Consider the following 72,089-nt stretch of genomic DNA (forward strand, 5'->3'; position numbering starts at 1 on the left):
GACTCTTTAATGTTATCGACCATAACAACGATGCTTCACTGTCTAAAAATGCATTAAAGGTGCCATCGCTCCATAATAGAAATACGGTGGATAGACGACATATTCTGCCAAAGGATGGTGTGTACAGTATAGATGTACTACTTACATTATGACAGCAACGCTGGGTCGAACCTCCCAACAGTGTTAAAGAGGTTCTTTCAGGAAACGCTATTAAGATAGAATCATGCGCCTGTTTGACATTATTTTCATATAGTTTTTCTAGTCATGCATGTTAATAAGACACTTAAACTATTCCATTTTCCTGTCTGTCTCATGCAATCTGTTTCATTTTGCTAATGGTAGCTCTTTCAGTAATTATCTTTCCACGTTTTCACGGAATTTTTCATATTTCACTACCCTGTTATGATTACGCTCCAAAATGTCATTTTCCATCAGTAAATGTTTTATTTTTTATAGAATTAAAGGGGAACTAATGCTCTTATTATGTAACACAAAGTAAAGTTTATAAAATCAAACATTAATTTCACTCAATGTGGTGAAATCAACGATGGTATCGTCAATTAGGAGAGAAAGAGCTAGGGAAGAAGGAACACGCGTAATTATTTGTCCTAGTATATGGAAAAAGAAATATGCCTTTTCGTGTAATCTAAGAGTCCACATTTTAGTAAATGATGTTTCTCTATTTTAATTTGAATATCTTTTGTTATAAATTTACAGAATGAGACAACATATATTCAGAAAGATGGTCTTGTGTGAAGTCTCCACATAATGCTGACCATGTATTTCAAGTTGTATACTTAATAAAGAGGCACGATGACCCCTAATCTCTGAACATCCTATTATTTGAACAAAAAAATATATAAATAGCTGCCTAAAAACTACTGCGAAGTTAATCCCATACTGGTTACCTTCAATAAAGTCGCGTAGGGAATCGGCGCTGTAGGCGCCATTATTCCATTGATCGTTCGAAAGGCTTTTATCCAGTGAACAGGCCTGGACGTAGGGGCTCTTCACTCCTGTCCTGTCTGAGGGCCCCCAGCAGTGATGGCCATAAACCACTGGGTGACCGTACCACATACACGGCGCACCGCCCAAGTTCATGGGTTTCACTCGCTATAAGTTGCCGGGAGCATCGCTTACCACGGAGAGTATACTTCATATTCCTTATACTTTAACCGCCACTATTCCATGTAGGGGCCGCCACTCCAGCCACGAGTTTCTGATGTAGGCCCCCTTGTGGAACGGCGTGACGGACTTTTTGATTGGGGTGCTGGCTATTTGTTCTATCCCCACCCCGAGTGAGATAAAAAAAAAAGCTCACCCAAGGTGTCCTGCAGGGTGCCTTGTTCGCGTCCTGTTCCTAGCCTATCTAGTTTCCACTACTAGACATTTTCACGGAGGCGCCACACTGAGGCGACGGGGGCTGAATCCTGGTAACAGATTGGTTCTCTAATGCCTGCTAGTGAATAACAAGAAAGATGAAGAAGAAAGATATAAACGTCCTTATAAAAACCTTCAGTATTACCAGGTCTTCTTAAAAACTATCCGCCCCTGCATATTGGAAATGTTAATTACAGATCAAGAGTTAATTAGATCTCAAGTGTCTTGGTATAAGTTTGAAAAGACGAACACATTGTCGATCTACATTAGGAGATCTGGTAAGTTACTTTTGTCCTCACAAAAGTTTTACAGGATAACAGGTTGTTAATAGAGAGACCCATAGATAATAGACGCAATAATATAATAATATAATATACCCATAGATAATAGACGCAATAATATAATAATATAATATACCCATAGATAATAGACGCAATAATATAATAATAAAATATACCCATAGATAATAGACGCAATAATATAATAATATAATATACCCATAGATAATAGACGCAATAGCTAAGATTAGATTTTATTATTTAAAAAAATATGTTTGATGATGTCTTTACGATTCGGAGTAAAGTTAAGTTACAAATTAAAAACTTTAAGGGTTTGTTCTAACGCTATGACTATGTGGCTAGACTAAATAGTGACTAATAATGGTGAAATTAGCATAACGGGATATTGAACTAAAAGTTTTAGCATATAAAGATAAAAGATGAACAATGTATTTTCAAAGTTGAGTAGATACCAAAAAAAAAACTAGCAGAAAAATCGATTTACTTAAATGTCTTAGATTTTTACCTATATGTGTTTATGTAACTGTTTCTGTATCTGTTTCTGTTTCTGTATCTGTTTCTGTATCTGTATCTGTTTATGTACTGTATCTGTATCTGTTTATGTATCTGTTTATGTATCTGTTTCTGTATCTGTATCTGTCTCTGTTTCTGTTGCTGTTTCTGTATCTGTTTATGTATCTGTATCTGTTTATGTATCTGTATCTGTATTTGTTTCTGTATCTGTATCTGTTTATGTATCTGTATCTGTATCTGTTTATGTATCTGTATCTGTATTTGTTTCTGTATCTGTATCTGTTTCTGTTGCTGTTTCTGTCTATGTATCTGTTTATGTATCTGTATCTGTCTCTGTTTCTGTATCTGTATCTGTATCTGTTTATGTATCTGTATCTGTATTTGTTTCTGTATCTGTATCTGTTTATGTATCTGTATCTGTTTATGTATCTGTATCTGTATTTGTTTCTGTATCTGTATTTGTTTCTGTATCTGTATCTGTTGCTGTTTCTGTTGCTGTTTCTGTATCTGTATCTGTTTATGTATCAGTATCTGTCTCTGTTTCTGTATCTGTTTCTGTATCTGTTTCTGTTGCTGTTTCTGTATCTGTTTATGTATCTGTATCTGTTTCTGTATCTGTATCTGTTTATGTATCTGTATCTGTATTTGTTTCTGTATATGTTTCTGTTGCTGTTTCTGTATCTGTTTATGTATCTGTCTCTGTTTCTGTATCTGTTTATGTATCTGTATCTGTATCTGTTTATGTATCTGTATCTGTATTTGTTTCTGTATCTGTATCTGTATTTGTTTCTGTATCTGTATCTGTTTATGTATCTGTATCTGTATCTGTTTATGTATCTGTATCTGTATTTGTTTCTGTTGCTGTTTATGTATCTGTATTTGTTTCTGTATCTGTATTTGTTTCTGTATCTGTATCTGTTTCTGTATCTGTTTCTGTTTCTGTATCTGTTTATGTAGCTGTTTCTGTATCTGTTTCTGTTTCTGTATCTGTTTCTGTTTCTGTTTATGCATCTGTTTCTGTTTATGTATCTGTTTATGTATCTGTTTCTGTTGCTGTTTCTGTATTTGTATCTGTTTCTGTATCTGTTTCTGTATCTGTTTCTGTATCTGTTTCTGTATCTGTTTCTGTATCTGTTTCTGTTTCTGTATCTGTTTCTGTATCTGTTTCTGTATCTGTTTCTGTATCTGTTTCTGTTTCTGTATCTGTATCTGTTTCTGTTGCTGTTTCTGTATCTGTTTCTGTTTCTGTTTCTGTGTATGTATCTGTTTCTGTATCTGTTTCTGTTTATGTATCTATATCTGTTTCTGTTTCTGTATCTGTTTATGTATCTGTTTATGTATCTGTTTCTGTTTATGTTTCTGTATCTGTTTCTGTTTATGTATCTGTATCTGTATCTGTTTCTGTATCTGTTTCTGTATCTGTTTCTGTATCTGTATCTGTTTGCCAAAACATTGTTTTTGTTACAGTTAGGGATATATTTAAGGGGAGGCCACTGCCAGTCATCCATGATAGCACGTTGTCAAAATTGAGATAAATAAAATATCAAAATTTTTGATGGTTTAGAAACTTTTTAAAAATAATTTTCTTCTAGCTTTTTATTTTTTAAGGCAGGGGGTCATTTTTACTCCTTGGTTCTTAAGGTTAGAAACTCTGTCGTGGTTAAAAATTATCCTCTTGTAGCGTGATCGTAATATATTGGCGTAGTGTACATCAAACCAGGCCTTACTCTTCACATTCTCAAAACGCATCTTTTTTTTTTTTCTAAAATATACATATTAAATTTTTTTTTAGAATAGGAAAATGAGATAAAATCTACTAGTTCTCTATTGATTTCTACAAAAATATGACATTCTTTTAGATATAAATATTATTAATTATTGGAATTTTTTCAAAGCATTTGAAAAGGTGTAAGGGCCTCCACAAAAATTTGCCACGGGACCTCCAATTACTTAGATCCGGCCCTGATTATAGTAGTAATGCTAATGACAATTGTGATCAAAAGAAATTTTCATTTGTTTAAACCAATACATTTGTCTGTTCTGATATCGTCGTAAAAGTGTTTTAGGAGGGCAGGTGTCAGGCTGGTCAATATTTCTCTTATTTACATTCTATACTAAATCAGTCCCGCCTACACCCCCCCCCACACAAAAAAAAAATTCTACTATTCTCTGCTAGCCAGCAGTTCATCTTTAGATGTGCTATTCCAATAGACTTGGCTAAAATTCCTAATTGTGCTATTTGTATTTGAAACCTAACTATAACAAGAAGGTGTTACCCTAAGAGTCCAAAGTATAAGGAGTGTAATATAGAACAGATAGACTTAGCATTGCAGTACCGACTATACTGTATGCCATGTAAAGCCAATGCCACATGTTAAAGCATGTTTTAGTTCAAAAGTTCTAATACTGATCACCAACTGACGTCGGACTGTATCTGCGTCAGATAATGTGAATCATTACCAAGACTTTACTTGTAATACTTCTTTTACATTTCGCTTCAAAGACAAACACTTGCGATGTTAGTGTCTCATTGTGGTCTCAGCCACATTTATAATAATTTTTTGTTATGGGCTTGAAAAACTTGACATAGTCTTAACAAAATGTTTGAAAGTATTTAATGGTAAAATATTGAACCTGTATATTGGAAACTTAAAGATGTACTATTTGTTTAGATTCAAGCGTGTCAGTGATCAATCATGAAACTAGTCTACGGCTTCATTTTTTCTCTTTGTTTCGTCTATGCCAATAGCTTGATATGTGAGTATCATGTTTTGTTTGAATTTAATTCAATACATTTAATATTAAGTTAAATAAGGAGGAGTCTTTACATGAATTAGAGACATTAATAGCCAAATCTAAATTTACCTGCATAATGCTAAGCTTTTGTTGGTACGTAAGGGGAAGCAATAGTTAGAAAGTTGAATTTGTATGATGTAAAGGTAAAACATATTGCTAGTCATGACACGTCATGATACTGATAGTGCCAGGACACTAAATGCCTGCACCCTTTTGCGCCGTAATGTGCTACGCCACGGAATACAGCTATACGCAAACATGGGAAAGGCTTCGAAAGTTAACTCTTAGGAAAAATCAGAAGACAGGAGTTTGAAGAATACAGTGTTACAGCTGGCCGAGCCTGAGATGCCGCTAATCCAAAACTGTATTGTCATTGCCGTGCCCTTGGATGGATCAACTGCATGGAGAGGAGGAACTGCTGGATGGGTAACATCGTCCCGACCACACATTATATCCACCTTATATCCAGTCATCACATTTCCATGTCCAATAATTGTTTCGCAAATGAAAGAGGCTATATTACAGTTATTAATTAAAATGCTCGTGACTTATTAAAAGCCATCTTTTTTTGTCAGGCATCAGAAACTCTTGGAACCGAAAATACCTAATTGTCACGTATCAGTTTAAATAAGCCTAATCTAGGGTAATAAACTTAGAATAATTTATTCCAGCTGAAGGAAAAACCCACGCGCGGGGCTAAGGAAAAACCCACACGCTGGTGTATAGAAAAACCCATGACGTCATCTACACGTGTTTAGTTTGGCGGTCTCTGGGAATCATTGGATTGAATAGAAAGCGTTTGTGGGAGGAGTTAAGGAAATGGTTTGATAGAGCGGGATTCACTGGCACAAAGACTTAGACTAAGTAGACTAATTAAAAAAGCATCGCGTATTACTCGAAAACAGATACCATCTCTTGAAGAGCTTTTTCATGAAAGATGCCTTTCCAAAACACTCACGATTCTTAAGGACAATCTGCACCCATTTAACCACTGTTACAAAAGATCTGAACGAAGTTGTCGTCTCCTTTCCATTAGGACTAAAACAGAAAGATTTAAAAACTCCTTTATCCAACTATCGGTCAGAGTGTTACAAGATCAGCTGTCGTCATCGAGAAGTACATAGAAGTCTAATTCCTAAAGCGCTGGTTATGAATGTATATGTGTTTTGTGTGTGAATGTTGTTCGAATTTTTCATCTATACTGTTATTGTACAGTAGTTACGCTGATGTTGTCAATTGTAGTCAAACTGAATTTCCATTTGATTGGATCAATAAAATTATCTTATATTATCTTATTTAAAGAATTTAGTTGTGGAGGTAATTTCAAAGAGATAGGTTGTGTATGAAGTGTGGAATTGAAACTTTTATAGTCTAGTCGTATATACTTCTTCAGTCGTGAAATTAGTACTTATCTGAATATATTTGTTATTGAGCTTAGAAAAAAGTTATTCAGTTGATACAGTTTTATTTTGTATATTTCTGTATATTAAAGTGATTCCTAGTTATCCAATTAAAGTTTTGTATTTGAATTAAAAGGACCTTCGTTAATTGAATCTCAAAAGATAATTAGATCCAGAGATAATATCTACAGAATCCCTGCATGTCAGAGAGAAGAAATAAATCTACAGAAGCTGATATTGGCAATCTCAAGTAAAATACTGTAGCAGAATTGATACCTTCTGCTAAGAAAAACAACCTGTGACACTAATATTAAAATCCTTGATAAAAACAAAATTTAACCGCCAACACCAAAATGAAATACTTGACACTGCTGATGACAGTACTGACTTGAGGGATAAATATGTAGTGGTGAATTGTATTCATCTACGTTGATAATAGAGCGTCTTGCTCTTCAAACTGATCAGTCTGAACCTCGAGTATACTTGATTACCTTACTTTTTATATCTTTATGAAAAAAAAAGAATGATTATACGGCATTCATTTGTGTCTGTGACATTCTGTCAGCAATGTACGCGCTCATCATGACTTCTTCGCTACGTTTTCCATGTCCTATTCATTGTTGTCCAGACACCTTGATTGTCACATTTGTTATCAATTATCAAGACGTCCTTATTTTTATTATCTTCATTTCTATTATCAACATTATAGTAATGTGCCTAATTATTTTTCCTCCTTACTTTTACCATCGACGTCATCATTATCATTATCTTCAATAAAGTCATTAAAACCATAATTATCTGCACCGTATTATTAGTGGATCACCTTGCTTCATGACGCTACGACATCACGACATTATTATTTTATTGCGCTTTTGAAGAATATTTTAATTTAACATTTTAGGTTAACCGACTGATTGCATTCCGCACTCTCATCCGCCTGGTACTGTACCCTGTAGAATTGATGATCTGTTTATTTATTGTCTATGTTTCTACCACATTTCCAGTTCGCGTTGTTTGTTACATGTTCTACATATGCTTCTGTTCTGGATATCGTTTCCAGCATTACTTCTTCCTGGGTAGTCCTGACTCTAACCCTAAGCCTCCTAAACTACATGACTAATAATATCAAACGCTGAGTCTTAACTTCAAGTGTTTGCAGTAATAGACTTTTTTTTTTTTTTGCTTAAATCAGCTCACTCGGTCTGTCTGGTAAAAAGTTTGAACGTGTTATTTCTCTCAAACCCATTCTCTAATGAAGTTGAAACTTTAAACAACTATTTAATGAGCTTAACAAAATATGAATCACTTAAATAAATAACCTATTCGTCAATGAATTATTGTTAATTAATTATTTTGCTTGATGTCGAAAAAAAGAGAAATAACTTCAACATTATTGAGATATATATAGTTTTAAGTGCGTAGTTCTTCCCTTAAATAAGTTTAAAAAAATGTATTTTGTTATTTGGTTTGTTTTGTTTTCACTTTCCACAGGGCCAATATTTAGGCGCACAATACCTCCCCTAGGCATAGGCCCAGTTATAATCCAAAAGCCTACAGCACCTAGTTATCTAAACGTTGATTCGTGGCTACCAACACCAATCGGGCGTGTTTTCCAGAGAGCTGGAATTGTCCTCGATGACACACTGAAAGCTGCCGTAAGTGCAGGCGTGAACGTCTTGTGTGCTGTAGGACTGAGAATAGTACCTTGCAGAGACAGTAAGTAATACGTTGTCATGGTTACATCTCATTGTCAGTATGGTATTTAAAGATATTGGTATTGTTGATGTTTCAAACTTGTAAATATACGTCCTTGTGATCAGTGTGCTAACAACAAACTTGTAAACATAGTATAGGACTCCAACACATTTTTTTTTAAATTTAAAAGTTAATTAAAATGTGTAACAATAAATCAAAATCTACTGGATGTTTAATTATCATGATTAAATATTTTATTCTCATTTGAACTAATCTAAATTTGGTAAGACATTTCTGCTAGATTGATTTTACGCAGTCTGCTACAATGGTCGTGAAACATCTAAATAAGTTAATAAAAAATAACTCGCCAAAAGACTATCAAATGACTTTTATTATATACTATTTATCAATGTCGACGCAAATGTTTACACGATGAACTCATCTAAAGGAGAAAGATGTATTTATATAAAATGTTGAATATAACAGAGATTATTTTTTGTACAAATCTAAAACCAATATCTACCTGTTTTGTTTTTCATGTAGGAACTGATCAAAATGCTGGTTTATTAGGTAAGTGTTCAAACTTGTTCAAAATGTTTTTAAAATTGAATAATTAAAAAAACACACCCATTTTTAATGAGCAATAAGTGAGTAAATAGACATGGCCGTAGCCAGGGGGGGGGGTACAAATCCCCCCCCCCCGAAATGAAATCCCCCCCACAGGGGGGTGGGGGGGGGCAACGGGATAAGTGACTGATTTTTGCTTTCATTTTGTTTATTTAAGGTGAGATTTTAATACTAAATCATCACTTACCACAGCACAGCCGAGGGGGTTTTGAGTTAAAAACCCTCTACCAGGGGGTTTTGAAATTTAAAAAAACCCTATCAGGGGTTTTTGAGATACAAATCCCTCTACCAGGGGGTTTTGAGTTAAAAAACCCCTACCAGGGGCTTTGAGTTTAAAACCCCCTACAGGGGGTTTTGAGTTTTAAACCCCCTACCAGAGATTTTTGCAGTTAAATCCCCCTCTTCTATAAAACAAAACAAAAAAATGCAAACAACAATCCCCAAATTCCAACAGCACAGTTAAGGAAGATTTTGATTTGATTTAAAACCCCCCTCCAAAATTTACGATAAACCCCTCTTCAATATAAAAATAAGCAAATTACACTCAAAATTCTATGAAAGTAGCCAAAGGGGTTTTGAGTTTAACCTCCAGTTGGGGTTTGAAGCTAAAAGTACCTCTTTAATATAAAAAAAAAGCAAATTACACACTATAAAATCTATGAGCGTAGCCAAAGGGGTTTTGAGTTTAAATCCCTTTCCTCCAGATGGCTTTTTCTTTAAAGTTTAAAACCCCTCCAGATGGTTTTGAGTTTAAAATTCCCCTACAGTGCGTTTAGAGTTGAAAACCTCTCTCTTCAATATTATTTTATAGCAAACTACAGTCACCAAATTCTATGATCGTAGCTAAATGGGGTTTTAAATTTAAAAAAAAACAAAAAAACTCCAGAGATTTTTCAGTTTAAAAAACCCTCAACAGATGATTTGACGAAAAAACTTTCCATTTCGATATAAAATCTAAGGCGAAATACAGGCATGTAATTCCAAGATCCTAGTCAAGAAAGTTTACAAATTTCTAACAGTGGCTTGGGCTCCATTAATAACGTGTGAATAGACTTCCGCCGAAATTGAAAAACACTAAATGTGACTCAACAAAGATGTCTAAGACGGATTTTAGAAGTCAGTTATAGATATCGGGTCTAAATCAAAGAAATCATATGCCGAACTAGGAGTCGAACCCTTAGTAAGGTTGTGACAGAGCGTCCATGAGTTTTGCGGGACATGTTCTCCGACAACATGAATTACGCAAAATAAGAGTTGCGGAAACAGCTTGCCGGAAAATGCGCCGAACGGCGCGAGAGGGTCTAAGTCAGTAAGAATAGCACATTAGGTTTTTGAAATAACACTTTTTAATAGCAAAATAATGCACTGTAGATACCTCAGAATATGCATTTTGTTGGCTTTCAATACCAGAAATAGTGCTCGGCGGTGGGGCTTCTTCCCGCGCTGGGGGAGCGCTGCGAGCTCCCTCAGACCCCCTTGCTAGCACTAATTCCAGGAAGAATCTATTCTAGGGCACAATAAACGTCTTCCGAAAGGTCAGAATGTAATGAAGATTAATTATGTACACACACACACACACACATATATATATAAAAAATTTCCCGCCGGGGGGGGGGGGGGGGGGGGCGAGGGGGGGGGGGAATCCCCCCCCCGGAAATAAATCCTGGCTACGCCCATGTAAATAGATTAACTATAATTATTTCTTTTTTTTTTAGACAGACACACACACAATCATTACACACCTGCTCTGCCCGTTGATTTATTTCCAGGCTTTCTATTGTTTAATATGGCCGGGTCATTCCACCCCCCACATAGACACTTATGGTCCGCGAATTCTAGTAGCACTTTTACTTACCCGCTCCCCCCCCCCCCCCCCAACATCCCTCTACAACAAGAAAGTTAGTTTTACGTACAACCTATAAACCAGGCATGTCCAACTTAATAGAAACAATACAATAGAATACAATAATTAATGGCATACCTGTCCCTTAGTTAGCTAAATTTGTAGTACATTTTGGTAATAAAAACTTACTTTGTTTACGCGTTAGGCTTGACATCTTTTCTGGGATACAAGCAATTAATGTCGGGTTAAAGTTTGTTTGCCACTCACACTTTCATCAATGATGACACATTTTGATCAGATATTCTTGAACGGTGAGATGTTTTTGTAGCTTTCATTATGGAAAAGAACTGCTCACAGAAATCAGTGCTGGCAATCATAGCTAGAAATCTGGCTGCAAATTTCCGCAATTCAACGTACCGTTCAGGTAAAAAAAACTGTAAAATTTTGGCACAGCCACTTCTATATACTTCGCTTTTAACGAAGAATCTAACTGCTATTCTATCAGCTCTAGTTGCACATTACCAGCAGCATTTTCAGAAGCAAATGAAAATGGAGATACAAAAAACAAAAATTCTGCTCGTATGAAACGAAGTCATGAAAACGGCCAGTGAAAGCATCTACTGACGTTTTCAGGTGTAGTACTTATTTACCACATGTTGCAGGCAGCAGTATTTAATCTTTTCAGTTCCTGACACGTTGAAAAGTGAAGATTTTCTCTTCATATTTGGTTTATCCACAGTCGTAATTCTGCTTGAAAGCACTTCACATCATCACACGCAGTTGTGTCACTATTGTCTTTACTTTGAAGTTTCAAATTCAAGTCTTGCAGGTGACCAGTGAGACAACTGCAAATGCCAAATCCTGTACCCATCCGTCAGTTTGGAAATGTTCAACAGATTCACCTTTCATGTTCAGAAACAATACAATTTCTTCACGCAGTGCAAAAAATCTCTTCAATACTTTATGAAAGGAGAGCCAGCGGAGTTCTGTGTAGTAGGGAACACAATCAAATATGTGTCCAAAGTCATCCAGAAACATTGAAAATTGTCGAGGATTTAAAACACGGAGACGAATAAAATTGAGAACGACTGAAACCAGTCTTGCTGTAATTCGTGCTATTGGGCGTGATCTATGTATGAAATAGAATTCTTATGATATAATGTATGATATATTTTATGGCTTCTCTACACGCAATGCTCGTAAAGTAATTCTGTACGCAGTAAATAATGAATAAAATGCAAAGACGAATTTATTTTCTAATACAAACTCTTAATTTTCACTTATTATCCATATCCCTACCCAAACTTTAGTGATGAATGAGTACTGAGATTTCAAAGAGCTCCTGGTAAATCAGGAGGCCGCGAAAATCTGTTATCTATCTATCTATCTAGATCTATCTACCTATCTATATATCTACCTATCTATCTACCTGCCTATATTTCTATCTATCTACCTATCTACCTACCTGCCTATATTTCTATCTATCTATCTATCTACCTGCCTATATTTCTATCTATTTATCTATCTATCTACCTACCTACCTATATTTCTATCTATCTATCTATCTATATATATATATATATATCCATCTATCTATTTAACTATTTATCTATCTATCTATATATCTACCTACCTACCTGCCTATATTTCTATCTATCTGTCTCTCTATCTATCTATCTATCTATCCATCCATCTATCTATCTATCTATCTATCTATCTATCTATCTATCTATCTATCTATGTATCTATCTATCTATCTATCTATCTGTCTACCTACCTACCTACCTGCCTATATTTCTATCTATCTATCTATCTGTCTGTCTATCTATCTATCTATCTACCTACATACATACCTGCCTATGTTTCTATCTATCTATCTATCTATCTTTCTATCTATCTAGATCTATTTATCTATCTATCTAACTATTTATCTATCTATCTATATATCTACCTACCTACCTGCCTATATTTCTGTCTATCTATCTATCTGTTTATCTATCTATCTATTAAGATACGTGTATACAATAGAATCTCACAATGATTTCTCGTCATACTTTTCGTTTACCAGCGCCTGTCCCCTTCCAGTGTCTCGGAAAAGCTGACGTCATATTCGTCCTTGACTCTTCTGGCAGCATTGGCAGCCTCAACTACCAAGAGGCTCTCTCTTTCCTGGCCAACTTTGCAGGATCCTTTCAGATTGGAAATGATGATTTCAGATTCGGTTTGGTCATATTCAGTGACAATGCCAGGAAAATATTTGATCTTTCTACTTACAATAACCACCCAGAACTTCTCGAGGTAGTTTATCATTAATCCGTTTCTTTTTTTTAGTAAGTTGATGAACAAATATATTTAGCTGACTAAAATTTATGTTAGTTGATCAAACGTTATGGTTAGTTTACCCTAACCATTTGTACAGTTAGTGGACTTAAAAAGTCAAGTTAGACTCCAAACTAAGCTATTTACACAACTATTCTAAGGCTTGTATGTTAAACTAACGCCTTCATTTAGCGATATATCTTTCCGTATCCTTTATTGAAATAATTTTACCACAAAATTCTTAGCTTCCAAAAGATATACAACAAGACTAATCTGACCTTTTTTATTTTTTGACAAATCTTTTATCAACTTTGTCTGTCTGTTAAAAACGTTTGTAGGCTACATGTTATTTCGCTGACACCCAATCTCGGATCTGAACTGAAATTTTGAACAATTATGCACTTATTCCAGGCCATACTGAAGACACCATACCTTCTAGGTAATACTTTCACTGACAAAGCCTTGGTGATGGCCAATAGTCTACTGGCCACAACTGGCAGACCTGGTGTACCTAAAGTAGTCATTACACTGACCGATGGAAACTCTGCTAATGCTATGCTAAGTAAGAAGCTATTGATTTCAATTTTAGAAAAAAAGCGCCAAACATGAGGCGCCCCTGTAATAGGATTTTCTTCTATGACTGATTTAGACAAACTACTTAGGAGATGTGTGAGTGCCTTGTACGCGTATATTACTTGCAAGTATGATATATTAAACCAACACTATTACAAGAACTAGCGAAGAACTAAGTCCAGAATAAATTGACCACTGTTTAACACGTAAAGGCCACAGTCGAGTCATTCATCCATGTCATCACATTAAAGTCTCCATGTCATCACATTAAAGTCTCCATGTCATCACATTAAAGTCTCCATGTCATCACATTAAAGTCTCCATGTCATCACATTAAAATCCTAATACAAACTTACTAATATTAACATAAACAAGGCAAACCCCACTATCTGTGGCGTCACTAACTGTCACGTTTAAAATCATTCAACTTGGATGCGTCTCTATGCTAACTAGCTGCCCAACTCCACAGACCTAAATCTAGCTTTGATAGCCAAGTGTAGGACTAGCCATCGGTTTTTACTTTGCACGGCTGATTTTAAACTTCTATGAGGCTGTTTTCAAAAGGATTATTGATTTCTTACTTTTACTATTATTATTTGTGCATTGATAAATTATAAAGAAACATAAATTACAAATTATGTACTGACATAGATAAAGAGATATAGCATTTATAATGATAACAAGCATAAAGTTATCGATTATATAGAAATATAGATCTATAATATATTATGTTGTATATTAAAAGGAGATGTAGATTTTATGCAAAAAACAAAAATCATTTTATAAAAACGCAATATTCATATGTAAAATAATTTATAAAAAAAATCCAATAATACCTCAAAATTCATTATAGAAATTTGAATATATTATGACTATGATGATTACTTTTGAAAGTGGGTACTGAAAAAGGATCAAAATGTTGGGAGTAATTCGGAAAAGCCAGGCTTATCTAAAGTAAGGCGAAAAGAGGTTTCTACAGGTTATAAAATTCGTTCATTGCACACGACATTAAAGCTCTGTTACCTATTGTATAGGCTTAAAGTTGCTTTTAGATGGGTTTAGTATATAGTTGTATATAATTTATAAATATATACTTCTACATTCTTAATTTTGTTGTTGTATATAATTTATAAATATATAGTTGTATATTCTTAATTATTTTAGCTTTCGGAGCAGCCACTGCATTGAAGAACAGTGGAGTGACCATGATGTCCATTGGTGTAGGAAATAACATCCTTGAAAATGAATTAGTTGTACTGGCCAAGAGTCCAGCCCACGTCTTCACGACTGACGAATACAAGAATCTGCAGACGTTGTTGTATGTGACAGCTCAGAAAACTTGCAAAGGTGAAATGGTATATGCAATTTTAGAAGTAATACAATTTTAATTTATGTTATCAACGGGAAAGACTAAATTTTAATGTCGCCTTTTGAGAATGTATGGATCTCTAAGCACACGAAAAACAACAACATGGGGGGTAATATTCTTCCGTAGGGATCATTTTATTTAAACACATTTTACTTTTGACTTTTCAAAACACAGACATTAGAAAAGAAACTTATCTCTACGCATTTGTCGTGAAGTATACTTGTAGATATAAAAAAAAGCAATGCTTCTCAATGCTTAAAGATCAGGACACTGAGATTACATAATATCTAACGACAAATTGTCAACTCATTTGTTTTACTAATATACTATAAAATACTTAGTCCTATACGTCCTGAAAGTATTCCAGTAGGAAATGTGTAAAAGCTACTAAACAAATGATAAAATTAATTGACCACGAAGAATATATAGAATTAATATTACATTTTAAAATAATAAATTAATGTGTTATTTTTATTTTTATAAATTTTTTATTTTACTTTTTTTTTTTACTCTTTTTTTTTTCTGCTTACAGAATGTAATGGCGTTGTGACACCAATTGAAGGTAAGTCTAGACATAGATATTCATGCATGTTTTAGAATAGTCATATTGTAATCTTTTGAATTTGTAAATTTAAAAATAAAAATATTAACCACAGAATAGAGAAGGAAAGATACATATATATCATGAGCGTAGCCAAGAAGGGTTTTGGGGTTCAAACCCCTCCCCCCCGAAATGAAATTGAAATGAAATGGCGCCGGATTTAGTGACTGATTTTTAGCGGCCCCCGAAAGGGAAAAAGACGCTATTAGTTTTGTGCGAAATGTCTGTCCGTCTGTCCGTCCGTCCCATTTAGATCTCGTAAACTAGAAAAGATATTGAAAATCCGACATCACAATATTTTAGACCATTCAAAGTTCTGATGCAACGGCTACTTTTTTTTTTTCTGAAAGCGAAAAATCTAATTTATAAAATCAGTTATGCAAGCAGTTTTTTAAAGAGAAAAAGCTAATTAGTATGCATTATAAGTTAGACCTAATTTAAAACGAATAGTAATCTTATAAATATCATTTTCTTGATCATATAAGTATAGACATAGGCAATTCAAATAGAAGATTAAGCCTTTTCAAAACAATTACATTCTGTAAAGACCAGGAGAGGCTCGCTAAATCGCTTAGCTTCCGAACCGAGGGTCCCGGGTTCGAATCCTGGTGAAGACTGGGATTTTCAACTTCGGAATCCTTGGGCGCCACTGAGTCTACCCAGCTCTAATGGGTACCTGACATTTGTTGGGGAAAAGTAAAGGCGGTTGGTCGTTGTGCTGGCTACATGACAACCTCGTTAACCGTAGGCCACAAAAACAGATGAACTTTACATCATCTGCCCTATAGACCACAAGGTCTGAAAGGGGAACTAATTAGGCTAGGTTCACATCTGACTTTGCATTCACTTGAACCTATCCTTTGATCTGCAGCACCATTGGGGCACTACATAAGATCTGTCAACCTTCTTTCTCCATTCTTATCTCTCATTTGTCTTTGATATAATTTCATTTGGATGTTATTTCTGAAAATATTGAAGCCTACCTGGGTGGACCACTTCGGGGGCCGATTTTAAGTTTGTGTTTCCACACAAACTGTCTTTGTAACCTTGTTTGCCTTGATTTTGTTTATTTTAGGTGAGATTTTAATATTAAACCATTACTTGCCGCAGCACAGCCAAGGGTTTTGAGTTTAAAAACCCTTACCAGGTGGTTTTGAGTTTAAAACCCTTACCAGAGGGTTTTAAGTTTAAGAGCCCTACCTGGGGGTTTTGAAATTATACTAATAAAGAGATGTAATTTAGATCTATACGGTGTTAGTGAATAGCGTGACACAAACAAAAAAACGAACATGGATTTTTCTAAAACCAGATACTTGGTGTGTAGTAGTAAAACAGCACCTACCTAAATAAATCGTAAAAAGAGAGCAAATACCTATATTAATTGTAGTATATATAGGTCTGTGGTTTTATAATATAAAACTTTCAAAACTTCTTCTACACAGTATTGACCTTTGTAATTTCTTTTACTGAAAATTTAGGCTATTCGCGTCTGACACATATATGATTTTTATGTGCGGCGACAAAGCCCATAGAGTGTGTGAGAGAGAGAGAGAAAGAGAAAAGAAAATGAAATATATAAAAAGAGTTCAAAATAGACGAAGAGATAGATATAAAGAAACAAAATTAAATTTTCACATTTTTTATGTCTAGGACGCCTATTTACAAGATCCCAGTTGCCGATTCAGTAATATAATTAGGTTTGTTGTCCAAGGAACTAATTTTAAGGAATTTTATTTTACCGCTTTTTTAAAAGTGCACCAAATGTATCGTATACCATATAAAGCTAATCAATACATTCTATTTCCTGTACACTGGATACATCAAGTTATTCGCTCAAAGTAAATACACTTGTGGAACTTCTATTTTGCGAGAAGGCACACAAGTTACGAATGTGAGACTATGTTACCACTACTACTGAACCCATCAACTAACTAAAACCCTCTAAATCTACACCACTACAAACACTATGTGTACATAATCTTTATTACATTCTGACCATTCATTCTTTCAGAAGACGTTTATTGTGCCCTAGAATAGGTTCTTCCATGAGTTAGTGGAAAAATTGTAGATTCCCTGCCATAATTAGCAATGGGGTCTGGGGGAGCGCAAGGAGCTCCCCCAGCGTGGGGCGAAGCCCCGCCGCCAAGCACTATTTCTGATATTGAAAGCCAACAAAATTCATATTCTGAGGTATCTACAGTACATTTTCCTGCTATTAAAAAGTTTTATTTCAAAAACCTAATGTGCTATTCTTACTGACTTAGATCCTCCCGCGCCGTTCGGTGCATTTGCCGTCAAGCTGTTTCCATAAAATTGTAGACTCCCCGACATTACTAGCAAGGGGGTCTTGTGGAGCGCTAAGAGCTCCCCCATCGCGAGGCGAAGCCCCGCCGCCAAGCACTATTTCTGGTATTGAAAGTCAACAAAATGCATATTCTGAGGTATCTACACTGCATTTTCCTGCTATTAAAAAGTTTTATTTCAAAAACCTAATGTACTATTCTTACTGCCTTTGGCGCATTTACCGTCAAGCTGTTTCCATAACAATCTGTCACTGGTATCGTCTGAAGCCTCTTCCCACCTGCCATGAGGACCTCCATGAATGAGTGGCGTCAAGTTGTACTAGGATATCATTGCAACTCTTCTTATGCCTAATTCATTTTGTAGGAGAACATGTCCCGCAAACCTCATGCGTCGCTCTCTTACAATCTTACTAAGGGGTCGACTCCCAGTTCGGCATAGGATTTCCTTGATTTAGACCCGATCTCTATAACTGATACTAAAATCTGTCTTAGCCATCTTTGTTAAGACACATTTAGTGTTTTTCAATTTCGTCAGATGACTATTCAATGCAGTTTATTAATGGAGCCCTGCCACTGGTAAAAATGTGTAACCTCTCTTGAATACGCTTTTGGACTGTAGTTTGCTTTAGATTTTATATCAAAAAGAGAAGTTTTATCGTCAAAATCATCTGTTGGGGGTTTTCCACCTCAAAATTCTCTGAAGGGGGATTTAAACTCAAAACCATCTGGAGGGTTTTAAACTTTAAAAAAAAGCCATCTGTAGAAAAGGGGTTTAATCTCCAAACCCCGATTGGATTGGCTACACTCAAATAATTTTAGTGTGTAATTTGCTTTTTTTATATTGAAGAGGTATTTTTAGCATCAAACCCCTCTGAATGGGGGTTCGACTCAAAACCCCATTTGGCAACGCTCATAGCATTTTGAGTGCGTGATTTGCTTTTTTTTCTTACACTGAAGATGTATTTTTTAGCCTCAAACCCCCCTAGCGGGGGGTTTAAACTCAAAACCCCTTTGGCTACGCTCATAGATTTTAAAGTGAGTAATTTGCTTTTATTTATATTAAAGAGGTACTTTTTAGCTTCAAACTCCACTGGAGGGGAGTTTAAACTCAAAACCCCTTTGACTACACTCATAACATTTTGAGTGTATAATTTGCTTTGTTTTTTATTATTAAAGAGGTATTTTTTACCTTCAAACCCCGCTGAAGTGGGATTTAAACTCAAAACTGAGTCAAAACCCATTTAGCTACGTTCATAACATTTTGAGTGCGTAATTATCTTTTTTTTATGTTGAAGAGGGGGTTTATCGTAAATTTTAGAGGGGGTTTTAAAATCAAAATCTTCCTTAACTGTGCTCTTGGAATTTGGGGATTTTCGTTTGCATTTTTTTTTTGTTTTGTTTTATAGAAGAGGGGGAGTTAACTGCAAAAACCCCAGGTAGGGGGTTTAAAACTCAAAACACCTGGTAGGGGTTTCTAAACTCGAATCCCTCTGGTAGGGGTTTTAAACTCGAACCCCCTGGTAGGGGTTTTTAAACTCGAACCCCCCTGGTAGGGGGTTTTCTGGTAGGGGGTTTTGTGCTGGGGCAAGTGATGGTTTAGTATTAAAATCTAACCTAAAATAAACAAAATCAAAGCAAAAAATCTTTCACTAAATTCCGATCCCCCCCCTTTCGAGGGGGGATTTCATTTCGGGGGGGGGGTGAACCCCAAACCCCCCCCCCTGGCTACGCCCATGCTAGACCTAGATCTACACAAACACACTACCATAAACTAGTCTAGATCTACAATATTCTATTACTACGACCAACCCATAACACTAACTTCACTAAAACAAGAACACCTTGTCCTTAGGCTCAGTACCTTACTATTCACTAAGAACAGAAACAGACTATAACTTATAACTAAACCACTAATAAAGCAACACTACAGAAACAAAATAACACTAGCTTCCCTAGAATTAGATCTAGAATAGATCTACAGAAACAATAACAAAACTATCAAAAGTATCAATAGCAATAGAATTAGAATAGATCTACAACAGCAGTTATAAGCAGCAGCTATTTCAGCAGAGTAATTGCAGCAACTAAAAGCAGTAATATTAGTCTGCAATACATAAAATCATATATTCTATTAGGTCCAGACCTGCCTACCAAAAAAAGTCCAAATGCGTAACGCTGATGGTCAAAATGCGTATTTTGGCACCAGAATGCGTAACACTTACGCGAACCACTATTTTGTCATATATATATATATATAATATTAGATCTAAATGTCATGATTAGATCTACAATCTAAATCAATACGACAATAGAGATGATATCTAGACTAGATCTGGATCTATGTCTATATAATGAATATAATCTACTCTAGATCTGGGCTCAAGAGTGTTACCGATGCCGTGGATCCGCTACAAACGTAGGTCTACTCCAAACTTTCGTAGGCCTACCTTCATCCTTGATCTATTCTATACTAAGACTAAGAATTTAATCTAGTCTAGATCTAGACTAGATGGTAGTAGATGTTATCGATCTAGATCTAGTCATTCTAAATCATACTGCAACTAAATTGGATCTAGATTGTAGAGTAATGTAGAGAGACTCATGACATAACGTAATCATCAGTCGTAATGTCTAGCTAGATCTATTCCTGTATAACAAGTTATCTAGATTCTAGATCTAGAATCCAGATCTAGATCTAGACTAGATATCTACAATGTCACTCAATGTGTTTTAAATCGATAGCACTTCGATATTTTTTTTTCTATACAAATGAATACGGGAATCAGGGATTCAACATAATTATTTTCTACTAATGAACTTACAAAAAAAAAGTCACGTTGGTGTATCAGCTAACTGACGGTACCAACCCGCCACTCCCTCACTCTCGCGTTCTTCATTTCTAGACTAAATCTAATTGCTTTTAAGAACCAATCAATGTGTTCCCCCACCTTTTCTGTTCCCTCCCCCCCCCCCTCAACAGGACGGCTTAGCGTGACCTCCGTGACCGATGGTAAGCTAGGCAAGAGAGAGGGGGGGGGGGGAGGATACGAAATGCGTAACGCGACGGGTTAAAAGCGTATTTGCGTACTGACGGTCATTTTTGGGAGATTTTGCGTAACGAATACGCATTTTGCGTAACGGTAGGCAGGTCTGTAGGTCTAGAAAACTCAAAGCAGGACTGATGGACGCCGCCATCTTCAAATTAACAAGCTCAAAACATAAACTGCCAACTAGAAAATAAAACTAAATTAAAATATATCTAGCATATTTACATACAGTGTGCCATAGATCTAGTAAAAGAAAATATAAAATAAGTACAAACTTACAGGCCGTCCCAGGTACAGAATAATAAAATAATTAGACGACAGACCACAAAGATCTTCAGCTGTCACACAGACATACTATACTGACCACTGGTCAACTGTACACTGAACTGTTTTAAGACAGCATGTAGTACATCACTTTTTACACCCCACCCTAACCTACACAAAAAGCGGAAGTACAATAATAAATTTGGCACTAGCCTATAAAAAATAGAATACATAAAAATATAGCTCTGGGAGCGCAAGCTCACATTAAGTTAATTAAAACTAGTAATAGTAAATGTCATTAATAACGAGCGTTTTTTTGTTTTTCATTTCAGATGACAAAGGTATTATTCAAAAAACTTTTTATTGTTTCAACTTTATTTTATTAAGACCATTGAGGCAACTTTAAAAAATGAATAAACACTTCTCAATCTACACTTGTCAATTACAATTCTCTACCTTTCTATCTATTTTTATATATCTTTATCCCCTTCCTTTATTTGTATATAAACACACACACACACAAACATATAGATAGATAGATAGATAGATAGATAGATAGATAGATAGATAGATAGATAGATAGATAGATAGATAGATAGATAGATTGATTGATACTCCTTATTATCTATGAGGAAATTCATTTTACAATTGTGCATTAACAATGCATAATTAGAGCAAAACAATTTGTAGGAGACCAGACTTTTTTTGTGTTTGCTATGGTAAATATGGATACATATAAATGATATACATAAAAGTTAATAAATTTTTAAAAATCAAGACACATATGCAGTGAAAGAGACGACAGCGGGAAAAGGGCAAGTAACTTTCAGTTATTGCTTTTGGTATGATCTTCTCGATCCAATGTTATTGCATTAGAAAATATTTTATTATTATTTTTGTTTATATATATCTTATGTTTTTGTTAATATTAACTATACTAAGTATTTTAGATGTAAAAATGTTGTAGTTTATATTATATGTCAAACCTACTGCTGTGTTTTATGTGTAGATAATTAATTTATCATGTTATGGGTATAAACTATGTTGTTCAATTTTTCGATTGGTCGTATAAACTATAATTAGATGTCTAGCTTACGTAATATCTATGAAGGTCTAATGTTGCTATAATAAAATGTTGAACGGGTTAGTTTTTATTTTAAAAGCTGTTAACATAATCTTTATTTTTATGTACTTCCAGGCATACCAAATAATGGTAAGTAATTTTTATATATTTTATCCAAATTTTAAACATACGTAATACTTCCGTACAACGGACAGAAAGTTGAGTTTAAGCTTTAGCTCGTTTGCCCGGGCCCCTGACATTCAGCATGCACCTTCGTGCGTAACAAAAATAAATCAATAGATGAAAATATCAATGTAATATAATATGTAATATTTAATGAGATGACATTATAAACAATGAATATTGAATTTAACAAATATTATACAATGCATATTATGTTATACATATAAGCATTCTGCACCTTTGAGGTCCAATAAAATCAACAACTCATTAGTTGGCCTGTAGAAAACCAAAGCACAACTATGGCCCACAGCAGGTGCCAGTGCAGATACAACCTACAAGCCCATCACAAGCTCTTTGTAGAGAAGTAAGAAGGACCAATTGAAAGGACTAATCTAATACACTTTGGCAGCAAAACAACTGCAAGATACAGTAATACCTTAGATACTCACCCTAAAGAAGGGAACACAGACAAACTTCATAGAAACGTTACATTAGCATAATAACAACAAAACTCCATAAGCCAAAAAGCAATGCAACAAAGAAGGTGCATTCGAAAAATTGTGCACTAAACAAGAATTGATGCAAGAATAGTATAACCTACACACCGATATATAATATATATATATTAATGCTTTGTTTTCTGATTTGATTTTTTCAGATGCACCCAAAGGTAATTTCTTTTACTTTAAAATAAACTTTAATTATTTAAAACGTTTAATTTGAGTAAGGGAACTTTATTCTGTAAGACGACAAAAGCCCTTACTAATTGCTGTGATTTTGCAGTGAAACAATTAAATTTAATTTTAATAATTACATAACATGAAAAATATGTCTAGTAATTTAACAAGCATTTTTATTGTTTTGTTATTGCTTATTGTAATTAATGTATCTAGTATAAGAAAAGCTTGAATTGATAGCAAATAAAAATAAATCTATGAATCTTACGTAATACTTACCTGTAGCATGCAAGACCTTGGCAGACATCATCTTTGTGCTGGATTCTTCTGGTAGCATCGGTGCTGACAACTACATCAAGATGTTGCAATTCGCAGCCAACATCACTGATAGGTTTACCTTAGGCGTCAATGATGTTCTATTTGCTGAGATTATCTACGGCGCAGTCGTTCAAAAAATGTTTGATTTTAATGACAATATGGACGCCACAAGTTTAAAAATGGTAACTGATGTTTTATTTTTGGTTAGGTGTAATTGCTTGCAGATGAACGAAATGTGACTTTTACTCAAGTACACTAAGATTTACATTTAATGAGTTTTAAAAACAAGTATCATATAAAAACAAATACGTAAAAAGACAATTCCTCATTTATACAGCTTATACATCAACAATCAATAACTAATGAATGATAGATTTAAATAAAAGTAGGAATTTTCCATAAAGTGCTGATTTATAGATATTTCTTCAGAACAATCCATCAATTAGCAAGGGATGGCGGTAGTAAGGGCTCAAACTCAGGACTGTTGTGATGCCAGTGAATGGCATCTTGATCGGCCATGCAGCCAGGTGTAAAAGCAAACTTTCATAAATAAATATAACTTTTTAGTGGAATCGACAGTTGAAACCCAATTTTTTTAAATTTCTCTGATTAGCTTGCAAATTCCTGATCTCGAAAACGGCCCTAACAATTTTATCTGAACGATATGGGTCTTCGAGTATTTCCGCAGAGTTTGATAAAACTATTGATTTTCATGAACATTTTGCGCACCGTCTTCTAGGTCTGGATCTATAGGCCTATAATTAGAATTTTATAAACTCTACTACATTTACACATTCACTTAACCAGGATTTTGTTCTCTGGAAAAAAAAAGGGGGGGGGGTGAAGCAGAGTAAAAAAAAAATTCCTTTTTAAAAATCTAACATTGATAAATTATTAAGAGCAAATACTTGCTCTATAAGCTGTATAAAAGAGGAATAGTATTTTTATTAACTGTTTTCTTATTCAGTGTAAACAAAAATCTTCTGTTAACTATAGATTTGTTAGATATCCATATTAAGACATTTTCTATTTCAAAAACTTTGTATTTACATCCACTTACATCAATCAGTCTTCTGTTGAACACAGTTCCACTTAGATAATTATTCATATCATCAAGCAAACACAAGGTGTAGATTTAGTAGTCGGTGTTCTTTACAAATCTTCTATCAACTCACTGACTCTTGTCTCGTACAGATTTGGAACACGTTATTTCCCCCACTTTACATTCTTGGATCAAGTTGAAACTTCGCACAATTATTTTCCTTAAAAATCAATTTTAAAAAATTAATTAATTAAATTTGTTTAATATAGAACAAGGGAAATAAATATTACAATATTGAGAGATGTGTCTGTAAAAATGTGTAGTTTTTTCTCCTTAGATTTGATTTTTTTTTAATTTATTTTTTTACAAATATTATGCATGTCTCTGATTGCGAATATAGCGAAAGTTTTCCAGTTCATGTTTTGACTAAGGCTATATATAGGCAATGAAAGATTTACTATTAAAGTAACACAGTAGGGGGTTTTCTGTTGTACGATACATTTGAATATTAGGTGAACACTTTGTATCCTCGATTAACCCTTTCTCTCCTGACTGACGATGCTAACGTTGATTTGACGCTATTAAACTAAAATTGATTTTTGGATTCCTAAACTGTATTTTGTGCTGGGTAAAAAGAGTATGCCTTAACTCCTATAATTCGATACCAAATATAACATTTTTTAACAAACACAAAAGTTATTAATTTTTAATCAGCACAGAATAGTGAAATACAAATGAGCGAAATGAATAATACTATCTGAACGAGGAAAATAATTACGGACAGAAAGAGTTAAGGAAGACGAATGAACTGGTTCAATCTTTTAGAGTTGTTATGTTGCTAGTGTCTGATATGAAGATTTACTTCGATTTCTTGTCGTCGTGAATACTCACGAATTGAATCAATAAACTAATGCTGCTTTGAGCTGATGCTTAGTCTAAATTAATAACAAAGAAATATTTAAAAAAAAAAAAAACTAATTTGAAGTAAGTACATAAAAAATTTAGTATAAATAATTATAATAAATGCTAATATTTAATTTTCAGTTGACGACTTTGGGCTCATGTTTTTTTTTCCTTCTCTTAAGCTAACATATTAAGTATAGTTTCTTTTAAAAAAATGTGTAAGAACTTTTCGAATCCCATGTGTCTTGGAGTAAGTCTTCATACTATCTATGTTGTTTGTACTTCAAGGCAATCTTACACACTCCATACTTGAAACAAGCAACCAGGACAGACAGAGCCTTGAACTATGTCATCAACAGTACCATGCTAGATCCCAACTACTCTGGTGCCAGACTCAATGCCAAGAAAATTGTCATTTTGATGACTGACGGAGCCTCAGACTTCCCAGCTTTAAGTACGTCATGAGATTTTATTTAATTACTATAAGTATATTTAATATTTGTAACTATATAGTTATTGTGTGTAGATATCAATATTACCAGGGCCACCGCTACCTGTTGTGCAGGCTGCCGAGTTTTATGAGACTGTCAAATCATTATTCCAAGGTTACTTTGAAACAAAAATAGTTAAATAAAAAATTACTTACATATTTTGTAAAAATTCTAATTATTCCATTATCCTTTTAAAAATATAAACTATACCCGTAGTACATATGAAGTTATTTTTGAAACTTTAGAACAAAAATAGAGCGGTGCGCGAGGGATTCCCATGGGTTTTTCCATAAGCGCTAACCCATTTCTGACCTTGAACTTTCGCGGGTTATGCTAGTAATATTTGTTTTGAGTCGAATAACCCGCTCTGAAAGTAGATCTAAATCTAGTACCGGTATTTAAAAACTTATTTTTAATAGCTGTTAGTTTCGCGTAGAATATGTTTGTGTGATTATAGAGTTTAGGTCTGCATTAAGTTCCTTTGTGTTCTAGTTTAAAATATATTTTAGTTAAGTTGTTTTTCGTAGTAATCAAATCAGTTAAAAACTTGTAAATATTTAATGTTAATTCTAATTAATATGTAATTGTAAGTAACAGTATTTAAATCTCTTTTAGTGTTGTTGTTTTTTTTTAAATCGTCACATTATTCCATTATGGATTAGTATTGCTATTATGTTTTGAATTATTGATCATCAGTATATTTACTGCAGCGTTTCTCAAATTTTGGCCTCCCTAAAAGGGGGGGGGGGGTCAAGTTCCTTTCATGTGGATGGGGGGGGGCGCAAAGTCCTGACAAAAAGGGTTGTGAACAAGTGCACCTATCCACGTTCAGACAATACAACACTGTTGAGCAGTCAGAGTTATAGAGAAATTGTTTATACATTATGGTCGTTTACACTGTTCATTGTAATATACCTGCTCATCAACTATACATTTATCTTCGCAAATACAGGAGCATACGCGAATAGCCAGAACGAGTTTTGAATGTGATCACAAAGAACGAAGATGTCAGATCTCTGAATGCACGTAAATCCTACATTGTTCCTAGTACATGATTTATTGTTGTACTTGAGGGCTACAACGATTGTGCGAATATGAAAGGGAAAAATGGAATGGCCTACAAAAATAAATATTTAAATCAAAGGGTACTTTTGGAACAGTGTACAGCTCAGTCTTAGTGAAAATTTTGCTGTTCTAGAAAAAAAAAAGGGGGTTCGGCATTTTTAAATTTTGCACTCAGGCAGCCACAACCCTCACGGCGGCCCTGAATATTACATATGTAGGTATCACCATTGTGTCAGACATTATCAAAACATTAAGTCGGCAAATAGTTTTCGATACTTTCTGGGTATATAGCACTTACATGTAGACAAGTCCCACAGTAACGATGTCATGTACAAGTTATCTACCAACTGGTGAAATCTATTTTATATTTTGAGTTTATCTTTGCACTTAAATGTTTGCGCACACTTTGACTCGATGCTAAAAGGAATCTTCGCGAAATAAAAGGCATAGAGATCTAAGAATTATTTTTGAACTTTCTGCATTCTTTTAATTGTGTGCACTCCTTTCAATGTAGCTAAGGAAGCCGCTCAGAAAGTGAAAGAACGAGGTCTGTCTATCATTGCTGTCGGTATCGCCAATGCCAACATAGATGAGCTGAAAAATATGGCCAGCACGGTGGATGACGTGTTCAAGGCTGACACATTTGACGACCTGAAGAAGATTGCTGAGAAAGTTACACAACGTACTTGCGACAGTAAGTCAACACACGCAAACACACTCTCACACAGACATGTATATATACGCACGCGTTCTCTTATTATCTACATACACATAACTATATGTGTTGATCTGCAATGCGATTACATAGATTGTAGTTGAGTTTGTTATTATTATGGTGATTATCTTCCTTCATACGTTGTGTGATCAATCAAAGAATATCGTTAAGCCGAAGCTACTAATTTAATGTATACACTTAAACAGAAAAAAATTTCAAATAAATAGTAAATCTTTTAGAACTTGTAAGTACTATATTGATGAACACACTTTGTTAATATATAATACAATTCAGTTTCAATACATTTACACTGAGGCCCCGAAGCAATTAATGTATCTCTTTATTTAATCTCTACAATCTACTTCTTTCCTTTTCTAGAATTATCTAAGCTATTTTTAACGTATGGAAACTTATCTTAGCTTTGTACTAACTAGCAAACAATAGAAAGTACGACCTTGCTACGCAATCACTCAGTTCTAAAACATACATGCAGTAAAAAGAATATGGGGAGGGGAATGGGGGCATGTAATGTTTTTTTTCTATCTCAGTGTCTGCATTTATCAGTGTCTGTATTTATTTTTATGTCAATATTTTTGCAAAGATAACAATTGTTTTAAATCTGGTATTTCTTTTCAAATTTCAGAGATCAGTTGTTGATGAATTGACTCCAATAAACAATCAACACTAAAGATCAGGATATTGAGTGAATCGCTTTTATAAATAAAATACGAAACACATCTGCTGACAAAACTTGTTTCTTGTTTTTATTTTATTAGTTCATAAGTCTGAGTGTTACAAATGTTCACATTTTTTTTTACATCTTTGTGTGTGTGTGTGTGTGTGATAACATACGCAAACCGTCACAGCTTCCTTACGACAAAGTCAAAGGGAAAATGAGATAATGATAACATCTTGAAAAGCTATAACAGTGGTTATGCTTGCCATTGATGTGGCAAAATATGTAGGTCACAGCTGGGGTTTCCAAGGGAAATATTGCATTCCTCATTAATCTTCGGACTTGATGACAAGCCTTATTTATTAGAAGTCCCCGATGTCACGTGTTTATTATGTATGTTTATTGGACTTGAAAATCTTCATGCTATAAACTTGTGACATGTGTGTTCGGAGGTGCCTTGATTATAGTTCAAACACTTTAACAAGTAATGAAGTAACAAAGTGCTGATATGTTTTCTTTAGTTTTAATTATTTAAAATTTGAACTTGAAACACTAAACGTATGTACAAAGATATATACAACAGATACAGGATTCAGTGAAAATGGTCAATAAAATGAGTAAGTATTTACTTTAAAAACTAGCGACTTCTAAGTCTAACTTTCTAGCTCTCTCTCTCGTCTCAAGCTAACACTCCGCCTTTTATATCTTTCTTTAGAATAAAGAACCGTGACATCTCAATACCCATCCTTGACTCCTTGACCCGTTTACATTTAATTTTCCCCTCAATTGTTTTTGTAATTTAACCTACGCCAATTATGTCTGCAGCTTTAGCCTTGAACCAAGTTTTAATCGGCGTCTTTATGGCATTAAAGAGCGAGCGCGCTGACCCGATTTGAGATAGGTACAATGTGAACAACGAGGTGTCACTAGGAACTGTTTTTGTAATTTAAGCTATGTTAATTTTTTTTTCCCTGCTGTAGTCTTGAATTAATCGGCGTTTTTCTGGGATTTAAGCGTGGGTACGCTGACCTGATTTGAGATAGGTGCAATGTCCTTATTTTGTAAACAATGAGGTGTCACTAGGGACGTGACACCCGAAAGGGAAAAATGACGCTATTAGTTTTGTGTAGTCTGTCTGTCCGTCCTGTTTAAATCTCATAAACTGGAAAAGATAGTGAAAATCTGAAATCATGATATTTTAGACCAGTGATGCCCAAACTACTTCCCGCGGGCCAGATTCGGGCCTGCGACGTGGTTCCGACCGGCTTGCCAAAACATAGGCACAAAATGTAGAAAATAAAAAAAAATTAAAAGGTTGAATAATGTATTTTCTCTAAGTTAGGACTCTCACTTTTTCTTTGATGGATTTCATTCTAATCTATTTTTTTTCTTTGTAATATTCACTTTTTTTTCTCTAAAAACACAAGGTTTTGTTTTGTTTTTTGTCGACAAGAGTTAACGGTTGTTTTAGAGTCTTGGACAATTCCGCGGCTGTCTTAAGCTAGCTGTGTCCTTGATATCTCATGAGTATAACACAGCGCATCTTTTCTACATCATTTTGATTCGTGTTCTTCTGACATCAACATGATTGGTGCCGTGCCGTGTACCATTTGTACGTTAATGAAATGGGAGAGTCGAAGAAACAAAAATTGGAAGTTGAAACTTCCAGGAAAAGTGGACAGATATTTATTTTATTTTTTTTTTTGGAACATAATAAGCCAGCATGTTTGATCTGTACAGAAAATGTGGCTTTTAAGGAACATAACATAAAGGCATTCTAAAACAAACCATTACAAAAATATGATAGCATTATTGGTTTGGGCCGACAAGAAAAGATCGATAAGTTACGTCTGGAGTTGAGCGATTGACGATAACAATTACCAAGAAGTCAAAAAATGAGTCGGCTGCAATGTAGACTACAGAGTTGCTCACATTTTAAGAAGAGAATTGAAGCATAAAAAAATGCTTGCTAGCAGTGACGGAATCAAATCGTCAAGAAAGAAAAAAAAAACAGTTGAAGCTGTTGCCGCCTTTTTGGCATGACAACAGCATAACGAGTCCAGTAGACGAAGTTGGTGAAAATCTCCCTCCAAAACTAAATTACAGAGCAGCAGATTCTGAAATAATTTATATTGCCGCTGAGGAGTGACACCAACAGGAACCCAGACTTCCCTGCTTGAGAAATTTTGAGCAATGCAGACAATAGATTTCTACGTCGTATTGTCTACATAAACTTTGCACATTTCCGAAACAATTGCTGGGTATGATCAAAATGTTTACAAGCACTTAATTTAGTAGAAAAACATGTTTAGTTATTAGACATATTGTTACGTATTTCTGAATCTTCTGGCTAAATGTATTAGTAGGCACACAAATAAAAACACTGCAAAGAACTTGACGACTCAACTTTCAGTTTCATATAACTTTAATGACTGTCTTTGTTTATACATGTAGATTCCAGAAAACATCGGCTGCATTGTCATCTTGCCGGGGTCACAAGTAGTGACCTCTATCTGTCACTGGACATTGCTAGTACCTTCTGGAATAACACGTAAGGACACGTCACATCCTGTCTTTGTTGATACATGTACATTCCAGAGAACAACCGCTGCTGTGTTATCTCGCCGGGGTCATACGTTGACCTCTACCTATCAATGTCATTTGTAACAATATGAATCCCTTGTTACATAATTGACTTAAGGCTGTAAGTAGATCTACTGCATCCACGGGATTGTGATAAAACTATTCAAAATGTTTTTTTCTGTATCATTTCATTAATGTGGCCCGCGACACAAGAGTTGGAAATTAAAATGGCCCGCAGGCCGTATAAGGTTTGGCATCACTGTTTTAGACTATTCAAAGTTCTGATGCAACGTCTACTTTTTTTCTTTTCTGCAAACGGAAAATTTATTTTTTAACATCAACTATGCCAGCAGTTTTTCCATAAAAATACACCATTTTTACAACTATTCACTATTAATAGTAACAAACACGGGAGGCTATTTAGTAAGAGGGATGACTATCTACTATATTTTCAATACATTTATGCTGAAATTATGCTAACATTTTTAAATTTTTGGAAAGAAATTATATATATATATATATATATTTTTACAAATGAACAGTGACAAGTAGAGGTCAACGTGTGACCCACAGCGAGATGACACTGCAGCAGGTGTTCTCTGGAATCTACATGTAAAAACAAAGACAGGATGTGACGTGTCCTGACGTGTTGTTCCATATGATACTAGCAGTGTTTGTGCAACTTTGGAGGAGCGATTAGGGACTCTACATAAGCCAGAGAGTTAACGTGAAAGTCAGTCGTGAGTGAGTCGTCGGTACTGTTGTCTACTGTGCGAGTCAGTAGAAGAGAGATGTGTACGGCTCGATGCAAGTTAACTAGGGTAGAGTTAACTGGGGTGGACTACTGTCGTTAAAGTCTATACAGCGTACTACAATGGACTTGAGCCGTTACAGTCGATACAGTCGATGTAAGACGTGTACGGCTCTGATTCGGTAGACTTGAATACGACTTGGTTCAGCTTAGGGAGACCTGGAGCGACACTGGGAAGTGTGTCGTTGGTCTGTTCTGTGGAATACGGCTCGATGCAAGTTGAGAAGAGATGAATTGCAACGAAGTGAAGAGATGAATTGCAACGAAGTATAGCTAACTGTAAACTGACAGATATTGTACAATCTTCGACGCTACATGTTACAGTAACAAATTGTTAGAGTTAATAGTCATTAAAGTTATATGAAACTGAAAGTTGAGTCGTCAAGTTCTTTGCAGTGTTTTTATTTGTGTGTCTACTAATACATTTAGCCAGAAGATTCAGAAATACGTAACAATATATATATATATATATATATATATATATATATATATATATATATATATATATATATATATATATATATATACATATAGATATATATATATATATATATTTACAATTGTATTGCTAAGTTTAGTAATTCCTGTCATACTATTTATACATTTACAAAAATTGTTTACTATTTTCTTTAAGAGAAAAAAATCTATTTAGTATGAATATAAGTGGAGCATAATTTAAAACAACAATTAATAAGTAGTTTTTTACATTCTCTTTTGAACGGCAGTGGGTTCGTCACTCCACAATTATTTCCTAATATAATGGAACATATTTCTTAATTTTTTATTTCTTTTTTTTTTTTTTGTAATGTTTTTTTTTAGGCTTTGAATAAGAAATTGACCTTTTACAAAACAAATAGATCAATTAGATAATCATTATATGACATCAGTTAGGCCAGGTTCACATCCAACTTCACCTTTACTTTCATCTATCTCTTGGTCTGCTGGACCGTTGGCGCACCACACAAGATCTGTCAACCTTCTTTCTCCATTCTTCTCTGTCATTTGCCTATAATAGAATTTTAATCTGATATTATTTCTAAAAAAAAATAATTGAAACCTGCCTTTTTACCTGCCTGGGTTGACCACTTCTGGAGCCGATTTCGAGTTTGAGTCCACATAAACTGTCTTTGTAACCTTGTTAATAATATTATTTTTCTGGATCTATTCTCCTATGCTTCTTCTTCCCTTGCCTGCTGTCATTCTATGCCTACCTCCCGCATTATGCGGAACCGTACTGGTAAATTAACAAAAAAGCTCAAATGTTCCGCCGTTCAGCATTCGCAATTTTTTTTGTTCCGCTAATAAGTCTCAATACCGACAAAAAAAAAAAAAAAAAACGTCGTTCATTATTCATTAATAGTGCGAAACGAAAATACTGAATGCAAAATAAATTATAGATGTATAATCATGGAACTATACTAATGGAACAACAGCTCCTAGTTTTTACTAGGGGAGTGCCGTCGCGCATTTTTTTTCGCGCATGGTGCAATATGGAGAAATTCAGGAGGATGCAAAAGAAGAAATTTACTCCTCCAGTCACTTGGACTGACCTTCAATGAGAGTAAAACTTTCCTACGCTTTATTTTATTAGATCTCTAAAAACTTCATCCATTTTTTCACAATGTTTTGTGATTTATAAAATTTTCCTGAATAAGGGATCGTCACAAAAGTTATTTTTTTAAGGCCACCCCATTAAAATAGCTGTTTTCAGTACTTTCACATTTGGGTATTTTACAAAAAATCTGGATTTTTTTATGTACATGAAATCATTATCATCTGTCCCGCGTAACCAAATCCTCCACTTTTCCCGGTCACCAATGTTCTTAACAGAATTGTCAAGATATCAAGAGAGAGAGGCTGGTCCATTATTTGCGTAGTCAAGCCAGCTTTTCTTCTGACAAACCTTTTTTCTTTTATTCTCTTGAAGGATATTTTTTTAAAATTTAGTCTTACAAAATACAATTCCAAACCAACTCATGCAGTTATCGTCTTTTCACAGTATTGAGGAGTCATCCTTTTTGCCAGCCAGAGTGTTAATTGGCAAAAGTAAAAAATTCATTATTTTAATTTTTTTAGTAATTATTCACAACTATATCTTTTTATATAATAATATATTTTTTAAATAATAATATCTTTTATATAGACATGCTTTAATAGATCTAGTAAATGATTAACGCGGCCCTACCAATATGGGTATATTAATACTTAAATCTGGGTATTTTAAATTTCGAATGCGCATTTTAAAAAAACCGAACTTATCTATAGATCTCTTATATCTAGAATAATCTAGATCTACAACACCCAGACTTAGACTATGGTTCTAGATCTATTTAAAGATATTAAAAAAAAAAAAAACTCAATAGATCTAATAAAGTCATGATTTCCACTCTATTTTCTCTAGATCTAGACCATACATGAGATCAATATGAATGTTTATAGATCTAGTCTACGTCTAGAACTCTAGTAGATTCTAGATCTATCGATCATCTATAGCTGTATAGTACAGGCTGCACTGTGACCGGCTACAGTATAGTCACTATAGTGTTTTGCCTGTAGATCTAGTACCTGTACTAATATTAGTAGATGTAGATCTATGTGGTGGGTTTGGCACAGAAGACAACTAAATTATAAATGACGAAGGCAACTCGTAGGACGATTCCAAACTTTATTGTACACTAAAGACCTGCCAAAGGCAAACATAAAACATAATTACAAATAAACATAAACTAAACATAATTAATAGGCTTAAATACTAGATCTAACGAAAAACAAAAAGAAAATCTTATATCATCTCTTTTACAAACACAAGAGAGATATGGAACACCAAAAACATTATAAAAAAAAATGACAACGTAGTTCTCTAAAAATAAATCAACTAGTTCTACATAACACTAACATACATTGTTTGAAGCGTTTCGCTCTTTCCTTTCCTTACAAAAACTATAATTAAATATAACAAATCTATACACTCACAAATATATTGTTTCTTAAAAGCCAGTATCTAAACACTTGTTGTAAAAATACATTTACAAGCTAATATGAATAGTAAAATATGATTACCTGCAGCCATACATAAACACATGGTGTAGAACCAGGCATGGGCGTAGCCAGGATTTTTTTTCGGGGGGGGGGGGGTGAATTTTTTTTCTCCCCCCCGTCCCCTCCCCCCCCCCCCCCCCGGCGAAAAAAAATTATATCTATTTATGTGTGTGTGTGTGCGTACAAAATCTTTATTACATTCTGACACTTCATTTTTTCGGAAGACGTTTATTGTGCCCTAGAATAGGTTCGTCCATGAGTTAGTGGAAAAATTGTAGATTCTCGGACATTACTTGCAAAGGGGTCTGGGGGAGTACTAGGAGCTCCTCCAGCGCGGGGCGAAGCCCCGCCGCCAAGCACTATTTCTGATATTGAAAACCAACAAAATGCATATTCTGAGGTATCTACAGTGCATTTTCCTGCTATTAAAAAGTTCTATTTCAAAAACCTAATGTGTTATTCTTACTGACTTAGACCCTCCCTCGTCGTTCGGCGCATTTGCCATCAAGCTGTTTTCATAAAATTGTAGACATCCCGCCATTACTAGCAAGGGGGTCTGGGGGAGCACTAGGAGCTCCCCATCGCGGGGCGAAGCCCCGCCGCCAAGCACTATTTCTGGTATTGAAAGCCAACAAAATGCATATTCTGAGGTATCTACACTGCATTTTCCTGCTATTAAAAAGTTCTATTTCAAAAACCTAATGTGCTATTCTTACTGACTTAGACCCTCCTACGCCGTTCGGAGCATTTGACGTCAAGCTGTTTCCATAAAAATCTGTCACTGGTAATGTCTGAAGCCTCTTCCCACCTACTATGAGGACCTCCATGAATGAGTGGCGTCAAGTTGTACTAGGATATCATTGCAACTCTTCTTATGCTTAATTCATTTTGTCGGAGAACATGTCCCGCAAACCTCATGCGTCGTTCTCTCACAATCTTACTAAGGGGTCGACTCCCATTTCGGCATAGGATTTCCTTGATTTAGACCCGATCTCTATAACTGACTCCTAAAATCTGTCTTAGCCATTTTTGTTGAGCTACATACGTTCATAGCATTTTGAGTGCGTAATTTGCTTTTTTTTTCTTACACTGAAGATGTATTTAAATTTATCCTCAAACCCCACTGGAGGGGAGTTTAAACTCAAAACCCCTTTGACTACACTCATAACATTTTTAGTGTATAATTTGCTTTGTTTTTATTATTAAAGAGATATTTTTTACCTTCAAACCCCGCTGAAGTGGGGTTTAAACTCAAAACTGAGTCAAAACAATTTAGCCACGCTCATAACATTTTGAGTGAGTAATTAGCTGCTTTTTTTTTTATACTAAAGAGGGGGTTTATCGTAAATTTTAGACGGGGTTTTAAAATCAAAATCTTCCTTAACTGTGCTCTTGGAATTAGGGGATTTTCGTTTGCATTTTTTTTGTTTTGTTTTATAGAAGAGGAGGAGTTAACTGCTAAAACCCCAGGTAGGGGGTTTAAAACTCAAAACCCCTGGTAGGGGGTTTTAAACTCAAAACCCCTAGTAGGTTTTTTTTTTAATTCGTACCCCTCTGGTAGGGGTTTTAAACTCGAACCCCCCCCCCCCCCCGGTAGGGGTTTTTTAACTCGAAACCTCCTGGTAGGGGGTTTTAAACTCAAAACCCCCTGATAGGGGGTTTTAAACTCAAAACCCTTTTGGTTGTGCTGGGGCAAGTGATGGTTTAGTATTAAAATCTCACCTAAAATAAACAAAATCAAAGCAAAAAATCAGTCACTAAATTCCGACTCCCCCCTTCGGGGGGGGGGGGGGGGTTTGAACCCCAACCCCCCCCCCCTGGCTACGCCCATGGAACTAGGCACAAACAGGGAGTGGAGACGACGTAGGTCCAGTAACGTAAGGACACTACACCGACAAGAGATGCCGGTCGAATGGAGAGTGCCCACGTTGGTCTGCCTTGTCATGCGCGGACACAAGGTGCTATCTAGGGGGAAGGGTCACGTGGATATCGGGGTGGCCAGTGTTTCCTGAAAAGGTATCCACTCCACTACATCTATAATAATAATACTTTTTAATTAGAAAGTAGATTTATAATCTATCAATTCTATCTAATCTAGATTTAAATCTAGACTTCACTTTCACATCACACGCTTATTGATACCGACAGTGAATGAAACGAATGCAGTGATTATATTATAGTTTATAATTATACTGAATTACTGATTATACTTATAGCTCTACCAGTTGATTATCATCATCATCATAGATAATAATCTAGACTAGTTTTCTAGATCTATAAATAATCATAGTCACCGTGATAGTGCCCTTTTTAGTCAATGTAGTCAAGTCAAGATAGTGGAATGTAAACTCGAAGGTTTAATACAATACAGTATAAGTAGAGTCTATGAGTTAGTATAAGATCTAATTATTTTTTTCTTTGTATGTCAATGTCTCAATTAAAATAATTAATATCATCAGCCATCATTTTAAATATTAAAATAGTAGACATAGATTTCTATATTATAAATAGATAGATTAGATCTATAAAATATAATTTTTACAAACTTTAGAAATGATTGATTTTATTTTTAATTGATCACCCTTCTAGACTAGATCTAGCATCTCTAACTTGTAGTTTGTAGATCTTGGAATTGGATCGAAATTCACCTTCCTAAATTGTCTCTAAAGTCTGTAACTGATTTGAGAGGCCCAACGAGGCAAGAGTCTATTACTATTAGTACTCTGTCTCTTGATCTATCTAGTAGGCCTACTTAGCTAGTGCATTAGCCTTAGCCATAGTGTAGTCAAATCTTGACAACTTGTCTTCTAGATCTAAGCTTCTAGAATAATTAGATCTAGATCCAGTTTAGAATTAGAATATAAAATTATTTTACTAGCTAAAATACTAAATCTACTGATCTAAATTCTAGATAGATATACAATATATAGATCCAGTTTAGATTTGGAATATAAAAATATTTACTAGCTAAAATTCTAAATCTACTGATCTAAACTTAATATTTTAGATATTATATGACATCTACAAAAATTATTATTAAGATATAATTATAGATTCTAGACTAGTTATTTATGTACATAAAATATATAAATAAAAGATAAAATTTATACAGGCCTAGATCCCATAAATTTATAATTGATCCAGATCTATCAGTAAAAGTTACCTTCGATGGGAAGTTTTACCCAATCTAATCTATACAAGACAATTTATAATCCATGCCTCGCCTACACCCCATACATTAAATAATAGTTCCCATTCCATGCCATGCCCAGACCCATGAGTTCATGAAATAATAAATGATGTGGTGTCAAGTTGGATCTATCCCCTGAAATTCAGCACTTTAATATAAAACTCACATATCTATTATAGTTAATTATTTGCTATGACACTCTGATCAACTTGGACTTGTGTGATACATATATGTTTCTTATCAGATTTAATGAATGAAGTTTTGGTGCATTTTAAGGCTACAAAAGTATCATCAGGTGCATTCTAACCATTGGTATTTTTCCTGGCAACATTTCTATTCTAGTCTGTGATAAATTATAAATTTAAAAAAATGTTTGTAATGTTTCAGTTATTAACAAGTAGAACCATGCCATGCCAGTTCTGATGATGTACCAGAATGGCTCAAGGATCATACTTATACTATTTCTACTCTCTGGGCAGACATTAATAATATTGGCATCCATTCAATATTTATTGTAAGTACTACTATACAATTTTTATTTTAATTATCTAAAAGATGTTTTATGAAGTGTGATTTTCATGGTCAAGCAACATCCAAATATCAGGGAGAATATGGAATTTAACATGTTTCTCTAGTTTTTTTTTTATAACACTCTTAAGCAAATTCATCTTTCATGAATGCCTAATATACTTGGCTGTTGTGCAGGCCATTCCTTTACAATAAACTGTTAGATGAAATTAGGCAAAATTATGTTTGATAATTTGTATGTTTGATACAACAATGTATTCAATTTAATAATATTTTTTTTTAATTTTAATGTTTTCAAAAGAAATTAGCCATTATGCCTAATTGTATAATTACAGTTATGTTTGGAAATGCAAGAAAAAGGCATGCATTCCTGACATGTCAATGATTGGTTGCACCTCTTAAAGGTAAGGTACTGCAATTTTTCCCTATGCACTTTTCTCATAAGCTGAAGTACTTGTATTTTTGAAAAACTAGTTTTCCATGAAAATGTAAATCATAATATATGTTATAGTTGCTTTTAGATGAGTGCAATGTCCATCAAATTAACTGAATATCTGCCTTCACCTTTAGTAATAATTCATAACTATTAAGGTCAGGGCCATGTCTACACATTAACACATTAGCTCCTTTTAGGAACAGACTATTTTTAGAATGGCAAAATTATATAATTATACTTAATAACATATATATACGTTTAGCATGGTCAACACATATGTCACACATATTTTTATTTTTTTAAAATCCTTTTATTTATTTTTATAACCAGATAACTTTCTGTTATGAGAAAAGATGAGATGTGGACTCCTACATAGCACCACCAGAAAGGAAAATCCCATCATGTTGCAAAATAAAAGTCTTGGACCAATTTTAATTTAAGATATATATATTATGCTGTAAGCTCTATACATATTTATGTATATCCTGTCATTCAGCCAACAGGTTTGGATTTAGTATTTCTTTAAATCTGTTTGATATTGTACTTGAAAACTACTAATCTGAGCCCCATTAAAACAATAGGGAGTGCAGTGAATGAGTGGTAAAGCACTTGGCTTCTGAACTGAGGGTTCCTGGGTTCGATTAAGACTCTGTGAAGACTCAGATTTAAATTTTTTAGATTTTTGGGTGCTCCTGAGTCCACCTAACTCTAATGGGTAGCTGACTTTCGTTTTGGAAAGTAAAGATGGTTGGTTGTTGTGCTGGCCACATGATGCACTGGCCAAAGAATCAAATGACCTTAACATCATCTGCCCTATAGATTGTGAGGTCTGAAATGGGATTTTTTTTCAAAAGGTGGTTGGTTGTTGTGCTGGGTACATGACACCCTCGCTAACCATGGGGCACAGAAACTGATAAACTTTAAATCATCTGCCCCATAGATTGCAAGATATGTAAGGGAAATTTTACTTTTTTAAAATTAAAATAAGAATCTAACAAAAGTAAACATATAAAATATGATGCATTCTCCTTAAAACTTAAACCTGGTGCGAAGGTTTAAAATGTTGGCAAAAAAAAGCAACATCATATATTCTTAATTCCCTTTGCAAAACTTACTGAGAAGAACATGCATGTTGTTCCCTCATAAGTTTCTTGACAGAGGAAATCTTGTTTATATTAGATTTGAATTAAGCAAATTAAGAAAAAAATTATAATCATTATTTCAAATGGTTGTATCTAAACCTTATGAATTATTTTTCAGTTATAAGTATATTGAGATTAATGGATAATCATGAAATTGTTAAATAATTGCTGCTATCATTCCATTGACTAAAGAACCATAATTATTTTTTTTTAAATTAATTTCAAAATGATTTTTTTCAAGCATAGAGTTCACATAGATCGTGAGTGAAATTTTTTTTTTAATTTGACTAATGCTTCAATTTTATTGTATCATATTAGTTGTTAATTTTTATTACCCAGAATATTTAAAAAGTGAGTACACCATTTTCATGTAATAATGTAACTTGGTATTCACACAATTCTCAAAATACACTATAATCTTCAGGCCATACAGATTTGTATAAATTAACTTGTTTAAATACATTGTAAATGTATATTGTTTGGATAAGAATAAAGTTTTTCTGTAGACAATTATTGTTCAAGATTTGTTGATGCCCCTGCGTAATCAATTATATATACAGGTCATTAGTTTTAACACGTCTGATAATAAATGACAGTACAAGTTAGTGAATGAAAATTTGTCATTATTTCAGCTGCTTTAGGCCTACATCAATGTGAGGTACCAGTACTTTGATTGTGTCATATAACAATTTAAAGCAACATTTTGAAATGAATAGTCTGTAGAATTGACAGTAAATACATTTAAGTGATGGGCTGTGATCTGTGTGAATTGAGAGCTGATCATGTATTGAATTTGTGTTTTTGATCTTTACTTCAAGTAAATGTTAATGAGCAATTAATTTTTAATGAATAAATAATTTAAAAATAAATACAAAAGAACCATAAACATCTACTTTAGTTTAATAATTTTTTTTCATCAGAACAGAATTTCCAACTTTGCATTCTTAAAATAAAATATAATTTATTTAGAGTAGAGTCAGAACACAAAATCATAGTTTTAAAATATTAAGTAAATTAAGCTAAGCTGTGATCTCTTATAAACACTTGTATATAGACTATACACAATTTAATTATTATTTTTCATCAAATTGCAGGAACTAGTACATGTACTTATGCCTATTTGACAATAAAAAACCTTGGTCAATGAAATAGTAATACTAGTAAATGAGATAAAAGTAAACTAAATATCATCAATGCTATTGAAGCCACACTTGTTTTTTTTTTATCTTGTTTGGTGGACTGCAATTAAAGTTGCTATTAATTTTACTGATCGTCTTAGCTGAAATGCCAGTGTCGTCTCTTTGAATCCTAAGCTTATTTTCTTGGTAACTGGAAGTCCAGATATTTGAAGTTTCATTTTAAGCACCTATACTTTCCGAAATGGCATTCCGATAGGCTAAACCATTTGCCTAACATGTCATATGCACGTAAAGAGGTACCACAGAAATGCTTTAAAGACAAGCTTAGTCGCCAACTTACTTTAACTGACATAGAATAAGAGAGCACCTGTTTGCATACAGCTTCAGAACGAGACAGCTGGAGGTCACTTACAAAGGTGTGGTATACACCAATGAAAATTAATTGCCGAAGGTAGACGGCAAAAAAAACAACAACAACTGATTCTACCACAGGTGGACATTGGTTATGCTGTGCTCAGTGTGACATAATATGTAGGTAAAAGCTGGGGCTGAGTAGCCTCTGGAAACAGCATTCCTCATAAGTCTTAGGAATCAAAGACAAGCCTATCATTTTTGTAGCATAGTTTGTAGCTTCTGTAAATGCATGAAATGCCGTCACAAATGACACAAGTCCTCCGTGAGTTTGATGGATATATTATAAACATCTTACTTCTTTGCCTTATATTAAATGGTCCTTCTCTCTGTTCCTCTAGGTACTTGCGTTTATCTAAATATCATTGATATATCGTAACATGTCATCAAAATAAAAGCTAGAATCTCTGCAACTCGTGTACAAGTCAGAAGTCATCAATAACACTTGCCATTTAAAAAATAACAATTTAGATTAGTCAAATTAGTGACTGATTATTCGATTCATTTAGGCCTATAAATTTTTTATTTGAATATATAATGATCCTTTACACTTTGTGACTTTACTAGTATACTTTGGAGTAGACTTGTTGAGCTAAAGTCGGAAGTACACATTGAGTTTGTTTACTGTGATCTACTAGATTACTAGATCTAAATGTAGATCTATATATTATATAGTATATAGAAGTAGAGAGAGTATCCAGGGGCGGACTGGCTATATGGCAAATGCCCGGTGGGCCGGTACCAAATGGGCCGGTCTGGTCGCGACCAAAGAAAAAAAATCAATGCAGACAACTTTTAAAAAAAGTGACAGCAGCAAGACACAAAGGCCCGAACATGTTTTCTTGTTGTTTTTTTTTTAAATTATTATTACAATTAATTTTGTTTGAAATTCAAGTTTAAGAATTACACTATACATTGTACGTATTATCATTTGTAAAACGTTAGACCGTACTTTCTGTTATGCATGAGCGGCATGGCCTTCAACACTACTTTGATGTCTTCGAGACTGTGTTTGGCCTGATCATTTTGCTGGTCGGCATGGGCCTTTGATGGCACTCCTATTTTGTTTTGCTCCTTCCCTGACCCGTTTTTTTTTATGGTTCCATGAAAGTTAACGAAAAAGAGGGATGGGAGAGGATAACATTGATATAACGCGGCAAAAGGGGAGACAATTAGCTCCATAACCAAACACATACACACGGCCGCGAAATTGCAAACCAACCAACTTATTCACAGCTCAATATGGGTATAAAGATAAGATAAGATAATTTATATTGATCCAATGTGATGGAAATTCAGTTTGACTACAATTGACAACCTCAGCGTAACTACTGTACAAAAACAGTAGTTCTACTTTCTGCAATTTGAAAAGAAAAAGTAAGTTTCTTGTTGTTGATTTGTAATAACATAGATATAAAAATACTACACTTAAGGTTTACAAAAAAAATATTATTTAATTAAAACATAAATCTAGATCTAAATCAATCTTATACCGTTGTGATTAACGGCATGCTTATGCTTAGTATGAAGTCATTGATGATGAAAATTATTACAATAATTACAATAATTTATATAGCCCTGTCACATCCGATATTTAATGAAAGGAGATTTAGAATCATTTATATTTTAAATAATATATTGATATACAAATCTCGTTTTGAGAATGTACTAGGACGAAGCAAGAGCTTTTCACATTTAGAAGTACCTCTCTAACCGTTCTGCTTTCTCTTATCTTTTAAAGGAATATATATATAGTTCGTCCATCGTAATTCGATTATGACCACTTTGTCATCCAGGGGGCTGAGGGCTTTGCACTGGGGTTTTATGTCTCCTCGTGTGGCTGGTGAGACCTATGTGAGCCCGGAATGTTCGGCAGCACACTAGGCAGGTTATTCCAGCTGGAGCTAGTGTCATTGGCCTTGCTTTTCTTCTCTGGCGTTTTTTCTTCTACCAGCTTTGTTCTCTTTTCCTCAGCAACCTGTGCGCCAGTTTTCTCAGCGCGACGCCATGATGCTCTGTCATGTGCCTCTGTCTCCCAGGTGGATGGGTCTATGCTGAACGCCTTCAGAGAAGCTTTGAGGGTGTCCCTGAAGCGTTTTCTTTGACCACCTTAAGAGCGCTTTTCTTCGCTTAGTTGGCCATACAAGAGTCGTTTAGGGATACGGTGGTCTTCCATTCTGCATACGTGTCCAGACGATCGCAGCTGGGACTGCATCAGGGTGTGTGAATGCTTTGCAGACCCGCTCTTTGAAGGACTTCAGTATCTGTATTTTGTCTTGCCATTTGACATTCAGTATTTTTCACAGACATGTCATGTGGAAGTGATTCAGTTTCTTTGCATGTTAACTGTACACTATCCATGTTTCTCAGGCATAGAGCAATGTAGAGGAGGATGATTTAGCATATTTTAAGTCACAGATCAACATGCATGACTAGATTGACACGTGAAATGCGTAGGACCTATGCATTTTATTTTTTTGAAGAAACGTCTGTAATCTATAAGTAATACCAAAAAGTTTGAAACTCATTAAGGCTGCTATTGTAGTGTTTATAGTTTTATGACTACATACATGTAAATCTATAAATAGAATACATTATATAAGCCTACGAAAGCATACATCCAGTTTTCGATACATTATCAAACTTTATATATTTTGAATAGAATTAGGCTTACACCTATGATAAAACACATGGGCGTAGCCGAGAGGGGAGGAATTCAAACCATCACTGGCCTCAGATCTCATTGTCTGAAAGCGAAACTTTACTTACTTCCCCAGTGCAGCCAACTTAAGCAAACTACAGTCACCAAATTTCATGAGCGTAGCCAAAGGGGGTTTTGTGGTTCCCCCCCCCCCCCTTTTTCCAATACAAAATTAAAGCATTTTACCATTTTCTACCAGTCGCTGGACTCCAGTGAATAGAAAATTTAGTTTTTTATTTTTTTTTAGCGGAAGAGTAGCAGGCTAATTGTACTGTAGATACCTCAGAATATGCATTTTTTAAAGCTTAAAATAACGGAAATAATTATTGGATCCAGGGCTTTGCCCCGGACCCCACTGGGGGAGCTTACAGCGCTCCCCCAGACTTCCTAGCTGTAGCTGTCCCTTGGCGGTGTGTACTACCTTTTACTAATTACAGGAAGAGAGTATTCTAGAGTAGAAAAAATGTTTCAAAGAATGAAAGATAAAATTAATTACATATACACACACTAATATATATATATATATATATATCATGGGCGTAGCCAGGGGGGGGTTCTTGGGGTTCAAACCCCCCCGAAATTAAATCCCCCCCTGGGGGGGGGGGAGTCGGAATTTAGTGACTGATTTTTTGCTTTGATTTTGTTTATTTTAGGTGAGATTTTAATACTAAACCCTCACTTGCCCTAGCACAACCAAAGGGGTTTGAGTTTAAAACCCCCTACCAGGGGGGTTCGAGTTTAAAAACCCCTACCAGGGGGGTTCGAGTTTAAAAACCCCTACCAGGGGTTTTTGCAGTTAACTCCCCCTCTTCTATAAAACAAAACAAAAAAAAATGCAAACGAAAATCCCCTAGTTCCAAGAGCACAGTTAAGGAAGATTTTGATTTTAAAACCCCGTCTAAAATTTACGATAAACCTCCTCTTTAATATAAAAAAAAGCTAATTACGCACTCAAAATGTTATGAGCCTAGCTAAATGGGTTTTGACTCAGTTTTGAGTTTAAACCCCACTTCAGTGGGGTTTGAAGGTAAAAAATAACTCTTTTTAATAATAAAAAAAAAGCAAATTATACACTAAAAATTTTATGAGTGTAGTCTATGGGGTTTTGAGTTTAAACTCCCCTCCAGTGGAGTTTGAAGCTAAAAAGTACCTCTTCAATATAAATAAAAGAAAATTACTCACTAAAATCTATGAGCGTAGTCAAAGGGGTTTTGAGTTTAAACCCCCCGCCATCTTCAGTGTAAGAAAAAAAGCAAATTACGCACTCAAAATGCTATGAGCGTTGCCGAAAGGGGTTTTGAGTTTAAACCCCCATTCAGAGGGGTTTGGTGCTAAAAATACATCTTCAATATAAAAAAAAAGCAAATTACACACTAAAATTATTTGAGCTAGCCAAGCCAATCGGGGGTTTTGAGTTTCTTCTACAGATGGCTTTTTTTTAAAGTTTAAAACCCCTCCAGATGGTTTTGAGTCTAAGATCCCCCTACAGAGCATTTTGAGGTGGAAAACCCCCAACAGAAGATTTTGACGATAAAACTTCTCTTTTCGATATAAAATCTAAAGCAAACTACAGTCACTTAATTCCAGAGCGTATTCAAGAGAGGTTACACATTTTTACCAGTGGCAGGGCTCCATTAATAAACTGCAGTGAATAGTCATCTACCGAAATCGAAAAACACTAAATATAGCTCAACAAAGATGGCTAAGACAGATTTCAGGAGTCAGTTATAGAGATCGGATCTAAATCAAGGAAATCCTATGCCGAACTGGGAGTCGACCCCTTAGTAAGATTGTGAGAGAACGACGCATGAGGTTTGCGGGACATGTTCTCCGACAAAATGAATTACACATAAGAAGAGTTGCAATGATATCCTAGTACAACTTGACGCCACTCATTCATTGAGGTCCTCATGGCAGGTGGGAAGAGGCTTCAGACATTACCAGTGACAGATTTTTATGGAAACAGCTTGACGTCAAATGCTCCGAACGGCGCGGTAGTGTCTAAGTCAGTAAGAATAGCACATTAGGTTTTTGAAATAAAACTTTTTAATAGCAGGAAAATGCAGTGTAGATACCTCAGAATATCCATTTTGTTGGTTTTCAATATCAGAAATAGTGCTTGGAGGCGGGGCTTCGCCCCGCGCTGGGGGAGCTCCTAGCGCTCCCCCAGACCCCTTTGCTAGTAATGTCGGGGAATCTACAATTTTTTCACTAACTCATGGAAGAACCTATTCTAGGGCACAATAAACGTCTTCCGAAAGAATGAAGGGTCAGAATGTAATAAAGATTATGTACACACACACACACATAAATACATATAATTTTTTTTCCAGGGGGGGTCGGGGGGGGGGAGAAAAAAATTCAACCCCCCCAAAACCCCCCCCCGAAAAAAAATCCTGGCTACGCCCATGATATATATATATATATATATATTGCGGAGGGGGTTTACCCCCCCCCCCCCGAAAATATATGACATGCCATTTGTGGGCCGGTTTATATGGTAATGCCCGGGCCGATTTTGATACCCAGTCCGCCCCTGAGAGTATCTCATCAATAGTATCTGTCGTATTGTGATCAGTAGGCGGCTGCAGGTTTATAGATCTATTCCATGACAAAAACCCTGGCTAGATATAGATCTACTGGTCTAGACATCTAGATCTAACTAGAATTAAACTAGAAAACTGAATTAGAGAAGTAGCATTCTGGATCTAGAACTAGAATCTATATTATTAATATTAGATCTAGTTGCGTCGAACGCTTAATTTTTGGTTGTTGTTTTTAATAAATGCACATAAAATACATTGTATTTTGGCAATAAAAATACCCAGTTGGTAGTCAAGTAGGCCTAATTCTAATAATTAATTAATGAATGACTATCTGTATTTGTTTTATATCTATCAGATTCATATGACTATGACTTATTATTTATAGGCCTACTTATTTTGTATCATTCGTCCAAGAAAATCTAGCTCTAGATCTATTTCATTTTAGATTAGGCTATAGTTTTTTTTTTTTTTTTTTTTTTCTGTCATTTTATTTAGGCTACAATATTACCGAGATGAACTTTTTCTTTGTTTCCCACGAGACGTGTATGCCTATAGCCTAGTCCTTTCGATAATAATAATAAAAAAAACGATTAGAAATGCGTAGCTTGGAGTGTCAAAACTGCATTAGGCCTCCTATTTTTATTTTTATTTCGTGCAATTTAGTATATCGTAACAAATACGCATTTACCGGAACAGTAGACAGGTCTTCATCCACATTTAGTGTAAATAAAGCAAACACAGAAACACTGAAAGATTGTATTTTCGGAATTTAGATTCTATTTTTTTGAAAAAATGTGGCATTTTATAGGGTGGTCGAAAAAAATAACTTTTGTGACGATCTCTTATTCGGGAAAATTTTATCTATTATATCAGATAGTTAGAAAATGGATGAAGTTTTTAAACATCTAATCAAATAGAGCGTACGAAAGTTTTACACCCATTGCAAGGGACTGACGGAGTAAATCTCTTCTTCAGCATCATCATGGATTTCTCCACATTGCACCATGCGCGAAAATGATGCGCGGCGGCACTTCGACTCTCTTTGGCTTTGTAAAAAACTCGAAGCTGGTGTTCCATTAGTATAGTTCCATGGTATAATATATAGAGAGACCTCTAAACTAGATTTCTACCTTTTCTAGATCTGGAGTCTAGATGTAGGTCTGTGTCACGTACACAGTATCTATATTTAGCTCCAGGATCATGTTCAGAATAAATGTGATTGGTTTTGAAATATTAATTGTTGTACACTGAGCTGTATTTACTGGTTGACCTTGCAGTGTAGAGTTGTTGGTCACGTGATTACGCTCTAGAGCCCGGGGAAGGTTCTAGATTGGGCCAGTCTTGTATGGAACGTGTTAGAGAGAACATGTACTAGAGTTTAGTATTATAACTCAATTACATTATTGTGTAGATCAGTTATTTTATTCAAGTACATTTATCCATTGTAATTATTTGTGAATAGCTTTTTCAAGTTCTGAATTAAAGTAATTGTTTTAGACGAAGAGAAGTTTCTTCAGTGAATATAATAAAATACTTAGATCATATTGTCAAATAGTAACTTCTAGATCTAGATGATCCTCTTATCAACTGTAAACTTCTAGATGATCATCCTATCAACTATCAACTTCTAAATGATCATCTTATCAACTGACGATTTCTGAATCCTTGGCAATCACGATCATTGATGGTGTGATATAGATCAAGATAATCTTCAACGTGACATCTATCATAGCATCTTCATAGATCTTGACATCTGACATCCACCATTGATGATTGTGACAGTCTGTTTATTGTCTACATTTCATCTCCTCCCGAAACCGTGTGTTCTAAACGACGAAGATATGGTCAATATGGACATTATTACCTTTAGATCTAGCTAGATATTAAGATAGTAGATCTAGATTCTAGATCTATAATTTATAAATTCTATACCATATAAAAAAATACTTAGGCCTATAGACTCATACTGTAAGTATAGATCTAGTAGTTTATTTGATTCAAACATTACATGAATTCGGACATTCGCTGTTATTGTGGTCATTAAATAATTATTTTAATATTTATTATAAAACTAGCGCGCTGTATAATGTGCTTGTCCATTTCCCAAAGATTCTGACCCAAATTCCTTCCATTTAGCTGTCTTTTTATGTAAGAGAAACGAATTTCAAATTTGTTAGTCAGGTTGTTTTTTTTTTTTCCTATGTTACCAGGATGACTTTACCTCTTCCTATAGGGTATTAAAACTATATTTTTTGATTGGCTAAGGCTAAGTCTATACCAGGGGTCGGCAACCTTTTGAGTTGAAAGAGCCAAAAATTACAATTTACAAAATTTTGAAGTTTTAAAAGAGCCGCAACGTTGTTTTTTTTTGCCAACTATAAATAGTTCTCACCAATGATTTTTTTTTTTAAATATATAACATAATATGGCATTATTAGATAATTATTTTTTATTTCGGTTAACAACTAAAGAAGTTAAATGTTTATTTACAACATTAACTTATACTTCAATAACAAACAATTAAGCAAACTAATTCAATGGGTGAGTTAGCTTTGCATGGTTTTAGAAATTTTGGATTCATTTGGCTCATACGGTAACTTATTGGTTTTTTTTTTTGTTTCAAACACGACTCCAAATGCTCAATTTTTAGTTGGCTTCTTACATTACTTTTAATTATATTCATGCAAGAGAACGCTTGCTCGCACGACTATGTCAATCGATATATAGTCAGCACTCCAAATGCAAACTTCTTCACCTAACTGTAGCAATCTGGAAATTTATTCCATGCCCCGAATCAACTCGCGGCATTCCTTACAGTTGTCCACTTTGTTGCGTTATGTACTTACATTTCTGGACCTCCAACTGTTGAGATTGTGTACTAGGAATGTTCGAATAGTTTTGTTGGTTTCGAACTGCTCAAATCTGTCAAGAAATTCTTCTTTGATTTTTTTACAACTGTGATGAAGTAATTCGTGTCATAAGATGTGAACGAAGTGGTCGTCTCCTTTCCATTAGGACTAAAACAGAAAGATCTAAAAATTCCTTTATCCCACTTTCGGTCAGGGTGTTACAAGATCAGCTGTCGTCATCAAGAAGTACATAGAAGTCATATCATAAAGCGCTGGTTTCGTGTGTGAATGTTGTTCGAATTTGTCATCTATACTGTTATTGTACAGTAGTTACGCTGATGTTGTCAATTGTAGTCAAACTGAATTTCCATTTGATTGGATCAATAAAATTATCTTATCTTAAAATTTTCACTGATTTTATCGCGATACTGCTTTAGACAGACATTCAAAATGAAGTAATTGACCGCTCTGAATATCTTCTGCAAAAGGAATAAATTTGTCTTCAAAACAAACCAATTCTTCTACTAAAACATAGGATGGGTTTTCCTTTACTTGCAGTTTTAGATTCAGCTCATTGAATTTCGCTGTTATATCAATTATAAAGAAAAACTTTTGCAACTATTTGTCGTTCTCTAATTCAGTGTGATAATTGTCTTTTTACATTTAGAAATGTATTTATTTCATTCAAGCTCAAAGCTAAAAAAACGTTTCATCACCTTACCTTTGGAAAGTCATAGCTTTTGTTTGGGAAGAAGGAGGTCGGATTATTGAGTCTCCATTTCGTTTAAGTGGTAGATGGCTTTTGACAAGATGCTGTTAACAGTCTTGATTACCAAATTCATGACCTCATCTATTTAGGTTGGAATCGTTTTGGGCACAAAGCATTTCTTGGTGCATTATTCAGTGAAACGTAAGAATTTCTTGGTTTATTTCGCTCTGACAAATCGTTGTTGCTCTTTTTTTTCCTGTCATATTCTGTCAGTTGCTTTTAAAATGATTTTATTTCAATTGATCTTATTGTCTTCAAGGTATTTTTGCACGGCATTTGCCCTATCGTCCACTCTAGTTTGTCACGTAAGCGGTAGCAATCCTAGAAGTTCTTCTTTTAGACTTTGGAAAGACATATATCTGACAAAATGGTCAACTTGTGCCGTGTCTTTAAGTCGCAAGACTAATCTATAGCAAGTGATAAGGAAGAAAAAAAAATGAATATCTTCCACCTGCTAATATGTTACATTTGAAGACATTTTAGCTATACTGTCTTGTACTGTTTCAGCGGATAGTGGCAAATCTTTGTGCCGCACAGCTTGCCAGAATAACATTACTTGTAAATTGCTTCTAACTTTGAGAAGATAATTCGTTTGTAACTCGTTTACAAACAAACTACATGGTACTACAACAACAAACTATACGTCACAGTTAAAGCAAGTGTTTAAGATGCCAATTCGTCTTGCGTCAAAGCGAATTAAAACCGACATAGAAACATCCGACGACGACGTCATTCGAGAGCTTCAGGCGGACTGACAACAGTGACGACGCGTGTAATGGGGGAGGGGTGTGGTGAAAAACGAGTGCAAGTGGTTGAGAGAAAGAATCGGTGCCTAATCTTCGTTAAAAAAAATATTCAGAACTATTTTTAAAAATGTTTCGATACAATAAATAATATTTGTGTATGGAACTAAAGAGCCGCAGCTTCACACCCAAAGAGCCGCATGTGGCTCGCGAGCCGCAGGTTGCCGACCCCGGGTCTATACTAATGAGCCCGGCAATATTTATTCTGTTTTTGAAGCTGATTTATTTGATTCATAAGCCAGGTTGTTTGATTCCATACAAAAAAAATAAAAAATGAATAGGGTGTCCGAATTAAATTACGATTTTCTTACCAAAATTTATTTCGGACAGCCAGTTTTGGACATCAATGTTAATGATCTTATATATTATATTTGTTCGTTTGTTGTTGTTTTTTAAATACAGAATAAATGGGCAAATATTTGGATTGAGCTTGATATATCAAATGAAGTTAAATGCCTAGATCTAGACGTAGGCCTACTAAGTCTAGATAGATCTAGATTTATATAGAGAGAATATAGAGGATTCAGTTAGGCAAGAATGGCTATCCTAAGGCGCCTAAGCTGTACTATACTACAAAAGATCAACTGTAGTAGAAATGAATTAAATTAATAAACAAAAAACTCAAACATTCAACACACATCTAATCATGCAAACATAAAATAAGTCTAAAAGTCGGTGCAGAAGTCACTTTATGATCCCAATGACCTAATTTTGGTAAAATAAGTGTGTTCATATTTTTATTCTTTGTTGTCGTATTTATGCATAGTTTGATTTCATGTGAGAGGCTATGCCTGGGGATCTTAAAATTTAGTTAATGTTAATATAGAATTAAAATCTGAGTTTATTGATGCATAAATATAGAGACTGTCCGAAATAAATTATGGTGTCCGGAATCAAATAATGTGGGTCAAATTTGTCAGAATTAAATTAAAACACACGGCCTCTTTGACATTAAATATAATAACAAATATAGGTTAGGGGTACAAATATAAGTAGTCATCCTTATTCTCCTTTAACTGAAGAAGATTTTGATACTTCATTAAATTCTTTTCTAGATTATCTATTAGATCTATGTCGAACCATTGCAAAATAATGCGCTGTCAAACTAGTCAAAGTCAAACTTTCAAATTTAGGACTATAGTTGTCCGAATAGCATAAACTATTCTAGTAACTATTATTAATTTACTATAGAGTATCTAATAGTCAGTATAGTCTATATTTATTGGTATTAAATCTATAAGACTAAATTATATATACTAACTATAAGTTTAAATCTAGATTTCTAGATCTAGATCTAGAATAGAACTAGATCTAGAATCTAGAAGACATACTCAGATACTGTCACATACTGACTCACATTCACATATCATGATTATGATATACTGATATAGATCTAGATTGTGATAAGGTTAAGGCCTAAAATATGCTTTTTTTTTATAAGGCCATAGATATAGACAGCATATTATATAGTCAATATAGACTATAGACTATAGATATAATTATTTAAGTAATAATAATATTTTAAAGTTTTTTTTCCAGGTTACTGACCTACTATAAACTAGATCTAAGTGGGGCATGGACATGGTGGCTGAGTCTGAGTGGTTAAGCACTTGGCTTCCAAACCTGGTCTTCAGGGTTTGAATCTCGGTGAAGACTGGGATTTTGAATTTTGGGACTTTTAGGGCGCCCTTATATCATCTGAGCCATAGATCACAAGGTCTGAAAGGGGAAACTTTTTTTTAAAAGCTAAGTCACGTGGTGGTTGAAAAACAAAGAGGAGAATGAATAGCCATGTCTTTCTAGAATATATTTCCATCACTGTTGCTCTTCTATTTCTAAAAGATTTTACATTCACAAACATTTTAAATAATCCGATTACATTAACAAAGTTCATAAATGTTCAAATAACTATGAATGTTTTAATAAAGGGACCAAAACTGTTTAAGGATGGGTTTATACGTAATATTTCTATTATGGTCCATGACAATCATCAACACGTTGCCGATGATACATTCACAATATGGAAGATGTTTTTACAAACGTTCTTGAAATATTTAAAAAAAAAGCTTCCATCTTGGTGTAAACTAGACACACACAATATATATATATAATATGCATATTAGTTGAAACATTAATATTCAGTTAATATTCAGTTATTTTCAAAACTTTAACTAGATCTTTTTCTTAAAGTTATGGATTTCATATACCGGTAGTTCCTGATACATTATTCACATCGATGACATTAAAAATTATTAAAATGTGTGTTGAATACATGATGTATTATTACGTTCTTAAAGTTAGAGTTCTTGTATTTTTAAGATATTCAATGTGTTACTTTATTAAATACTAAATGTTACAGAAAAGTTTCAAAAAATGCATATATAGACAAAATAGATCTATATCCATTTTACTTTGTAACCAAGAATAAAAGGGCAGGGTAAGACACATTTGACCTGTGTAAGAGTAGATCTAGATTTTTCCTTGACTATCAGATGTGTTATTTGTTTGCTAGACAACTCAAGCCCATTACACACAACAAAAAACACATTGCAGTCTTTTCATCATTTATAACAACTAGTCGACATATCGACTACACACTAGACTAGGCCTAGAGCTATCTGACCAATTCAATACACACTGGTCTGCTGTCCAACTTTTAGTGTTCTACTCAAGTTCTATCTTGTTTACTTTTGGGCAGAGAGGGAGGGGGCGGATTGGTTACCCAAAGGCTATGAGCTTAACTGTAATGTGTAGTCAGTGTAGATCAAGAAATCATCTCAGTATGGCAGATTATAGGCCAACGCCTCAGTACCTTCTATCAAAGGTTTAACTATCTGTTTTAGTTGAAACTATTAAAAAATGGATCACTATATTCTCCTGTTATTAACAAATAATAGTTTGGCGCTAATGAATAAATTGAAACCACTAAATATTGACTTAAAATGCTTCAGATTTCCACTGTAAACTGACTGAAATAAGCACAGCGCTCGATGTAAAGACAACCACCTCGTGACTCTGAAGAAATTCGGAACATGCCCATTGAAGTTTATCTATTGCCTAAAATATGGCTGCCAAATTTCCACATTTTAAATCTGAGTGTTCCACATTCTGGGTATTGGGGATAGGCATGTCTGCGGTGGGTGGCGGCACCAAGAAAACCAATGACTTAGCAGAGTTTAAATCACTGACTAACATGCATGTTAGATTGACCTATGAAATGCATGGGGCGTAATTATCTACTTTATTGAAGTAATGTCTGTAATTTTTAATATAAGAAGATAAGATCTATTTATATTTATATTCAGGCTAAAAGCATCATACGTACCATACTAATGCAACAAAAATAATAAACACAAATTACTAACGAAAATAAACAGGCCTAATCAGTCATGTATTAATGTTATAAATGCCATAGTATAGGCCTACTTAGCTCACTTCATTAACAACTAAAATAAATATCAGACGATCCCTATACTATGTTTTTTTTTGTACATGATTCATTATTTATTATTTCTTTATGTTGCATATTCCCAAAAGAAGCCAACATGGGAGATAAATGAGTGATACAATGAGAAACTGAAACCCACAGCTATTCCTACAATATTTCAGGTGGTACTTAATATAAAATGTTAAACTTCTATGTAATATTGCAATTTTGAACTGGTTGTACATTTAACTATTTAATAAAAAAAAATAGATGGCAGCTCTGAGATTTATATCTCCCAGTATGGTATGTGAAACAAAAAAGAAAGTATTTACAATATAGTCTAAATAAATGTTAGACAAGTATAATGATATAAAAATATATTTTTTTTTGGCAGTGAATTTTGAACATTGACCCCTTTATGCTAGCTAAAAGGGTATTTTTATATATGGACTGATCGTCCTTATCTGGTATGTCTCAAACCTAATTTGTAATATAATAAAGGCTATTATAGTTTATATAAATATATGGAAATAATGCCCATTAAAAGTGTCATTGACTACAACGATTAATAACAGTGATCTACAGGAACTCAACATGGTTAAAAAAAATGGCTTATATATTTGACAAATTTTGTACTTAGGCCTGTATATATTTTAACATTTGAGTTTGACAATATTATTTACAAATTACTAATGTATGGAAATGAGTAAAAATGTAAAAAAATATAACATACTTTAGCAATATAATGATGCTATCTTTCTTTCTAGATGGAAGACTATTACAGTGTCACAGATTACAACAATAACAGTGATCAAGAGGCACCCAACATGGTAACAAAAAATGTACTTTTAGATTTAACAACTTATTGTATTATGTAAATTTTATAAAATTAGTCAAATTAATATCTTGGACTACCTCTAATGAATAAAATGAACTACAATTACATCTTTTTTATAGATGGAAATTATGCCTACTACAGTGTCACAAACTACTACAATTAATAACAGTGATCATCAGGAACTCAACATGGTAACAAAACAACTACTTTTGTATTTGACAAATTATTGTACTTAGGCCTGTTTATATTTGAACTGCCGTCCCGAGACATGACGTTAAACTGCGCTCCTCTTTCCTTAGCACTTTTGGAGCTCAAAAGTGCCCTACTTCTTTTCTATCATTGTGTCTGCCTCCTCTTTTCCTAAGTCTGCCTTCATTGATCATCACACTGTCTCCTTAACTTTAAATTCTCACTACGTCCTAGACCAGTCCGTTTGCCGTGGACTGCGACGGGTAAGGGGGGATAAAGAGATCCTGGTGTTTGAGTGGTGGCTATCTGAGGATAAACCACAACAACACAATACTTTGGCTCCAAGTTCCCCTAGACCTGAGACCCAGATGGCCCGCTCTGGGTCAACCGGCTGGTCATGCCGAGCTACCAGCATAGGTCGTCGACCTATGCTGGAGGGCGGTGGCTGGAGGGTCAATCAGGGAGCTGCTGTATCGGACACATGTCCGATGTAGCAGCTGACTGAGTATAGCACCTGTGTAGCCCTGGCGGGCTCATTCTGGACATCCGAATGGCCCGTCCCCTTGTTGGACTCGATGGCGGGTGGGGAGCACAGGTGCCGAATTAACCAAAATATATATGGACAAAAAAACACACACAAAATTACTTGCCCCAGACCTATGTCTGGGCAAGAAACGACGAATTGACGATAAAAAAGAGGAGGTCCCAAAAAGCTGTGCCACCTGGCCATCATTTCTGGTGGTTAGATGCACAGAGGAGGGAAAAAGCCTGACCAAGTTGAGCCCTTTTATTATCTATAAGGGACTCAAGTCAGTAGTGGGAGAGCCCAAGAGTGTGTCTAAGCTACACAAAACAATGGAACTCCTTGTAGAAGTAGACAGCAAGACACACTCTGATGGGCTTTTAAGATGCAGAAGACTCTGTGAACTCCAAGTGGAAGTCATGCCACACAAGAGTCTGAACACCAGCAGAGGTGTAATCAGCTCTAGGGACCTACTGGAATGTTCCGAGAAGGAAATAGTGGAGGGCATTGAAGGAGTCACCCATGCCCGGCGCATTACCAGGCGCAGGGAGGGTGAGGAGGTCAAAACCGCCACTATTATCCTCACATTCGGAACTAGGACACCGCCAGAGTATGTGAAGGCAGGATACCTACGAGTTCCAGTGAGGCCCTACATACCTAACCCCATGAGGTGCTTTAAGTGCCAGGGTTATGGACACGGCGCGGCAGTCTGTAAGAGGAACACTGTGTGTGCCAGATGTGCTGGAGAGGGTCATGAGGACAAGGGATGCACAGCCCAGTTCAAATGCCCAAACTGTCAAGCTGGCCACTCAGCCATCTCCAAGGACTGCCCTGTGTGGAAACAGGAGGTTGCCGTGCAGGAGTACAAGGCAAGAAACGGATGTACCTTTAGCCAGGCGAAATCGGCTGTACTGGCCCTACCCAAGGGCCAGTTCGGCTTGACAAAGACCTACGCCCAGGCTGTTGCTAAGAAAGGAAGATCCATAGCCACACAGATGGACACATTGACCCCACCACCCCCTCCTCCTCCCCCAACTCAGAAGAAAACACCGCCAAAGAACACACCTCTGAAGAAACAAGAAAGCCCTGTTGTCATGCTAAAGAACAGGTTCTCTGTGCTCGCTGATGAGAGCATGGAGACTGAGCAGCATGTCAAAACCAATACTCCGGGAGAACCCGGAGACATCATGTCTGACACAGGTTCTCCTCAGAGAACCCAGCCAGACACCCCAACCTCTACTATGTTAGAGGTTGACCAACTCCCTAAGGGGAGAAATCAAAGCGGAGAGGATGCCCGAGGTGAGAGAGGAGGAAATAACCTCCGCTCTAACCAGAGGGATCTCCCCTCTCCAGAGAGAAAGACTTCCCCCAAAAGGGGGTTGTCCTCCTCTCCATCCAAACCCAAGAATAAAAATACCAAGGTCACTGGAATAAAGGGAAACCCCTCCGGGGGCCTCCCAAGGCCAAATAGCTCCAAGTAGGTCATCTAGAATAAGCCATGGATTCCAGAATTGTACAGTGGAATTGTAGAGGCCTCAAGGCCAATTACGAGGAAATGCAGCTACTGATGGACTCTGAGACTCCTGTAGCTGTCTGCTTACAGGAAACATTTCTAAAAGATTGCATCAGCTTCCGAAGCTACCGTGCTTACACCAAGAATGTTGAGGATGCAGAGAGAGCATTAGGTGGAGTCTGTATCCTTGTGAAGGATAGCATCCCCCATGAGAGGGTAGAACTACAGACCACACTACAGGCCGTAGCAGCTAGGATAACCCTTCACAAGGTTATCACTTGCTGCAGCCTGTATCTACCACCAGGCGCTCCATTAAACCGAACAGACATGGAGGACCTATTGAAACAACTCCCCCGGCCTTATTTAATCCTTGGGGATTTCAATGCCCATAACACCATGTGGGGATCCAACAATACCGACACAAGATGTCGTATGCTGGAGGATATCTTCCTCCAACATGATTTATGCATACTTAATGATGCATCACCGACCTACTTGCACCCAGGAACTGGATCATTCACATGCATTGACCTCACCGTATGCGTCCCCGGACTTCTGGACGATTTTAAATGGTCAGTTAGCAATGATCTACGGGGAAGTGATCACTTCCCAATCATCATTACTAACAATCTCCCTTCATTGGGACGACCTCAGCGGTGGAAACTGAATAAGGCCGATTGGGAACAATTCCAAAAAAGATGCTCTGAGGATATCACAGAAAATATCCTCCATGAACAGAACCCAGCTGATACCTTTGCTAGCAAGCTACTAAGTATAGCCAGGAAAGTTGTCCCCCTAACCTCTGCAAATCCAAAACGGCCTAGCAAACCATGGTTTGATACAGCTTGCAAAAGTGCTATTGGTGATAGGAAAAAACGACTGGCTGCATTTATAAAGAATCCTTCCCAGGAAAACCTAAAGCTATTCAGGATAGCTAGAGCAAAGGCTAGACAAACCATACGGTCAGCCAAAAGGAATTCCTGGAGAAGTTTTGTCGGCAGTCTGGATGCCAAAACTTCTGCTAGAGCGGTTTGGAAGGCAGTAAGGCGAATCAAAGGGAAAGAATCAAATGCAATAGGGCATTTGAAAAACCAAGGACGAACTGTCACGTCCCCCAGAGAAATAGCTGACTGCCTTGCATCCTCAATAGCAGAAAAATCATCCACTGCACACTACACGCCAGAGTTCCAAAAAGTCCAAACCAGGGAGGAAAGACACCCCATTGATTTCAGGTCAGAGAACAATGAAGACTACAACAAACCGTTCTCGCTTGAGGAACTGAGGGAATCGCTGGACAAGTCACATGACACAGCGCCTGGAGAAGACGAAATCCATTACCAGTTCCTCAAGCACCTTCCCGAACCCTCATTGGCAGTCCTACTAGGGGTCTATAACTGTGTGTGGCAAACAGGCGCTTTCCCAAACAGCTGGAGGAAAGCCACAGTTATACCGATACCTAAACCGGGAAGAGACGGCTCTGACCCAGCTAACTATCGACCAATAGCACTAACAAGCTGCATCTGCAAAACCATGGAAAGAATGATTAACAGTAGGCTGGTCTGGTACCTGGAAAGGAATAAAGTGATCTCAAACTACCAGTGCGGATTCCGGCAGGGGCGGACAACAACTGACCACCTGGTAAGGCTGGAAGCTTATATTAGAAATGCATTACTCAGAAGAGAACATCTAGTAGCTGTATTCTTCGATATAGAAAAGGCCTATGACACAACCTGGAAACATGGCATTCTACGTGACCTGGCGCTTATGGGGCTTAAGGGACACCTCCCCCGTTTTGTGGAGGAATTCCTGAAAGATCGAAAATTTCAGGTCCGAGTGGGCAACTCCGCTTCTGACACTCATGACCAGGAAATGGGTGTACCCCAGGGCAGCATTCTGTCAGTCACCCTGTTCAACATTAAAATAAATAGCATCATAAATGCGCTGTCCCCTGGCATAGAGTGCTCTTTGTATGTTGATGACTTTGTCATTCTTACTTATGGGAAAAACATGAACACCTTAGAAAGGAAATTACAGTTATGTTTAAACAAAATTCAGGGTTGGGCAAACTATAATGGTTTCAAATTCTCTGACTCCAAAACAGTTAGTATGCATTTTTGTAATCTAAGGGGGCTCCACCCAGACCCTGAACTATTTATACTCAAAAAGAAGATCCCTGTCGTGAAAACTACAAAATTTTTAGGCCTCACCTTAGATTCCAAATTTAATTTTCTCCCCCACATTAAGGAACTTAAGAAGAAATGCCAAAAGTCATTAAACATACTAAGAGTACTCAGCCATACGGACTGGGGAGCTGACAGAGATACCTTGCTGCTGCTCTATCAGAGTCTAATTCGATCCAAGCTAGACTACGGATCCATAATATATGGAGCAGCAAGGAAGTCGTACCTAAAAATACTGGAACCAATACAAAATGCTGCCCTGCGTCTCTGTCTCGGCGCGTTTCGTACATCACCTATCCCAAGTCTCCATGTGGAGGCTGGAGAACTCCCCATGGATATAAGAATGAAAAAGCTTGCAATGCAGTATATAGTCAAGCTAAAATCCAACCCCACAAACCCTGCTTTTGACTCCATATTTAACCCCACAGAGGTAGAATTATACAATCGAAGGCCTAACGTCATACAGCCGTTGGGCCTTCGAATGAGAGAACCCATCCAAAATTTAACCCCACCCATTGACCAAATCTCTAAAATAGAAACCCCTCAGAATCCTCCTTGGCTAATGAATAAACCTAAATTAAATTTATCCCTCCTTAATTTCAAAAAAGAAAATACAGACCCAAGCATACTACAAGTCCACTTTAGGGAACTGCAGGAGAGCTACGGAGATTGTGGCACCATCTACACAGACGGATCCAAAATGGAGGGAAAGGTCGCGTGTGCCTGCTCCTTTCGGAACAAAACAATCTCCCGTAGACTCCCCGATGGCTGCTCCATCTTTACGGCCGAATTGCACGCAATATTGCTTGCACTTATGGCCGTAAAAGCATCAGAAAGGAGTAAATTTATAATCTGCTCCGACTCCAAATCTGCATTGCAAGCTTTGGGGCGGATGAAGACTGACATCCCATTGGTACATAAGAGCCTGAAGCTGTTGGACCTAATAACAGCCGACCGTAGGGATGTCACCTTCATCTGGGTCCCCTCCCATGTTGGCATTGAGGGAAACGAAGCCGCAGACCGAGAAGCAAAGAGAGCCCTAAATCATGCGGTGTCAGGAACCCAAATTCCCTACTCGGACCTGAGACAAAGTATTGCCTCTGCCACCTATCGAGAGTGGTAGAACCGATGGGAGGCTGAGACTCACAGTAAACTCAGGCAGATTGTGGCGGATGTCAGGTGGCGGCCCACATCTAAGGGTCTGACAAGGCGTGGTAGCACAACCATGTCCAGACTTAGGATTGGCCACACCTACATCACGCACTCTTTTGTACTGAAGAGAGAGGAGCCCCCACTTTGCGAGTACTGTGACTCTCGCCTCACCGTGGAACATATCCTCGTTGATTGCCCCAGATACCAGGATGTCAGGGCGAAACATTTTAGAGCCACTAATCTAAAAACACTATTTAATAATGTCGACCCTGGGAAGGTACTGGGCTTTATTCGGGAAGTGGGGCTATCTACGAAGATCTGATTTCTGAATTTGTGAACATGCACTATTTACATTAGATTTTTACCAAATATTTAAATTTTTACTACCTTTACTATTTTAACTGTGAATAGACCTTAATTTTAATTATATGACTGTATAGAATCTGGCCCTTGTTGTTTAGAGAGAGAGTAGTCCTTAAGGGACTGCAGGCACGACATGGCCTAAATTGTGCCGATGTGCCTCAAATCAACAAATCAAATCAAATCATATATTTGAACTGTTACGAGCAGATGTGACTCTTAATCATACAGGAAACAGAATCGTATATATAGTACTAGCCATATGTTACCCGCGGCCCGCGGGTCTTAATTTGCGTATCAATGTCGATATAGTCATTGAGAGTGTTTTGGAATTAAACGAAATAATAATGTAATAAGTAAAGCGAATGTGTGAATGAAGCTATCAAATCAAAATAGCTAATAGGCTTAAATCCATTTTTTTTTTCAAATGTTTTGTAAAATGTTTTACATGTTTCGGATGTTCCTTCAGAGTTGAAGATAGTTTACTTCCTAGTCCAAACCTCCCACAGGACGACGGGGGATGGGAGCGGGCAGGGTTTGAAACTTCGACAGACGATAAATCCGAACAACAATCCAGCGCGCAAACCGCACGACCAGGCAGCCTTCCAAATTAAAACATTTGCTTCTAGGCCTACATATATTTGATTAAAATTTGAGATGAATAGACTAAATTTTGTATGTTCATGTGTATAAAGTATAAAGTAGATCTTGAGGTAGACATAGATCTAAATCTACACTAATAAAGAGTTAAAAATTGGCTTTTATAGAGTTCATTCTGTGCTGCGCATGCGTGAACTTTTTTTCATGAATGAATATAGGCCTATCTCAACACGGCTACGCAGCTTTAGCGAACAGCGAACGAATGTATTAAAAATGCTTTAGAAAAACAAATTTGAATGTTAATTTGATTAAAATATCAAATGAATGGACAATAATTAGTATGTTTATGTGTTAAAGCATAAAACTATCTTTGCGAAAAGAAGTTTTATCATCTTAGAGTTCAATAAGAGTTTTAGACCTAGGCCTAGGAATAGACTCAGTAGAGAGATGTGTTAATGTGTGACCATTTGGTAATAGTAATGTCTAATGAAAGAATGTTCGCCAGGAAATTTGTAGTCACAGATATCAGGAACTAATTTATGTAAAAAATGCTTTTGAATAATATAGTGGATTGTATTTAGATGTATGTTTGTTAAACGTAGCTAATGATCTTTTCACTTTATTTCTCTTTCGCTACGAAAATAAAATTAGTTTTGCGAAAATGGGTTTACCCGAAGTCTTATCTATTAAAAACAAAAAGAACGATAGCTTTGTTAAATGAATGGGATTATAAAGTGAACAATTAAACGAAATAATTTTTAGTACGCGATTCATGAATGAATATAGATCTAGGCCTATCTCAACTCGGCTTTGCAGCCTTCGTATGTGAATGTAGCTTTAGAAAACCAAATTTGAATGTTTATTTGATCAAAATATGAAATGAATGGACTTTAATTAATATGTTTATGTGTTATAGTATAAAACTATCTGTGCAAAGAGAAGTTTTATCATCTTAGAGTTGAATTAGAGTTTTAGATCTAGGGATGGGATTATAAAGTAAACAATTAAATGATTTAATATTTAGTACGCGATTCATTACGGTATTGTCTAATGAAAGAATGTTCGTCAGGAAATCTGTAGTCACAGATATAAGGAACTAATTTATGTAAAAAATGCTTTTGAAACTCAAAATTGAAGGTTAATTTTATTATTTAATGAAATCAATGGATCTTCTTTTGTATTTTCATGTGTCAAAGTAAAAAACTATCTGCGCAAAGTGTATTTCTTAAAATTAGATCTAGATCTAAATCCTTTCGATCTTTTCTCATGTCAACATTGTAGACATGGCCTAGATCCATAAAATACTATAGCTGTAATAGAGTCAGACAACTTTATTTTTTTTGAGGGTCTTAAGTTTGTTTTAGGGCTACAAAACATACACTACGGTCTAAGTTAGTACCCAAGGAACATTCCTGCCAAGTTTTATCAAGATTGGTCAAGCGGTTTTGATGTCTATAAGTAACATACATACATACATACACCTCACATTCTACTTTATAATATAGATATAATGAGGACTTTAATCTTGATACAACAAATAATAATCTGTCAATTAGACCTTCATTTACATTACTCCATTTCTAAAAATCCCTCCTCCCTAAGACTTTCAACATGCATTCCCACCAGTCCACATTCAGGCTATGCTGCGCACGTAACATCCCCAATGTTCGACAAGTTTGATGTATATCGAACATATATCAGCACATTTTCTAAACATAATAGTTAACAATTGGAAATTCTAACTATTCAATAACATGTACTAAGAAACACAAGAATCCTAAGACAGTACCTTTTAATTATACCAACAACATCTACATTCTTCTATTATGCCTGTACAAAACACCCTCATTCCAGTCGCAATCAAATTGATAACCAACCAAGTCTATCTTGCTCTATACATATCCTTTTTCTACACACCTTTGTCTAATCTCTTGGCTGTCTTGTTCCCTACGAATGTCTGGAATACCTCCAATGTTCCAGTATCAGAAGACAATGATAAACCTTGTTCTATTCCACCTTTCTCCCAATCCTTTCTTTCATGTTTCCTTGATATCTTCCATTGCAGTTATCATATCTGTTGTGCCTATCTTGTGTCTCCCTTGTTCTGTGAAAGTTATGCTGTGTCTCACATGTTCTGTTATATGCAACTATTTCTTCGATATCACAGCCTCTAGATAATTTCTTCTCGGGATGTGCCACTTTATAGGGCCTTATTAGTCTTACTATATCTTCTATGGATTTCGGTTTCCTCTCTTCGGTTTCCTCTCTAACAGAAATATTTTAAATTCCTTCTGACACTCGTAAATCACTTTGTTCAACATTAGAAATGTCTTAAGGCTGTCAAAGGTCTTTTCTACCTCAGCAGTTTCTATCCAGTTATCAAATGGCTGCTCATTCTGTCCAGGAATGTCTGTGGGTCATCCTCTGGTTCTATCTCACAATTAATAAACTGTTGATGATAGGAAGCCTGTTTTCCGGAAAGTACTAAGTAGTTGCTCTTTTACAACATTGTAGTTGCGCTGGTTCATACATATCTTTGATGGAACCTCTGCTACAAATGACCTCGATAATAGGAATGACCATTTGTCTTCTGGGTATTCCAGTTCCCTCATTTCAATTTCGAATTTCTTCCATTTTAGCTTCTTTGAATATCACACCTTTATACTTTGCTAGTTTATTCCCTGTAGTTTCCTCCTTTCTTTTATCGCTCTCTTTTCCCTGGTCTGTTTTGAACTTTTTTTTCGCCATCTCCAATCTCTCTCTTTCAATGGCTACTAATTCGTTTTTCTTTTCCCTTTCAATTGCCATCTTTTCGTTTTCTTTTTTTTTCTTTCACAGCTATTTCTCTCCTTTTCTTTTTCTCTTTCTCTTTTGTCCTCCATGTCTAATCTCTCCTTTTCTTTTTCTCTTTTCATTGCTAATCTCTCCCTCTCCATCATTCTTGCACATATTTTTTTAGTTCCGATCCTTCAAGATCCAACAACCTCCCCTCTTCCTTCAACGCTGTTACCTCAGCCTTGTCCGCCATTGTCTATTACTAATAGTCGAATCGAAAAGTATCCTGTCTCTAGATCTAGACTTTAATTTTAATATCTCTACTGTCTCTTGACAGGAGATCAACTATGTATTGAGGAATCCGTAGGTTTTACCTTTTCGTTGGGCGCCACCTGTTACAAGCAGATGTGACTCTTAATCATACACTGAACAGAATCGTATATCTAATATATAAAGTAGAAAGTAAGGCGTATGTATGTATGTATGTATAGTACAGAAATCAAAACCATTTGACAGATCTTGATAAAACTTGGAAGAAATGTTCCTTGGGTACTAACTTAGAACGTAGTGTATGTATTGTAGCCCTAAATCAAACTTAAGACCCTCAAAAAAAAAAAGTTGCCCAACTCTATAAAAGTATTGTATCTTATAAATCTAGGCCATGTTGTGTCTAAATGATGAGAAGAGACCGAGCGCAGGAGAGATGAAAATCTCTAGATCTAAATTAGCTCTCATTCAAGAAAACATAATTTTGTTATTTTACACATGAACATACAAATACGTGTCTATTCATTTCATTATTTGATTCACATTAACCTTCAAATTTGAGTTTACAAAACATTTTTTACATAAAATCGTTCGCTCTAAATGTAAATAGCTTTAAACGTTTTGACATACTTTTCCATAACTTGCGGCACCATTATATCACGTAGTGATACAAATGAAATGAACGTTAGAGGTCATAATATCCCACATTATAAAGGCATATTATTAAACTAATAAACTACTTACATTATACAATTTACTTTCCAATGTGTTTTTTTAAAGCATTTAAGCCTACAGTTACCGATTTGGTTTAAATTTAAGTCTTTATTTTCAATTAATTTTTTTTTTTAAGATTTACTTATGCACATTTAGACCTGATAACATAGCTACACATATACATTAGACGTGTTCAAAGCACGTCATTCATCATGGCGCAGTATATAGGTCAACACTACAGTCTACAGTATCTAGGGCAACACAACCTCAAAGTGACAACAAAGTGTATAGTCTTTTACAATAATTGGCTCAAAAGTTTTTATTTATTGACTAGACTGCTGTGGCATTCAAATTGTTTAGATTCTGGATCTGGATCTACATGAAATTAAACTAACAATGTTATATAAACAATTACATTCACGCGTTCCATTTGATTATAAAATATATTTTATTGCTTTTTGTCACCCCTTCATGTGTTGTGCACACCACTATGTAAACACAGTATGATTGGACAGGCTACACGAGGCTCTATATGAGGGATGTAACATATACTAATATACAATAATTAATAAGCTTCTCGAGCCATTGAATTCACACTTACGATAGTAGGTCTACATCTTTTATAATAATATCTAGACTCTAGATCTTGTAGACCTACAAGCAAATGTTTTAATTAAAAAAATGGATTTAGGTCGATTAGCTATTTTGATAGCTCCATTAATACTATTTTTTAATTCACGCATTCGCTTTCTTATAGCAATATTATTTCATTTAATTGTTTCCAAAACACTCTCAGTGACTATATCGACAGTGATACGCAAATTAAGACCCGTGAGCTGCGGGTATTATATGTCTAGTATAGTGAGGATTTTAATCTTATAAAAATAAATAAAAATATACAAATAATAATCTGTCAATTAGACCTTCATTTACATTACTCCATTTCTAAAAATCCCTCCTCCCTAAGACTTTCAACATGCATTCCCACCAGTCCACATTCAGGCTATGCTGCGCACGTAACACTAACATATAAGTGCATTTGAGTTTGACAAAATTATTTACAAATTACTAATGTATGGAAAGGAGTAAAAATGAATGACTATTCTTGTTTCTAGATGTAAGAAATGCCTACTACAGATGACAGCAATTAATAACAGTGACTGAGGGGGCACTCAACATGGTAAAACAAAATGTACTTTTAGATTTAACAACTTATTGCAATTATGTATATTTTATAAAATTAGTGATATTGATATTTATATCATGGCCTGCAACTAAAGAACAAAATGAATTATAATTATTTATGTGATATTTTATTTGTAGTCACATTTTCATTATCAAATAAATATCTACTATTTTAATATGTTAATGCAATAGAATTAGAGATATGCTTATTGTGTCAGAGTGAAAGCTTATGTAATTTTAATATATGCTCCAGAATTTAATGTGCTTATTGTGTCAGAGTGAAAGCTTATGTAATTTTAATATATGCTCCAGAATTTAATGTTATGCCTTAAATGATATTGTATTGCTCAAAATTATTATTTTTCAGTGTCATAACTATGCAGTTTCCTGCCATTAAAAAGAAGGAAAATCTGAAAGTTTTAAGGTTAAAGAAGAAATTGTACAATTCAAAGATACTTCAGATATATTATAAAAAGAAAGTTCAATGTTTTCAAGAGGAGCTAAAGAAAAGTCGACTTTTAAATGAAAAATTACAAGCTCGCCTAAAAAAATATGATGGTAAATATATTAACTCAGTAGTTTAGTGATAAGAATATATTATAATTTGCAAAACAGTCATTGCTAAATAAAATTAAAGTAAAATATTATTGTTTGGTACACTACCCACATGACACTCTTCTTATTTGTTTGGCAATAGTAATAGATAACAGTTATATCAACTGGAACCCAATTTTATGTTTAATGCATGATTGTAAAAAGTATATTTATATTATTTAGATTTACCTTTACATCTGTTCTGTTCCAAAATATCATAAATGTATATGATTTTGATAGATAGAAAACTGCCAAATATGTCCAAATGATCATATTTCAAATACATAAAACGGGTATGAGTTTGTGTGGTGCATCTGCATTAAAAGTGAAAACAATCAGAAACAAAAGGATTGAAACCCAGTGATTTGAATATATCATTAGACCTAGGATTAGATAAATATTATAATATATATTATTTATATATTCTATAAAATTGTAAATAGTCACTTGAATTACCCTAGAATCTAAATCTAGATCTATATTATCTTATAAATTATTGACCTATAATATATGTAGTCTAGATCAGTGGGTCCCAAATGTGACTCATAAATCCTATTTATAGTATAAACTTGCCCAAGGACCCTCAAGGGAAAAGTTGCATAAATTCATAATTTTAAAAGAAATTAAATAAAAAAAATACTTGGGAGGATGGGTTGAGATTATTATGAGGCTTAATGTTTTGAGTCTCAACCCTGAATCCTTCACCAGCACTAATTTCTAGGTTTTTTTTCTTGATGACTAGGCTCATAATGGTACTGAAAACCTTTTACTAAAAAGGAAGATGGTAAAGCAGTCAACAACTTCTGTACAATAACCCCTAATGCAGGATATTAAATTGGGATCTGTTTTTGTAAGGAGAACTGAGGGTATCCATTTTTGAACATTAGGTTAAGTTCAACGTTTGTGGATAATTCAATAACCTGCTACTGTATTAGATAGTATTCATTTGTGTTTGGTATGTAAGTTTGTCTACATGCTAATTGGTTCAACACCTAGGCAGGAATGTCTTGAAATCTTTTGTTTGGCTCTGCATAAAGAGCCATTAGGTGTTAACAAGCAAGAAAATGTTTCACTATTTTACATTTTTGAAACTATTGGAAATTACAAACATTATCCTCTTCCCACATTTGAATAGTATATAAAAGTTTTGAGAAAAAAAAAACAGATATTATGCTTTTAGTTTAGATTAAATTAATTGGTAACTTTTTAGTTTTAAATTAGTTTTATTTAATTTGGCAAATAAATCTGTCATATGGTTCTGTCATTTTTTTGAGTTAATCAAACTATGTTGTAAATCAGTGTCTTTGCTTTCGTGGAATTCTAACACTGATTCTAAGAGAGCATAAAATCACATAAAAACCCTGCTCTTTTAGATAAGCAACGTACTACTGCCTGAAGTAATTAATCATTTTAGTCTTCATTATTATCCAAACAAAGTTGAGCAAATAATCTCTCATTGATGAATAACACAGTGTTAATGAAAATACATTTGGTACAGCTTGCTTTCAGTGGTGACCGGTCATTTCATCCCCGGTCATTTCATCCTTGCTCACGTCATGCTCGGTCATTTCTTCCCTGGTCATTTCATCCCCAATTAAATATTTTTTTCTTATTCGTTGTTTAATTGTGCTGTTAAGGCTTTGAATTTAAGCCCTCATTTCATCTAATATATAAATATGATTATTTTGAATGGTTTTTGTTATTTTTGACATGTTATTAATGTGTTTTTAGTGGTTCCCCCACCATTTTATATTCTTGATAAATCTTATTATTGTAAATCATGGTGTGTACTTAGCTATGGCGCTTCTATTGGATGTGGGGGATGTAATATTATAATACTACCTTTCACATGACATAATGATCAAAGGTCAAACTTTGGTGGAAGTAGTGGATATCTTTTGGAAGATGAGAACTAAATAAGGTTTTATTTTTTCTAATAAAGTCTGATTTCACCCATCCTCAGGATATCAGGTCAGCTATATAAGTTTTGCTTTGACTCCTTTTAAACATTAAAGTTGTAAATTGTGTTATAGGACTTAATTTGTATACATTTCATAATTCTATTGATATTTCATTTCTACATGTATATGTAAATTTGTTTATTGATATTCACTTTAGATATCAACACTGGTATATTTATGTGGACATAAATACCTGTTTATACTATAATTCTGTCATGATGAGGTTTCTATAACCTTTAAAATTGATCGAGTGCTTATTGGGTCGATCTGATCTAAATTTTCCCACCCCACTCTGTCTTATTGATGTAGATAAAAACAAAACCAATTTTTTAGATGACCTCTATATTTATACATGTTGTTTTTTTGTATTGTTTTTAATGGCTTTTAATTTTATTCTTATCTAATGCATTACACTTTTTTGTCATGTAAAAAAAAATATATTAATAATTGCTTATTTCACAATTTTTACAATTACTATTTTTTAGATAAAATGATCAGATGATGAAGTGACCAGTGGATGAAATGACCGGGAACCACTTTCAGTATGTGAGATAGTCACATTATCTTCATTTTATTGCTGGTTTGACAGTAGGAACAGAAATAAGTCAAGGGTCTTTTACATGGTGTGTGGTGGCTGAATGGTAAAGCACTTGGCTTCCTAACTTATGGTCCTCGGGTTCAAATCTCAGTGAAGTCAGAATTTTTAGGACACTCCTTAGTCCACTAACTCAGATGGGTACCTGACATTAGTGTTGGGAAAGTAAAGAAAGTAAAGACAGTTGGTCATTGTGCTGGCCACATGCCACCCTCACCATTGCCTTAGAAACGGGTGATCTTTACATCATCTGCCCGATAGATTGCAAAGTCTGAAAGGGGTACTTTACTTACTTGCTTACACTAGTAAAGCTTTGACATTGAAAAATCTTTTTTATTAATTAGGTAAATAATATTTCACCTTTCCTGTTGGTTTCCTAACATTTAGCAAATAACATTTATTGAAAAAACATTCTCTTATTGAACAAATCTAATGTAGACTAAAAGTAAAGCTTTGTTTCCTGGCGACTCTTTAAGCTGTAGAAAACATTCAGTTGATTTAAATAGAAAACAAATTGTCTACATACTGAGCCATGTATTCAATCCTTTGTGTACATCCATTGGCTGGCTTGTGCAGTACAGTAGTTATTACCTCACTGGTAATAAATTCAAGATTCTAGACCTAGATGATTATCTAGACTATACTATAATATATAATTTATGGACTTAATAATAAAAATAGAACTTTTGACTTTTTCAGAACGATTGACTAAAATGAATGTAGGACATGAAATAGAGCTGCTTGTAGAAGCAATAAAGCGCCTTGGAAAAGAAGGTATTCATTGTAGTTTCATCATTTATATCTCGACTTATAACTTTTAGTAGATGAAGTAGCCATTACGATTTATTTATTGGAAATGCCATTACTTTGAAGAGTTGAAACCCTATTTGAATGACTAGAATAACACATTAATTGATATAGGACTTTAAAAAAAAATAGCTTTTATGTAATTCATCCTTTCATGATCATAGCTTGCTCAGTGCACTATCATTCAATCTCTTTTGTGTTTTTGTTGACATGCTGGGAAAGGGGGGGGGGTATATGGAAGAACATTTTTGTTCTGTTCTCTGGGGCTTAGCAAACAAAACTCAGCTTGAGTCGGGATTTAAATTTTAGCCCATTGATAAGGAGCCACTTGGTTTATGCCACACATCCAACAAAGGAATATCTGTATGGGTAAGGAAATTTGTATGTGAGAAAAAGGTTATATTTATTAACTTTTAATCTCTGTAATTATTTTCCACGTTCTGATGGAATTCTCCATTTTGCTCAGAAGAATTTCACTACCCATTTTTTGATTAAGCTTTAATGATGTTTTTGTTTTTCATCAGAAAAGTTTTATTTCGTATAGATTTAAAGGGTAATGCATGCGCTTTTAAAATAAGACAAAGTAAAGTTTCTAAAATCAAACATTAATTTAATTAAATGACTTCAAATCAACGATGGTATCGTAAATTAGGAGAGAAAGAGTTAAAATTTCATCTGCTATTTTTTTTTTGTTTTCAAAATATTTGTAGAATAGTACATTTCTAAAATTTTAAAGTCATTATTTCCATTTGCCATTAGTGCCTAGAAGTAGGTGATAGGAAGAAGAAATCTACAAGGCTTGGTTGTGAAATTCATTTACAAATTCTGAGAAAAACTAAACATGTCGTTTTACATTAATTATTTACTAATGAAATTTTAAAGAAAAACCTTATACACTTAAAAAAAAATAAAAATGAATTACTGGCTAAACTGTGTTGCTAATTTTTCAGGAGCTGGTTGTAAATATGAGGTGATATTTGGAACTTTGTTTAATGATGACAAATGTGCAACTATATTTGAGGCTCTGGTTGGCACACTCCGAGCTGCTAAAAAGAAAAAAATCATAAAGTATGATGGAGAACTTTCTTTGCAAGGTGTTCACGACAAAATTGTTATTTCATTGTGCTGACAGCATTTAGCACAGAGTGTTGAGTTTCTTCTTGTAAGTGCTAGTAAATGACAAGCATTAACTAAAACATGCCATCAAATGCATTTGTATTTCGCTATTTAGCTATTTTTCTTTTTGTTATATGTTTATATAAAATTGTTAAAATCTTTGATTTAATTTATGGGAACAAGT

At 35.0% G+C, this 72,089-nt stretch overlaps 3 protein-coding genes and 1 long non-coding RNA gene across 5 annotated transcripts; all 4 read left to right on the forward strand.

Moving 5' to 3' along the window:
* Positions 1-1,583: 1,583 nt before the first annotated feature.
* LOC106054804 (vitrin-like) lies at positions 1,584-21,450 on the forward strand. Of its 2 annotated transcripts, none has more exons than XM_013210835.2 (9): positions 1,584-1,658; positions 4,865-4,949; positions 7,880-8,104; positions 8,627-8,653; positions 12,622-12,851; positions 13,284-13,434; positions 14,610-14,792; positions 15,347-15,376; positions 21,362-21,450. In XM_013210835.2, the coding sequence occupies exons 2-9, from the start codon at positions 4,889-4,891 to the stop codon at positions 21,433-21,435; spliced, it is 981 nt and encodes a 326-aa protein (XP_013066289.2). In that variant the 5' UTR covers positions 1,584-1,658; positions 4,865-4,888; the 3' UTR covers positions 21,436-21,450. The 2 variants fall into 2 exon arrangements, with proteins under 2 accessions (XP_013066289.2, XP_013066290.2); XM_013210836.2 differs by lacking the exon at positions 1,584-1,658 and adding an exon at positions 1,670-1,700.
* Positions 1,722-4,824, forward strand: LOC129921658 (uncharacterized). The gene is made up of 2 exons (XM_056003854.1): positions 1,722-4,277; positions 4,404-4,824. The coding sequence occupies exon 1, from the start codon at positions 2,189-2,191 to the stop codon at positions 3,725-3,727; it is 1,539 nt and encodes a 512-aa protein (XP_055859829.1). The 5' UTR covers positions 1,722-2,188; the 3' UTR covers positions 3,728-4,277; positions 4,404-4,824.
* A 1,445-nt stretch (positions 21,451-22,895) lies between the features above and the next one.
* LOC129921660 (collagen alpha-5(VI) chain-like) lies at positions 22,896-28,236 on the forward strand. Its single transcript, XM_056003858.1, has 5 exons — positions 22,896-22,945; positions 23,238-23,452; positions 25,504-25,669; positions 27,286-27,465; positions 28,130-28,236. The coding sequence occupies exons 2-5, from the start codon at positions 23,312-23,314 to the stop codon at positions 28,141-28,143; spliced, it is 501 nt and encodes a 166-aa protein (XP_055859833.1). The 5' UTR covers positions 22,896-22,945; positions 23,238-23,311; the 3' UTR covers positions 28,144-28,236.
* A 39,017-nt stretch (positions 28,237-67,253) lies between these two features.
* Positions 67,254-71,802, forward strand: LOC129921662 (uncharacterized). The gene is made up of 3 exons (XR_008773614.1): positions 67,254-67,390; positions 69,873-69,929; positions 71,740-71,802. It is a non-coding gene; the product is annotated as an uncharacterized LOC129921662 (long non-coding RNA).
* Positions 71,803-72,089: the final 287 nt, after the last annotated feature.

This window comes from Biomphalaria glabrata, chromosome 11, assembly GCF_947242115.1.
Source record: "Biomphalaria glabrata chromosome 11, xgBioGlab47.1, whole genome shotgun sequence".
Taxonomy (NCBI): domain Eukaryota; kingdom Metazoa; phylum Mollusca; class Gastropoda; family Planorbidae; genus Biomphalaria; species Biomphalaria glabrata.

Bases quoted from the DNA above. Each gene is read 5' to 3' on its own strand.
- LOC129921658 (XM_056003854.1), top strand. From the start codon at position 2,189: ATGTGTTTATGTAACTGTTTCTGTATCTGTTTCTGTTTCTGTATCTGT.
- LOC106054804 (XM_013210835.2), top strand. From the start codon at position 4,889: ATGAAACTAGTCTACGGCTTCATTTTTTCTCTTTGTTTCGTCTATGCC. The intron at 8,105-8,626 runs GTAAGTAATACG...TTTTTCATGTAG, and splicing joins AATAGTACCTTGCAGAGACA to GAACTGATCAAAATGCTGGT. The intron at 15,377-21,361 runs GTAAGTCTAGAC...TTTTCATTTCAG, and splicing joins CGTTGTGACACCAATTGAAG to ATGACAAAGGTATTATTCAA.
- LOC129921660 (XM_056003858.1), top strand. From the start codon at position 23,312: ATGTTGCAATTCGCAGCCAACATCACTGATAGGTTTACCTTAGGCGTC. The intron at 23,453-25,503 runs GTAACTGATGTT...TTGTACTTCAAG, and splicing joins ACGCCACAAGTTTAAAAATG to GCAATCTTACACACTCCATA. The intron at 25,670-27,285 runs GTACGTCATGAG...CTTTCAATGTAG, and splicing joins CTCAGACTTCCCAGCTTTAA to CTAAGGAAGCCGCTCAGAAA.